This window comes from Danio rerio, chromosome 22 (assembly GCF_049306965.1).
Source record: "Danio rerio strain Tuebingen ecotype United States chromosome 22, GRCz12tu, whole genome shotgun sequence".
Classification (NCBI taxonomy): Eukaryota; Metazoa; Chordata; class Actinopteri; order Cypriniformes; family Danionidae; genus Danio; species Danio rerio.
Genome location: NC_133197.1, coordinates 3,156,541 through 3,228,629, shown reverse-complemented (window position 1 = coordinate 3,228,629; position 72,089 = coordinate 3,156,541). Strand labels below are relative to the sequence as shown.

At 37.1% G+C, this 72,089-nt stretch overlaps 1 protein-coding gene across 1 annotated transcript; it reads right to left on the bottom strand.

The window, feature by feature from the left end:
- Positions 1-26,549: 26,549 nt before the first annotated feature.
- Positions 26,550-60,984, bottom strand: LOC100334962 (histamine H3 receptor). Its single transcript, XM_003200921.7, has 3 exons — positions 60,471-60,984; positions 50,812-50,978; positions 26,550-28,971 (listed from the first exon to the last, which is right to left on the bottom strand). The coding sequence occupies exons 1-3, from the start codon at positions 60,790-60,792 to the stop codon at positions 28,093-28,095; spliced, it is 1,368 nt and encodes a 455-aa protein (XP_003200969.1). The 5' UTR covers positions 60,793-60,984; the 3' UTR covers positions 26,550-28,092.
- Between the last annotated feature and the right edge of the window lie 11,105 nt (positions 60,985-72,089).

Here is a 72,089-nt window from a genome sequence, read left to right as displayed (position 1 = left end):
CTGGCTCGCATGGTTCAGGATTGGTAGAGCTACTCATCGATGAATTTGCTCTTCAGAGTTTGAACTCTCAGTAATGATTAAACCACACTGAACTGAGCTAAACTGAACTGAACTTAAACACTAAAAACTGAACTACCCTGATCCAGTTACTATGACCATTTATGTGAAGCTGCTTTGACACAATCATCATTGTAAAAGCGCTATACAAATAAAGCTGAATTGAATTGAACTGAATTAATTTAAGGACATTTATTTCTATATTAAAGCCTACGCTTTCTTATTTCAGGAAATCTTACCAAGTTTATTCTTGTTACTGGTCATTTGACTTGTTTCTAGTCTGTATCTTCCCGTGTTTTGAACATGGCCATCCGAGTCGAGGTTTCAACCTTGAGAGAGAAACTGTTTCAGATGTAAACCCCGTCGAGACTGAAAACCCGTACGACACTCAAGAGTTACGTGCCTCACGACAGGCCAAGAGTTAACGATGAAGTAAACCAACTGTGATTTGTGTTTCTACTGTTTGGTACACTGCAAAAACAGCTGCGATCTATTTCTGTAAAAGGTTTTCATACATGAGAGCAGTGTTGGGTTATAAAGATGTCCTTGATCACTGATTGGGTCATTAAAATTGTATTTAAATGACTTTGTTCAATTTATCTGTATTTCTATAGCGCCGTTACAATGAAGATTGTCAAAGCAGCTTAACATAGAAGTTCCAGTGAATGTAAACTGTGTCAGTTCAGTTTTCAGAGTTGTAGTTGAGTTCAGTTCAGTTTGGTTTAATTTTCACTGCTTAAAGTCCAAACACTGAAGAGCAAATCCATCGATGCGCAGCTCCACGGTTAAACATTAAACTCATTAAATACTTCGAAAACCAAATCAACACTCTCCAAAAGTCCCAAACCAAACAAACCTGTAGTCCCATAGAGGGGAGGAACTCTGACGTCGATTTGTAAGCAAAAACAGGGAAGCGAGTTAGCATTTTAGCAGTTCCCTCGTCCCAAAGTCAATGGTTTTTTTCAATGGGGTTTCAGTTGAATTGCTTAAATAAGGTTCGTGGCTAACACAAACTCAAGATACTTTCACGTTTTATTCTACAACATACAACACATCAGTTACAGCTCACTCTTGATTTATTAAATCGGGACTACAGGCGGTGTCGGAGACATTATACAGTCATCGAGCTGATTGTATATATATTATCTGTCATTATTAAACTCTGTGAACCCGATATGTCATCGACTTTCGCTTTAAGATTTAAAGGGCTAGCGTTGCACCAGACCACCTTAAGTGGTTTTGTTTGAAAGTGTAGAATCTATATTTTATGCACATATGCATCACTTTGGTTTTTATTCTACTGTACTAAAGTTATTTACACTTAAATACACAGTATTTTGGATACCCGAACTGGGTATTGAACATTGGTTCATATTTTTTCATATTTTTTTCATATGACACATGTACAAGTTATAGCTCAAATGAAAGCTCTTACAGTTCTAGCATTCTTTTTACTGAATTATATTCACATATCAAACAGTTGTTGAATGAATCGCGGTGTTTCCATGGCGCAGAAGTAAAAACAATACATTTATGATCAATAAGCAGCCCCAGATAGCACAGACAGCTGTCATCTCTTACCTTATGCTGTGCCCTTCAGGGCCATTCTCCTCTGTTTTTGAGGTGATGTGCATAAGTAATGCTTTTATATGTCTGACGTGCTCCAAACACAGTGAATTATGTTTGATCAAACAAAAGAATAGTGAAATATGAAAACAAGGATCACTCCCTGTGGCTTGTACAGCACCTCTCATCGGCTATAATACAATAACTTTTGCATAGATTATGATGGAGACATGTTTCTTTTTTCCTATGATTACAGACATGTGCAGGAACCACCAACATTAATTACAGCACGCTAGACCACACACAACCTAAACGGTGCACTTTCAAATTTGAGTTTATAACAAAAAATACAAAAAGTGCCTCTTATTTTAGCTGTTTATTATAACACAGACGACATATACAGATATTTTAAACACTTTCAATTGTGTTTTATGAAAATTCAAAGGGTTTTCTTTAAAATGATACCCAACTTTTGCATTTACACCTCTGCATGTGGATTTGGGAAGCTTTTAAATTTGGGTGAGCAAAATCCAGGCGGAAATCCCAAAATAACAGCAGAGTTTCACTGGATAAGCGGTTTAACTGAAATCCCATTTGGAAGAACCCATTGACTTTGGGATGAGGGAACTGCTAAAATGCTAACTCGCTTCAGGGAGTTTTGCATACAATTTGACGTCATAGTTCCTCCACTCTATTGAATATCTGTAATATCTGTAATAAATATATCTGTTTACCGTACATTTCTGTAAGTGAAGTTTATTTATAAACAAATTTCGAGAGGATCACGTGCTTATGATTGTTCACTGCTGTTCTAGCATTAGTTCATGATCAATTTTCCTATCAGACGATTCCTAACTCAACTCAATATAAAAACCTGAGTTTTCTTATCTCAATATCTTCGTCTTGAAGACATCAACCCCCCCCCCCACCCAACCCTACTTTCCCTCCTTTCAAACTGGCGACATGGTGGCCAGCGATTAGTGCTGTTGCCTCACAGCATGAATACCCCTGGTTTAATTCCCTTTCAAACCAGGCGACATTTCTGTGTGGAGTTTTGCACGTTCTCCCCATGCTCACGTGGGTTTTCCCCAGGTCCTCTGGTTTCCTCTCAGTTTAAAAACAAGCACTCTAAACAATTAATCCAAAATATTTAAGCCAAGCTCTGAGTATACCTCTTCTCAGCATCCATATCTGACACTTAGCTACAATAAGCAGGAGGGGGAGTCATCGAGATCTACCTGAGCTCAAACTCCCCTCTCGCCTTGCAACAGGAGGGAGCCCAGGGCTCGAGGATCTTATAAGCTCAGGGCTCTCTCCAGCACGCCAAACTAGCTTTATTATCAATCATCAGCTAAGTGTGAACTCTTGAATTTTACGCTATGTGAAGTTTATTCATGAACTAATTTCGAGAGGAGCACGTGATTATGATTGAACACGGCTGGTTCTGCATTAGCATGCTTGATCCACCAATCAGGCCACTCCTAACCACTATAAAGAGCCAGGGATTTCTCACTACAGTCATCTTCGATTTGAAGAATCCCCCCTTCCACCCCTACCTTTTCACCTTTCCCTCCTTAGGGCGGCACGGTGGCCCAGTGACTAGCGCTGTCGCCTCACAGCAAGAACGTCACCAGTTCTAGTCCTTTAACAGGCCGGTGGTCGTTTCTGTGTGTAGTTTGCATGTTCTTCCCGTGCTTGCGTGGGTTTTCCCCGGGTCCTCCGGTTTCCTCCCACATTCCAAAAACATGCACAACAAGTTTATCGATAAATCTAAATTTCAATACAGGTAATCTCATAATGCAGCATATCTTTTAATAGCTTTAATAGATTTTTAGTCTTTAGCTATTACTAAAGGGGAGTTGTCGAGATCTACCTGAGCTCGAGGCTCCCCTCTCTTCCTCCAAACGGGAGGTGAGCCCAGGGCTCAAGAACCTTCAAGCTCAGGGCTCTCTCCCGGGACAGCATGCCAAACTTGCTTATAATCAATCCTCAGCTAAGTGTGAACTCTTGAATTCTGTTTTTTGTCTGGCACCCCAGCTGCTGGAAATAAACCGTACAGCTACAGAACTCTTTTACAGAGGATGTTTTGATTATTATTAAATTGTCAAGATTAAATGCATCAATAATGAGCGATTTCTTCTGTCTGTTTCCACTGGATGGACAGACCACCTTTTCGACACTTCAGAGGGAATCTGCTGACTTCCAGCCGTCTCTGCATATTAACTAGCTTATATAAAAGTCTTTCAGCGCTAAGAAATGACTTCAGCTTGTGCTCAGCAGTCTGGTGCAGATAAATGAAAGTGATTTGATCAAAGGTGCTACCTTTACCCTAAAAGACCTGACGAGCACTGAATATGACAACAGCGCTAAAATAATCTTCTCTCTTAACAGACTGGCAAAGACTAACCTCAGTCTGCACATAATGGAGAACAAAAGAGCCGTGAAAGAAACAAACTGTCCATCTGTCTGCTTTTCATTTATTTATTTATTAGTTACAGCAGTGTGTGTGTGTGTGTGTGTGTGGGAGGCTTGTTGGATGTGCAGATGATCTGGTGCATTTGTAATAAGTGATCATTATTCATAAACATAAATAAAAAGTATAAATAACCTCTTTAACGGTTGTAAGAATTTGTGTTATTATGTGTCTTTACCTGATATAAACAGGTAACTATGTGTGTGTATGCATGTGTAATTAGGTACACCTGCTCAGCCAATCACATGGCAGCAACTCAATGCATTTAGGCATGTGGACATGGTCTAGACCAGGGGTCAGCAACCCGCGGCTCTAGAGCAGCATGCGGCTCTTTAGCGCTGCCCTTGTGGCTCCCTGGAGCTTTTTCAAAAATGTTTGAAAATGCAAAAAGATGGGGGAGGTTAATATATTTTTTTGTTTTAATATGATTTCTATAGGAGGACAAACGTTTTTAACGTTTTCAAATGCTGTCAAAGTGTGTAGAATTAATATTTAATTTCAACATTTCTGTCAACGAAGATTTGCGTCATAGCCTGCGACACACGTTTCTATCAGCAGGGCGGGATGCCAGGCAGGTGGCTGTTGTAAACAAACCAGGAGATAATAAAGCATGGAAAACCGTTCAAAGATGGTATGACATATTAGAAAACAAAACCAAGATAATACAAAAAAATAAAGATATACCTTTCTCCGCTAAGACAGTGAAGGAAAGGGCTATTAAAATGGTAGGTAACATCACCGATCAGCAAACCAAGGACATTAATTCAGTGCCAGCATACTCAATTGCCTGTGATGTGACCGATATTCAATGCGCTTTTATGCAGGTATGTGAACTCTGATGGGCCGCAAGAAGAAATGATCAAATTAATAACACTAAAAGACAAGAGGCTGTGCTGAAGTGTTTTAATGACAACAAAATAAACACCAACCACATGATTTTAGTGGCTATTTAATCATGAAGGCTCATTATGTATTTGTAGCCAGCTTAGTCATTTTGATAGTAGGCTAATATAGCTAATATAGATACATACAGCATGTGTATCCTTTATTATAAGGCTTATATAAGGCTTTACATCTTTTGTGGCTCCAGACATATTTGTTTTTTGTTTTTTTTGGTCCAATATGGCTCTTTCAACATTTTGGGTTGCCGACCCCTGGTCTAGACGATCTGCTGCAGTTCAAACCGAGCATCAGAATGGGGAAGAAAGGGGATTTAAGTAACTGTGAACGTGGCATGGTTGTTGGAGCCAGACTGGCTGGTCTGAGTATTTCAGAAACTGCTGATCTACTGGGATTTTCAGGCATAAACATCTCTAGGGTTTGAAAAGAATGGCCTGAAAAAGAGAAAATATCCAGTGAGCGGCAGTTCTGTGGGCGCAAATGCCTTGTTGATGCCAGAGGTCAGAGGAGAATGGCCAGACTGGTTCCAGTTGATAGAAAGTTCGACTTCTGCTGCCACATTCAGATGGTCGGATCAAAATTTGCCATCAACAACATGAAATCATGGATCCATCCTGCCTTGTGTCAGCGGTTCAACTGGTGGTGGTGGTGTAATGGTGTGAGGGAAATTTTCTTGGCACACTTTGGGTTCATTAGTACCAACTGAGCATCGTGTCAACACCACAGCCTACCTGAGTATTGCTGCTGACCATGTCCATCCCTTCATGACCACAGTGTATTCATCTTCTGATGGCTACTTCCAGCAGGATAACGCACCATGTCATAGAGCGTGAATCATCTCAGACTGGTTTCTTGAACATGACAATGAGTTCAGAGTACTCAAATGGCCTCCACAGTCACCAGATCTCAATCCAATAGTGCAGCTTTGGGTTGCAACTGTGATGCTATCATGTCAATATGGAGCAACATCTGTGAGGAACATTTCCAGTACCTTTCTGAATCTTTGCCAAAAAGGATGAAGATAGCTCTGAAAGTAAAAAGGGGTCCAACCCGGTTCTTGTAAGGTGTACCTAATAAAGTGGCCAGTGAGTATAATGTATGTGTGTGTGTATATATATGTGTGTATATATGCACACACACTTGCACAGAGTGTTTGACATAAAGGAGTAAAAGCCAATTTAAAAATGAATGTTTTATTCATTTCTCAGTAAATATGTCAAAAATTTTGCTGCATTTGAACAAAACCGATTTATTAAACATACGTTTAGTTACTAAAATAATATTTTAGTCACCAAACATCTTTAAAAATAGTAAGATACATTTAAATTTGTGTAAACTATTGAGGAAAAAAATGACAAGCTACAAAATTTCTTCAAAACGGTATCACATTTTTAGTTTCTCTTGAATTTTGCTCTTTTTACATTTTAAAAATATTTTTCTTCAAGTCATGTTGTGTAAGATTTGACATCATCTTAAGAAAACGATTATTTTTGGTCATTTTTGGAGTTTAACTTTGTTTTTGTTTCTTCCCAAAGAGATATACAGTTGAGTTTTAGCACTTTTGAATCCATTCAGTCGATCTCCATGTTTATTTAGCTTAGCATAGTTCACTGAATCAGATTAGGCTGCTAGCATAGAAAAAGTCACTATTTTATAACTATACGGCACAATAACTAATCATTACATCTGCTGCAGCCATGGCACAGCAGCAAAGTTCTTTTATTATAATGCCAGAATGAGAGTATAGTTCCTAGCCTAGCTGAGCTGCCCAAGAACATAGCAGCTTTTCACTTTCTTTCAGTCTTGTTAGATAATTTAACTACACAAGTCTAGCTTTAAATTGGACAATTATCTAAAAACTTTGGTCATTTTTAATGAGATGCTAATGGTCTAATCAGATTCAATGATTTATGCTAAGCTAAGCTAAATGTGCTCCCGTCAAACACAAAGATCGGCTAAATTGATCAAAAATCCTAAAGCTCAACAGTTTAACTCTTTTGGAGCTACAAAATGAGACTATTTACAACACAAATATGCAATTGAGTTTAAGCAGTTTTGAATCCATTCAGTCAATTTCTGGGTCTGGTGGGAGCACATTTAGCTTAGCATAGATCATTGAATCAGATTAGACCGTTAGCCTCAAAAATTAAAAGTTGCTGTTTTATAACTATACGCCGCAAAAATTACAATAACCATTATTACGTCTGCTGCAGCCATGGTACAGCAGCAAAGTTCTTTTATTATAATGCCAGAATGAGAGTATATTTCCTAGCCTAGCCTAGCTAGCCTAGAAAATAGGAACTTTTCACTTTTTTTGTCTTATTAAATGATGTAACTACAGAAAAGTCTAGCTTTAAATTGGACAATTATCTAAACTCTTTGTTTTTTTTTTGTTTTTTTAATGAGATGCTAATGGTCTGATCCGATTAAATACTTCATGCTAAGCTTAGCTAAATGTGCACCTGACATACACAAAGTTCGGCTAAATGGATCAAAAATGCTAAAGCTCAACAGTTTAACTCTACTGGAGCTATCAAATTAAACTATTTACAACACGAATATACAACTGAGTGAGCATTTTTGAATCTATTCAATCAATTTAGCTTAGCTTAGCATAATTCATTGAATTAGATTAGACCGTTAGCATCAAAAATTAAAAGTTGCTATTTTATAACCTTACGGCACAATAATCATCACATCTGCTGCAGCCACGGCAGAGCAGTGAAGTTCTTTTATTATTACGCCAGAATGAGAGTATAGTTCCTAGCCTAGCCTAGCTAGCCTGGAAAATAGCAGCTCTTCACTTTCATTCATTCATTTATTTTCCTTCAGCTTAGTTCCTTTATCAATCTGGGGTCGCCACATCGGAATAAACCACCAACTTATCCAGCATATGTTTTACACAGCGCATGCCCTTCCAGCTGCAACCCGGTAGTGGGAAACACCCAGACACACTCATATGGCCAATTTAGTTTATTTAATTTACCTGTACCGCATGTTTAGCTGTGGAGGAAACCCACGCCAACACAGGGAGAACATGCAAACTCCACAAAGAAATGGCAACTGGCCCAGCTGGGACTCAAACCAGCAACATTCATGCTGAGGTGACAGCGCTAACCACTAAGCTACCATGCCGCCATATATATAAAAGTTGAGTTTCAGACGGGAGAACTTTTAGCTTAGCTTAGCATAGTTCATTTAATCAGATTAGACCATTAGCATCAAAAATTAAAAGTGGCTGTTTTATAACTATACAATGTAATAACCATTACGCCTGCTGCAGCCATGTACATCTAAACATTTTGGTCATTTTTGTTTAATGGGAGGCTAATGGTCTAATCTGATTCAATGGTTTATGCTAAGCTAAGCTAAATGCACTCCCGCCAAACATAACAATCAAATAGATCGAAAATGGTAAAACTCAACAGTTTAACTCTATTGGAGCTGTAAAATGAGACTATTTAATAAACAAGGAGTGTTTCTTTAAGAGAGAAAACAGAGCCCTCGCAATGGGGAATCTGACTACACAGACAACATCCACACAGCTTAGATGGATTTTTCAGGGGGTAAAATTGAAAAGCGTGGACATGCAAAAATCAATCGCGCACTATGAATCTAATCAAGCTTGCGTTTTTACTCCAGAAAAACCCGCCTGTGTGACAAAAGACAAACAAACTCTAATCACAAATACATTAATCTCGGCAACACTCGAATTCATAATGCGGTGGAATGAACACGTAGCACATTTAGCATAGCACGTTGCCTTGTGACTTTGTTGTGCTTGTGTGATTTTAAATTGGCACAAAGTGTGTCCTTTACCGGCCTATCATGCCTCTGACTTTATCACGCCGCTGTCTGTTAGCCTTAATGACTTGTTGCGGAGCCCGCTGTGCCGGAAGGGGAACAATGGGGTGAACGCCTGTGACATTCACCGCAAAAGGTCTCGCAAAAATCTGGGTCATAATCCTGGAGCCGCAGGTGCTGCTGGTAATTAGGTGTCAGAATCTGTGGGATTGTGGAAAGCGAGAGCTTCCGTATGCGCTACCTGCCAGTTTCTGCGGGGATGTTTACACCTGATCACTCGGTGCGTGTGTTTATTTATGTGTTTTTTGATGGGATAGCTATACATGACTGCGAAAAGCCCTTTAAAATGCATTCAAGATGGATGTAAATCAAATCCCTTGGTCGTCCGGGATGGTCTACAGATGAAACTGGACCGGTCTAAATGCATCCAAACGTGCACTTTTATAGGATAAACTTTTTATTCGATAAGAAAAGATGCACACACACATATATATATATATATATATATATATATATATATATATATATATATATATATATATATATATATATATATATAGCGTATAATGACTGTAATCGTGGAGCCTTGTGCGCTTGGGATGATGTTTTACTGGAAAACAAGATTCATAAAATAATTTAAATGATAGAAATTAATAAAACAAACATTAATAAAATGTTGAGCCCCCCAAGAATCAAATGTGGAAATGGAAAAACTATGTGATTTATTTAAAGTGGATTGTGTACCTATAAGTTAAAGTTCAGTTTTATTGTCATTTAATTTCAAGAAGTTTGTGGTGAACCAGGATTTGATGTCTGCAAAGCAATTAGTAAGGGATGAAGGTGGGAGTTTGTTGTTGGGTTTGGTTGATAGGTAGAGCTGGGTGTCATCTGCGTAGCAATGAAATTGGATTTGGTGTTTGCGGAAAATATAACCAAGTGGAAGAAGATAGATGATAAATAGCAGCGGACCCAAAACTGAACCCTGGGGCACACCTGTAGTGACGGGGCTTGATGACGATGTGAAAGACTTTAATTGAATGTACTGAGTGCGACCTAAGAGGTATGATTGAAACCAGCTGAGAGGTGTGTTGCCAATGCCAATTGAAGCGAGCCTGTCCAGAAGAATATTATGTGAGATTGCGTCAAAAGCCGCACTTAGATCAAGCAAAAGAAGCATGGATAGTGAACCAGAGTCAGCTGCTAGGAGGAGGTCATTAGTGAATTTGAGGAGAGCTGTTTCAGTGCTATGGAGTGGGCAACAACCAGACTGGAATTGTTCGTATAAGTTATTACAGGAAAGATGGGTGTGAAGTTGAGCAGCTACAGTTTTTTCAAGAATTTCGGAGATGAATGGAAGATTGGAAATAAGACGAAAGTTATTAAGGTTATTGGGATCTAAACCAGGTTTCGTTAAAATTGGAGTAACAGCAGCAAATTTGAGAGAGGAAGGAACAATACCAGTCATATCACTTTAAAACCTGCTGAAAAACTTCAAAAACACTTTAAAAACTGCTGAAAGAGACTTCTGCTGTCTTCATTAGTTTAAAAAATACAGACTTCCTTACTGCTTGAAAAGGCATCTCTGGATATCTTTCTTTTCTGTGGATAAACAGAAACCACTGCACTGTTTAGCTCTGTAGTATGCTTGGATGTTGGTTTTAAAGTGATTTGACTTTTGAATCGTGGGCTGGCCAGTAGATTTCGGCGTGGAGGTACTGTTGCCCTAAAAAACTAAATAAAAATATACGTTAAGAGGCTGTAACAGAAAATGTTTGCAGTTATGAAACCTTGACTTTTCCAAATCATGGCAAACCTTGAAACCAGTTATCTTCTCATGCCTACACAGCAGCCAACGAGATGAAAAAACACTTCATAAATACCAATTGATTTTATGTCGAAAAACTGACGTCTATTTGACCTCCACACATTGATGCCCTTTTGACCACCAAAATAACGACACAAAAAGTGTTATAATATGAGAGAAGTTTTATTCATCTGAAAGCTTCGATTCTAAATGGCTAATGAACACTGGTTTCTGTATGCCTACAACGCACATAAACTCAAAATGACATCAAATGGACATCTAAAATTGGCGTCAAAAAACACGACAGTCTTGACTGGTTGTTTTAACGTCAAGTTGCCTGCTGGGTTATGTTTCTGTCTAAAATAATAATTACTAAACAAATTGCGGTGTTTCTGACACTTTAGTCGATCTTAGCTAGCTAAATTTGCATATATTGTGGGATTTGAAGATGGGATTGATATTTGTTCAGCAGAGACGCATTTAAATTCCCAAATTTCTGTCTTTATTTGTCTATATTTTATCTATATGTGTTTACCAGTCCTATCTTACGAGGAAATTTAAATATTTTACGCTTTGTCAGTTCAGTGGCTAAATCGTTTGAATTCAGTCGTAAAAAAAAAAATATTGCTTTAAAATGAGTTTTGCCACCAAACCCCACCCCTAAACCCAACCGTCATTGATGGATGAGCAAATTGCACTAAAATGTACAAATGAGATCGTACAAATTTATACGAATTAGCTACTGAATCAAAAAATGACAAATTAGCATATGTCATAGGTATTTACCCACAAACACTAACCGCCAAGATGCTTAACTAGCACAGCCAGCAAAACCCCCATGATATTAGCTGAGTTTTATTAGCTGAGGGTTCATTAGCTAACTCAAAGTGACTAAACTGGCACCAAATGAATATTAAAGTCTGCACAGTCACTGCCAAAAAAAAAAAAAAAACATTTGAGAACATCAATCTCGACAAAATGCAATGCGTAATCAAGCACATCCAAACCGATTCATTATAAATAATCCATCTCTGCCTGATGACTGTCTTCATTTGTATTCCTCTCCAAATACATCCACGAAACTTCACCTTCCCAGATCCGTAACTCATATATCCAGCAAAACCTCATCCATCATGAAGAAAACAAAGCAAACGCCGCATGACGAAAGGAAATCAAACTGGCCCCATGTCTGCTCCAGACCACTAATGCTAAAGACACGCTCAAATATATAATAATCCTAGCCAAACACAACGCATAATCAAGTGCGTCCAAGTACATCAAACCAAACGGGGTCGTTTTAAACACCCTGCCTTTGTCTGTCGACTTCATATATTTGTATTCCTCTACAAAAAGTCTCTACGGCAATATAAACAAGAGTTGAATCAGAAAAACCAACGCAATCCCAAAGCAATTCTTAACTTTTTGATTTAGTAGCGAATTCGTATTCATTTGTTCAATCTCATTTGTATATTTTAGTCTGCTCATCCACCAATGAGAGGTGGGGTTAGGGGTGGGGATTGGGAGCATGCCTCTTTTTAAAAATTGTCATACGCTTATTGTACAAATTAGCTACTTTTCTGACAATGCGGAAAATATTTACGTGTAGCTAGACGAAATGAATCCCATCGTGGGTAAACAAATAGCATCAATGTGAGCATACACACTATTGCGAAAAAAGGTCATGCATAAAATCAACATTTTTTTTGTGACCTCCACACTTGTATACCCTTTTGACCACCAAAGAAACGACAAAAAAGTATTATAATATAAAAAAAATGTATTCATCTGAATGCTTCAATGGTAAATTTTAAATTTACACTAGAATTTGTATATCCACGATGCACGTAAACTATCCTAATGTCAAAACGACATCAAATAGACATGGAAAATTGGCGTCAAAAAACGTGACGGTCAAATTGATTAACATTTTTTCGTGTTTGTTTGATGTCGTTTTGACATCAAGCTGCCAGCTGGGTTATATTTCTTGCTAAAATAATAATTACTAAATACATTATAGTGTTTCTGACACTTTAGTCGATCTTAGCTAGCTAAATTTGCATATAGTGTGGGATTTGAAGATGGGACATTTGAATGAATCAGAAAATTCGTTTTGAATGAATTAGAAAAACATACACAATCTGACTTCAATTCGAAACTTTCTGATTTAGTAGCGAATTCGTATTCATTTGTACGATGTTATTTGTATATTTTAGTCTGATTTGCTCATCCACTCAATGAGAAGGAGGGTTAGGGGTGGGCATTGGGAGCATGCCTTTTTTTAAAAATTGCCATAAGCATTAGATTGTTTGGATTTGTACAAAAAGCCACTTTACGTGAAATAGTTACGTGTAGCTAGACGAGTTTAGCTGGTTATCAAAATGATTTATGTAAGGGATAACATGAAGCCTTGAGCACACTGTGACGATTTTATCATCGAAATTAATCGCCTCGTTGGTAAACAAATGACGCCAATGTGAACAAATGTCACGCATAAAATTAACTTTTTTTGTGACATCCACACAGTGATGTTCTTTTGACCACCAAAGTAACGCACAAACATTATTATAATTTAAGAAATGGCAATTTTAAATAGGTTTTGCATCCTTACAACGCACAATAGCTTTATCAAATTGACATGAAATGTCAGCTAAAATTGGCGTCAAAAAACACGACAGAACTTTAATTGATTTTAATTGATACATCAAAACAATTAACATATTTGACGTGGTTGTTTGATGTTGTTTTGACATCAAGGTGCTCACTGGGTTATCTTTCTGTCTAAAATTCATTCAAATATTTTCTTTTCAGCTTAGTCCCTTTATTAATCTGGGGTCGCCGCAGCGGAATGAACCGCCTGTCTAAAATAATAATTGCTAAATAAATTGCTGTGTTTCTGACACTTTAGTCGATCTTAGCTAGCTAATTGTGCATATGGTGTGGGATTTAAAAGTGGAAATGAATACATTTCAATGAATCAGAAAAACCTCACTTCAATTCGTAACTTTTTGATTTAGCGAATTCGTATTAATGAGAGGTAGGGTTAGGGGTGATGATTGGGGGCATGCCTCTTTTTAAAAATTGTCATTCGTTAAATTGTTTGAATTTGTACAAATTAGTCACTTTAGGTTAAATAGTTACATGTAGCTAGACGAGTTTTGCTGGTTATCAAAATGGATTACGTAAGGAATAACATACATTTCGATGCTTTATAAAGGCTTGCACACACTGAATGATTTTATCATAGAAATGAATCACTTCGTGGTTAAACAAATGGTGCCAATTTGATCGTACACACTAATACGCAAAAAAAAGTCACGCATAAAATCAATAAAAAAAATTACTTAGGCTCATTTCTTTAGTTTGATGTGCCATGTTAAAAACTGGCTAACCAATAAAACTCGCACTTTTGTTCATGCTCCGGTAGATGCGGAAGTTACACTAAAACACCACTTGATGGCGCTCAAGTGCTAAACAGTCTTGCCGAACACATATTTTTAACAGCAAAGAAGAGGATAGGTGATTGTTTCGTTGGTGTTTGAACACAAAGAGCCGTGTGATGAACACGACAGTGACTTCACCATTTCGTCAAACGAGAGATGTTATGGAGAGAAATTACAGCTCAAATAAGAATCATCGGTGAGTTTTATTTGATTTAATTCTCTTGTTTTTCATTAAGCATCATCTAACTGATCAGTGAAAATTGTTTGATTGTGAATGCTGTAAAACGCCACGACAAATGTTACTATAAGAGTGAGGCGAAAATTGTCCTGGTGTGCATGAGTTTTATGACTAAATGGCTTTTCAATTTTGCAATTTAAAAAAAAAAAATATGGCTTGATGTGCGCGATTCGCTTATTACACATTCAATTGACACAAGACTAAAGTATTAGACACACAACATGGATCGGCGCTGTAAAAATATACTAGCTTTCATTAAACGTAAAGCTTGCAGCCATTACTCTAACCTACATATTATTCAGTCACTAGATGGCGCCAAACAGTCGAGAACAGAACCGTGAAAGATAAAGCTAATATTATGAATGTGTTCACTTACAATAAAGATTATCCTAAATTCCCAAATTATGTTAATAGTTTCAACTGACGTTATCTTGGAACAACATTACACAAAATGCGGTGATTGATCAATCAGAATAAAGTATTATATAGACTCGTGAAATAATCTTCGATCACAAATAGCTGGATGTACATGATCTCGCTTATTACATGGTTAATTTCCACAAAACTAAACTATTAGACACACAACATTGACTGGCGCTGTAAAAATGTACTAGCTTTCATTAAACAAAGCTTGCAGCCATTACTCAGACCTACAAATTATTCGGTCACTAGATGGCGCCAAACAGCCGAGAACAGCAGCGTAAAGGATAAACCTATGAATATGTATTTACTTACAGTCAAGACTATTCTGAATTCCCAAATCATGCTATTGATTTCAGCTGACATTATCTTGGAATAACATAATGCGGAATGCTGCAATCGACCAATCAGAATCAGGTATTTTAGAGAGTCGTGTAATAATCTGTGATCACAACTGGCTGGATGTACATTATCTCATTTAATACATGGTTACTAGCCAAAAAACTTAACAATCATACCGGGAAAAAAAAATCTGAGCTCTAATGATCTAATATAAGTGAATGTAAAGCTTGCAGAAATACAAGATGGTTATCGATATTATTATTGATATTATTATTCAGTGACAAGATGGCGCCAAACAGTCAAGAACAGTAGAGTGACAGATAAGCATATATATATATATATATATAGATATAGATAGATAGATAGATAGATATTTTGGTGCATTTAAACAAAACAGATTTATTAAATAGATATATTTGTTTATATTTATTAAAACTATATTTTAGTCACTGAACATCCTTAAAAATAGAAAGATTCATTCAAATTTGAGCAAAATAGTAGGGAAAAAATGACAAACTACAAAATTCCAATAAAATTTTTAGTTTCTCTTGAATTTTGGTCTTTTAAGTTTTAAAAATATTTTCTGTAAGTCACGTTGTGTAAGATGTGACATCAAACCTTGCGTAAATAGTAGAATTCATTTGAAGAAAATTATTATTTTTGTCATTTTTGGAGCTTAACTTCGGTTTTGTTTCTTCCCAAAGAGTTTTACAATTGAGTTTGAGTATTTTTGAATCCATTCAATCGATCTCCAGGTCAGGCAGGAGTACATTTAGCTTAGCTTAGCATAGTTCATTGAATCGGATTAGACCATTAGCATCAAAAATGAAAAGTCGCTATTTTACAACTATACGGCACAATATTCATCACATCTGCTGCAGCCATGGTACAGCAGTTAAGTTCTTTTATTATTACACCAGAATGAGAGTATATTTCCTACCCTATAGCTAAACTAGAAAATAGCAACTCTTCACTTTATTTTAGTCTTTTTACATGATGTTATATATATTCAGTTTAAGTCAGAATTATTAGCTCCCCTGTTTATTTTTTTCCCAATTCATGTCTAACGGAGAGCAGATTTATTCAGTTTTCAGCACATTTCTAAACATAATAGTTTTAATAACTCATCTCTAATAACTGATTAATTTTATCTTTGTCATGACGACAGTTAATAATATTTGACTAGATATTCTTCAAGACACTTCTATACAGCTTAAAGTGACATTTAAAGGCTTAACTAGGTTAATAAGGTGAACTAGACAGGTTAAGGTAATTAGGCAAGTTATTGTATAATGATGGTTTGTTCTGTAGACTATCGAGAAAAAAAAATTATATATATATATATATATATATATATATATATATATATATATATATATATATATATATATATATATATAATATTTAAAGGGGCTAATAATTTTGTCCTTAAAATGGTGTTTAAAAAATAAAAACTGCTTTTATTTTAGCCAAAATAAAAATAAAGATTTATTAATTATACAAATAAGACTTTGTCCAGAAAGAAAAAATATTATCAAACATACTGTGAACATTTCCTTGCTCTGTTCAACATCATTTAGCAAATATTTAAAAAAGAGAAAAAAAATCAATTATTTAGGGGGCTAATAATTCAGACTTCAACTGTGTGTGTGTGTGTGTGTGTGTGTGTATAATCAATCGCAATTAATCACATAAAAATAAGTTAGTTTTATTTAATTTTGTTGTTTGTTTTAATTTAAGTGTGTACTGTATATATGTCTTCTGTAAATATATATACACACATGCATGCAAATATATTCCAGAATTGTTTTATTTATATTTAAATCTGTTATTAGTTTAATTGGTTGTTATTTTGAAAATAACACACCTGGAAATGTTGTGATTGACCAATCAGAACCAAGTATTTCAGAAAGCCAAGTTATAGTATCTCCACCAGCAGGGGCGGACTGGCCATCTGGCAATTCGGGCAAATGCCAGAAGGGCCGGACCATTTTTTAAAATGCAGGCCAGTATGCTATTTTTGTATTATTATTTTTTATATGTATTGTTTTACATGCAGGCAGCTTTTAATCTCTTTCAAGATGTGAATATGATGATGACAGTAATAATAATAATAAATGTCAGGCATTGGGCCGATCGGCAATGGCCGGCTGGTTTCGAGATGTGCCGAGCCAATCAGGGGATACAAGGACTTAATCAAAATCTGGCAAGAATGTCAAACAAACAGTAAGTGCAACACAAGCTAATTGTCGGAGATGGACTGTAAAAAAGGAGAGGCGGTGCCGGAAAGCTCAGAGAAAGCAAAAAATTGCTTTAAAATCAGACAAATGCATAAAATTAAATGAAATAGTCTCGAAAGGGGGCAGCGCAGTGGGTAGCAGTCGCCTCACAGCAAGAAGGTCGATGGGTCGACCATTGTGCCAAAACATTTTTTTAAATTATTAAAAGTTTCAAATAATAAAAATACTTAAATATGTTTTGTTAAAAATGTATATTTTGCTTTGTATACGAGTATAATATGGTATTATTTAATATATATATTAAATAAAAATGATACCACCCCTCCCCCTCCATTGACCATTTGATCTGTTGCAGCTGGATATTATTGCGTTGCTCGATTAGCTGTTCAAAATGGGGAGAAGAGTGAAGAGACGTGGAGCGCAGAATAGAAAACAACAAACAAACAATGCCTTAACATGAAAACTGCCATCACAAATTGGGGCGGGCACAAAACATGAACCCGCATACCCCTCAGTAAATGTACAGTTGCACCCCTGCCAGTTCAAACACACGTGCTATAGGTGAACTGGGTAGGCCTAATTTGCTGTAGTGCATGTTTGTGAATGTGTGGGTTTCCCAGTGATGGCTTGCAGCTTGGAGGGCATCCGCTGCCTAAAACATATGCTGGATAAGTTGGGGGTTCATTCCGCTGTGGCAATCACAGATTCATAAAGGGACTAAGGTGTCTGTGGATGGGGCTGTGTCGGTGTGGTAATGTGGGCTGGCGTGGCTCCAGTGTCAGGGCTGATTTTTAATTTTAGTCCGCCCCTGCAGCAATGCTTATTTTTTTACCACTCTTTTAAGTGGAACATATTACTGTCGTACAGTTATCATCGTGTTTTAATCAGCCCAAAAAAAAAAAAAAAAAAAATATATATATATATATATATATATATATATATATATATATATATATATATATATATATATATATATATATATATATATAAACAAGCCCTAAAAATCAAACTTCACACAGAACCCGGAGCCCAACAGCTTGATTCTGCCAGACTTCAGCAATCCAGCGGAACATCTTCAAAGGAGATGTATGTCTGAGCGTCGCTTTCTATCAGCGTAAATGCAGGACGCTCTGTCATCCGCGCGTTCACGTGGGAGTTTTATCATCCTCCGTGCACTCACAGGGAAGATTCACGCTGATCTGACTCGATGGTGGCATCAACTGTTCGCAGCGGCTCCCTTTGATATTTTTTTTTGTCGAGTTGCGAGCGCGCACACAAAGCCTAATAATCTAAAACCAACACTCCCGCTCCCCGACCGTCATGCTCCATTTACCACACATCTACAAAAGCAAGAACAAGCTTCATTTCATGAAGTGTCGAGTAGAAAAATATTGAGGAAGTCAAACCCATGGATGATGTAAATAACCGTGCGTGGACCTCCCCATTGATCACTTCACATACGCGCCCCATAGCATCACCTGGTTAAGAGATGCTAGATGCTCAGATTCAAGGGTGGGATGAGGATGCTTGGAGTGGGGGTTTAATTAACTTCAGCTCCAAACAGAGTGCTCTCAACGCCATCTGGAGAAGAAAAAAAAGACATTTACTAAATCACTGAGGTAAAAATGCAGAATAGCATAGCGATCCCTGCTGAAAAATCCAGCTTAAACCAGCCTAGGATGGTTGACTGGTTTTAGCTGGTCAACCAGCCTGGTTTTAGAGGGGTTTTGGCCACTTCCAGGCTGGTTTCCAGCCTGGTTTTAGCTGGACAAGCTGGGAGTTGACCAGCTAAAACCAGCTTGACCAGCCTAGGAGCTCAGCCAAAACCAGCTATGTCCAGTTTAAACCAGGATGGTCAAGCTGGTTTTAGATGGTTTTAGCTGGTCACTTTCCAGCCTGACCAGCTAAGACCAGGCTGGAAACCAGCCTGGAAATGGCCAAAATCCCTCTAAAACCAGACTGGTCAACCAGCTAAAACCAGCCAACCAGACTAGGCTGGTTTAAGCTGGATTTTTCAGCAGGGATCGCTCCGGGGATAAACCCTGAGCTGGGTTAGGTGCATGCAAAACTGATTGCTATGTGTGTTTTATTTATTTAATTGATTACTACACTATAAAAAAACCAGCCTGATCTCACGAGAAAACGTAAGTATTTTACATTTTGCCAGTTTAGTAGCTAATTCGTGCCAATTCGTACGTGTTCAGTTGTACGAAATTGTACGATTTTAAAAAAGAAGGTGTGGCACCTAACCCCACCCCTAAACCCAACCGTCATTGCGAATCGTACTAAATGGTACGAATTAGATCGTACGAATTCATACGAATTAGCCACTAAATAAAAAAGTCACGAATAGCCGTGAAATCGTGTTGTAAAAAACGCAGGGTTCGACAGTATGCAGGCTGAAAAAAGTATAATAAAAAAAGCTAATTATTTAAAATGAGCCGAATCAACACAATTCTTCAGCTCATTCTGAAATAATAGTCAATGGAGGATACGTCACAACAATGAGCTTGCCGCCTTGTAAGGAAATTGATATAGTTAAATATATCAGACTTGAGAGGCTAAGGTGGGCAGGACACGTCATGCGTATGGATGAAAATGCCATTCAAAAAAAATCTTCAGCACTGACCCGGTAGGCAAAAGAAAAGTAGGAAAGCCTAAACCAAGATGGCGAGACTGCATTAGCAGTGACATTAGCAGTATTTTAGGAATAAGGAATTGGTGGGCAGTTGCCTGGGACAGAGAACATTGGCGGAAATTACTTGAGGCAGCCAGGATCCAGTAATGGATTGTCAGGCTAAGGAGGATGATGATGAGGCTCATTCTTAAAACGTAGTCCCGCGAACGTTTCCTGAGACAGCTGAATATGTCCAGGGATGTAGGTGTTTTTGTAGTTTTTGTTTTCGCGAATCTTCGAGAGGCAGCTGTGTGCAATTAACATAGTTATGCGCCTGTGCAGATCCAAACGCTTACACACTGCTGAATACACACGGGATGAACAGCAACACAGAAATATCTTTACAGATGAAAACAATTAAAGGATTAAAATGTTAAATAATGAGTATTTTCTACATCAACATAAACACCACTGCCTTCATGCGTCTCGGTGGGGCTTTTTCAGTTCATTCATGACACCCTGCATCTGTATATTAAAATAAACATGTCGGCTGATGGATGTGTTCAGTGGAGTGAGTTTCCACCGTTTCCTCACTCCACCAAAGGAGTAAAGAGTAAAAGTAAAGAGGCTGAATGGAGGAGGCTCGTTCTTTATCCTCGCGCTGCAGATGCTCTGTTTAACTGTTTTCTCACTAGTGAAGTGTTCAGCTTTTACACTTACAAAGTCGCCATGTAAATAGCAAATGCACCAAAGAGCGACACAACTGACTCTTAAAGGGAATGAGAGATGAGACTCTGATTGGTTTAATACAGGTTATGCTCAAACTACACCCAGAACTCATTAAGAGAATAAGCACAGTCCTGTTAGACCATGCGCCGGGCCGCTGAGTGTATTTGTCCATCCCTAAAATAGCAAAAGTGGATTCAGACATGCTTTTAATGCTTTTGCAGCATGTGCTTTAGACTTTGTGTTTAGATCATTAAAATAGAGCTCTGGTGTGTGCTTTATTTCTTTATTTAGGCATCATTTTTGACTCTTATGATTGGAAAAATCAATGAACGATCATATTATTCCTGTATCTAGGGGAAATTAAAACCTTACCTTTGGATCTAATTTAGCAGGAGCTTCAGGGATTTTGACTGTGTTGATATAAACAACTTGGCTGGAGGTAATCTTAAAGACGTTGGGAGGTACCGAATCGTATCTACAAATGTGAGATTGGTCTCAGTCGGATAACCTGGTTACATCCGTAAGGAACTGAATTATTTAGTCTCTTGATTGGATTGGAAAATGGGATTTTTGACTCCTGCATGATGAAAAACAGACGTAAAGAGAGAAGAGTGTGTTTTGTGTTGCTTTTATAATGATTTTCAGTGGAAAACTCAAATGAAAAAACACATTTACATTATTGTACAGTAGTTTCAGCACATTACCATTCCAGGGGGAAAACATTTAAGAGATTCATTCATTACTGACAATTATATAACCTTGAATCTGCTCATGAGAAGGAAAGAAAAACATTGTAAAGGGATATTATTCACTCTGTTTTTAACTATTATCATATTGTAATTTTTAATAGTAAATATTAAATGTTAAACGCAGGATTCCACACAATTCCTCCATGTTGTCCCAACATAAATCAACTTAGTTGATTTCACAATTTGAAGTTGATTGAACAAAGCAATTAAGTTATCCTCCAAAAAACTCTGAAATAATTATTGAATCTATTCACGAAAAAAATAATCATTTAAAGGGATAGCACTCCCAAAAAATGTCATCTCACTACATCCTCACACTTTTTATGTAGCTCCAAAGCTGTATGACTTTATTGTTTTCACGAAACACACACACACACACACACACACAAACAGAAAAAAAAATCATTTTTTCATAACAGAATTGAGGCTTAGTTCACTCCAAAATGAAAATGTACTCACTGTTTACTCTTCTTGAAGTGGTTATAAACTTTTATGAGTTTCCTTCTTCTGTTGAACACTAAAGAAGACATTTTGAACAAAGCTGAAAACCTGTAACCACTGACTTTCATGGGAAACAATACTGTAGAGATCAATGGTTACAGGTTTTCAGCATCCTTCAAAATATCTTCCTTCGTGTTCAACAGAAGAGAGGCAATACTCAGGTCGGCTGTGGTGTTGACACCATGCTTAATTGGTAGTAATGGGCCCAAAGTGCGCCAAGAAAATCTCCCCCACACCATTACACCACCAGCCTGAACCACTTATAGAAGGCAGGATAGATCCATTTGACACCAAATTCTGACCCGACCATCCGAATGTGGCAGCAGAAATGGAGACTCATCAGAGCAGGCAGCGTTTCTCCAATCTTCTATTGTCCAGTTTTGGTGAGTCTGTGTGAATTGTAGCCTCAGTTTCCTGTTCTTAGCTGACAGGAGCGGCACCCGGTGTGATCTGCTGCTGCTGTAGCCCATCCGCCTCAAGGTTGGACGTGTTGTGTGTTCAGAGATGCTCTTCTGCAGGCCTCGGTTGTAAATGCATTGAATTGCTGCCATTTGATTGGCTGATTAGAAATTTTGGTTAATGAGCAGTTGGACAGGTGTACCTAATAAAGTGTCATATATAAATATACGAAATAAATATACGACAAAAATGACACGGACAATCTGCAATATGTCTTAAATTGACAATTTAAATTTCCGTGAATTAATACCCTTTTAAAATGTATTAAATGCACAATATGTAAGATTTTAAATTAAAATATCCACTAGAGTCTTGTATATTTTGAAGGGGTGTGAATCTACACTGGTGTCACGGTTTGGTTCGGTTGTGATTATCATGCCATCGATTCAGTTCAATTCGATATCTCGGTGCGTTGACGATGCTTTCCATACATAATTACATTTTTTTCTTCACAACACAAGAATTTTTAAAAATTAAAATCTATAAATATGTTAATATTTATATATTATTTGTAATATAATTGTGTCCTTTAATAGTAAGATAAAATTTGACCTGCTCAAAGAAAACACTCTCTCTGAATGCATCAAACAAAACTCCAACACATGCACAGAAGACAGCACGAGCATTTATAGCAAATAAACTCATGTGAATATGATCCCGCTTGCTTTTTGATCACTGACAGGCGAGGTCTTACACCCCTACAATGGATTATTGTCTTCACCTGCTCAACAGAAAGGGCTGCGATCGGCTTTAGAAATGAAAGAGCTGTTCACCGATGGCAGGAAGAACAGCCGCGGTTAAAGTCTTTATGCGCATAATACGCGGTTATCACAGGTAAGCCATAATAGACCCAGTGGAGAAAACTCGCACCTCAGGCACGCTCGTGTCTGGATCCAAAAGTATCGCTTTAACAGCCAAGAGGAAAGGAAAAGTTACCTCACAAACATGCCAGCGGGTCAAATGTTAAAAGTGAGAGAAAGAGATGGAGTTTTACAGCGTTTCTCCCCTGTAGTGAAATAGCGGCTGGTGTGCTGTGCCGCCTTCAGTGTCAACGAAAGACTGTCCAGCAAACTCACAAGCAGCTAAACTGTGCATAACTATCTACCTTTTAAGTAGTAAGAGCATTATTTATTCGCCCCCTCGCCATAGTATTCTACTGGGACATCGCGCATAGGAGATAAATGACGTCAGTACGTAATAACCGGTTATGATCTATTACTGAACCAATTAACAATTGTCCCCATCTGCATCGCAGTGCACTGAAGAAACAATTAATTTTGACACCTCTAATATTTTGCTGACTCGTGTACTTGGATCATACCAAATATTCAGAAGAATGGTAAATCTAAATAAACTATAAATTTTACCTACTATTTTGAGCATTTACTTGTGTGTTCATGCAAAACAGGGAAACGGAAGAATAAGACGCCGAATTAATAGCACCCTCTAATGGTGAAAATTACATATCGTGTCTTTAAAGGGCACCTATTATGCATAAAGCACCTTTATAGGGCGTGTAACCACGGTTGTGTGTCAGCAGTGTGTAAATATATCCAGCCTCTAATGGTAAACATTAGGGGTGTCACAATATTGATTTTTAATCGAAATCGATCGAAATTTATGCTCAATTTCGATTATCGAGTCAAAAAATAAAATCGTCGATGCTGCCACGCCCCCATGTCACGTCAGCTTGGCTTGCCAAGCGGGAAAATAACAGGCTTGTTGAAGTGCTTGATAAACTGCAGAAGCAGGAGACCAGTCGACAGAACTTAAACCCTCTCCTCTTTCAATGAAGTCGCCGGTGTGGGAGTATTTTGGATTTCCAGTGAGTTATGTTGACAACGTTCGTGTTGTCGACAAAAAAAAAAAAAACACAGTTTTGCAAGCTCTGCTGTGTTCGTATTACGTACGGTTCGTCCGATAGACAACACCGGCATCGCTATCCTCCGCCCGCCCCCGTTGCAAATGCGCTCGCGAAAAGTACACACTCAGGCCCTGTTTACACTGTCTTTGTTTTTAAATGGCATTTTAGAACGACAACGATTTGACATCCACAGTGGCGTGTAGCATTTCTGAGCAGCCCTCCTTCCTCTCTACCTCTGACACACACACACACACACACAGACAGACGCACACACACAGCCATGCGCTCGAGACAGCAGGTCCAGGCAGTCAGAGGACTGCTTCAATCTTTCACTCACTTGTACTTAGTCATTTTAGCGAACACCTCAGATACTGTTGGCTGGTTTCTGTTGGTTGTGCGTCTTTTTTACCGACGCCATTATAACAACACAGATCACTGCCTATTCACGAGTCCCGCAGAAAAGGTGATTGACAGGTGGTAATTATGTGTGTATCTTGCCTTTATTCATTTACTGTATGATTTGTTTATGGGTAAAACAAAGACCATGCAGGTCAGGTAGTTTAAACGGTAGGCTACAAATAATTAATTGGTCAATAATTAATTAATTAATTATTCATAATTGAAAATCGAATCGAATCGTGCCTTCAGAATCGAAAATGTAATTGAATCGAGGATTTGGAGGATCGTGACACCCTTATATCATACGTTATCAATGTGGTTGTGTTTTCAGACCCCCTAGTTTTTCCATGATAAAAATGAAGTAAAAGTAAACATTTATTAATTTAATGATTTATAATCAACAGTCTGCAGAAACACTTTGATTGACATGCTTTGTACGCATCCTCACAAGGGGAGGGCCCCTCCCACTACTACCCATCTCTCCCTCATTAGCATAACCAGCCCTGAGTGAGAGGCAGCTGTCCATCATTTGAGTTTTGAATCTGCCACTATGCTGACACACAGGCATTTGTAGCTCCGCCCTCTTCTGAAAAGAGCACAGTCTCATTTCAATTTAAAGCGACAGTCACCAAAACAGCACAATTAGGATCAAAGCCTAAAAGGGTCAGTTTCAGAGAGTAAGAAAACATTATTTGTGTGATATTTTGAGCTGGAACTTCACATAAACGCTGTAGGGATGTCAGTGACTTATTTTACATCTTGTATAAAGTGGTGTAATAGATCACTATTGTTTAATGTCATTATTGTAAACTGTATAAACAACATAACTTAATTCACCAAAAGAACAACCAAACAAACAAACATGTCCATTTTGTCCATCGCAGCTGATTTAGATTTTCCGAGTAGCACTGCCATACTAAATAAACCAGCTCTTCTCCACCCAACCACTTAGTGTTGAGCCAATGGAGTCAAATGTACAATTCAGTCAATAAATAACGCTGATTTTGGCCAAAAGTGTCGACTGAACACTGAAGCTGCATCACTTTTCACCACGGATGTCCCAAAACATGCAACTTTACATCAGCTAACAAGAATGAAACTCCTATTAGGGCTGGGCGATATGACAAAAATCGTATCATGATAAAGACGTATATGACAATAAAGTACATTTTCTGTCAATTCAATCAATGTATACAGGGTGTGCCATTTATATGGATACACCTTGATAAAATGGGAATGGTTGGTGATATTAACGTCCTGTTTGTGGCACATTAGTATATGTGAGGGGGCAAACATTTCAAGATGGGTGGTGGCCATTTTGAAGTCGGCCATCTTGGATTAGATACAAGATGTGCAGCACCTGAAACTACGGATACTGGAAGCCTGTGCTGGCATTTCTCCTGCGATGTTGCTATCAGTGTGTGAAGAGTGGGAGAAGAGGCTTGCATTGACAATCCAACACAATGGGCAGCACATTGAACACATTTTATAAGTGGTCAGAAACTTGTAAATACCTCATGAAAGAATAAAGTTACGTTAAAACCAAGCACGCCATTGTTTTTCTTGTGAGATTCCCAATAAGTTTGATGTGTCACATGACCCTCTTCCTATTAAAAAAACAAAAGTTGGATCCAAGATGGCCGACTTCAAAATGGCCACCACCCATCTTGAAAAGTTTGCCCCCTCACATATACTGATGTGCCTCAAACAGGACGTTAATATCACCAACCATTTCCATTTTATTAAGGTGTATCCATATAAATGGCCCACCCTGTAGTTTATATACCGCATGGATGAGATATTTTTTACTTTATTTTGACCTTCAGGGCAAATGTTTGATTACGAGTGTCGATATTTAATGTAACTATATATGAAAAATGAAACAGGCACAACATAAATTATTACTTTGAAAATGCAACTTTTTTCGCCAACTTGATTTACGTTTCTGTCTACATCCCCATGTAAGATTGTGAATAATCCTAATAATAAAAGTGTATTTTTGTCACCAAAGTATTTTGCGACAACACAAAATAAACAATAGAGCATAATAATAGTTCATAATATGAATGAATAATTTCTGCAGCGCTTTTCTGGACACAATCTCTTCAAGTGTGCAGCATCCACCTGGATGACAGAGATATAATAATACGAATGTACTAATTTTATATAGTGTTTATTGACCTTATCCTGGGATGCGGAAGTATGCTCGTTTTTGCGATTGTTTTAGACAACCCAGGCTCATTCTGATTACGCACCCCTGTATACATTTCCGAAGAAAGCAAAATACGTCCCAGGAGGTATGTTTTTTGCAGTTTTAGTTTTCGCAAATCCACCAGAGGCTGCTGTGTATGCTTTTTCAGATCTCAATTTTCAGATTTCTCTCGCAAGTCACTTTCGTGCCTGCGGTTCTTACGTAAATCCACCAGAGGTTACAGTCGACTGACTGACCAACCGATCGATGCCCTCCCCCTTCATTAAACCCAACCAATGGTGTTTTAAAAAGCACAGATTGACCCACCCACCCACTTCCCTAAACCCAACCTAGACTGTTTTAAAAAGCAATCCAGAAAAATAAAAGCCCCCTTGATTTTTACCATGTTTTCAGATTTTACCACATTCTCACCCTGTTCACTTGTTTATATTATTTTTTAGCTTTTGTTTTTGTCTCGCCTGCTTTCTGGAACCGATATTCACCGGATTCGAACCCCTTTGTCGTGGTCAACACCGCTCTGCATTTCAAGTCTGCTGATGTACATGTCAAGCTACTGAACAAACTGGAAAGAGCGGAAAAGCTATCCCGTCATACGGCCCCCATAGCGTTCGTTAAGATAAAATGCAGCCATGCATATCTCTAGCAATATAATTCACGATCTCCAGAAAATTATATAGGGCTACGTTTTCAGAATGAGCCTATGTAGGTTTTAGAACCTCCGATTTAGTTTCCTATAAGTGAAATGACTAGAAATAATAACAGACGGCTTCTTCCTTTACAAACAATTGTGTTCATGACTATACATAAAATTAAAATAATATAAGAAGAAAATATCAGTTTGCAACAACGAGCTGCCTTTAACGTCTAAAAACCATGGAAGTGAAGGAGAGCGGAAGTCTCGAGCCAAAAAGATTGTAATGGCGGCGTCTCCTCGTACGTGAAGAATAAGGTCAATACGATTGTATATAGTAGTCAACATTAAAAGTGAACCATCAAAGTTGTCTATCGAACAACACCCGTTCTTGTCTTCAAATGTTGACCACTGTATGTTGTCAAATTGCACAGCCCTAATCCCTTCGTTTTCGTCAAGACAAAAGGCGAATGTTTAACAACATCGTGGATGTGCTGAACTGGAATAAAAGATCAACTATGAGTTATGTCAGGAAGAACAAAACATGCTACACCATTAAAATAATGAAACTGGGGTTTTTCATTCGCTTGTGCGTCAACGTTTTACTTGATCCTTCAATATCCAGTGTTAAAATCCCTGTCAGACTGTCATGGGCATGAAGGGCTTTCCTCGTGCGGTTGAACAGACTGCCGTTTTGGGCACAGGATCTTAGCGAACGCTCGCCGAAAGCTGCTGTGGCACAGTGGATACAGGAAGGGATTGATGGCCGAATTAAGCCAAAGAAGCCAAAATGTGACTTCATACCAATGATGCTCCACACAGCTACCACTGCAGGCTGCCCTTATGATCATCAGGAGTGTGTACGGTGCCCAACACACCCCGAAAACACACACAATAACCGCCAACGACTTTGCAATCTTCTTATCTCTAGAAAGACGTGCGTGTCCGCCGCTTCGGCAAGGCGCACAGGGATTCGTCACTTCCTGCGCTCGAATAATCCGCGTCCGAACCCAACCCCCGAACAACCCTCGTTTTTTAATCGTAGTCTTCATCGTTAAAGAAACCGAATGTGTGCTGCTGGGATCACCACTGGATGATGGCGAAACTTCTTCGTCGTCTTCGATTACGGCAGAAACCGCCGCCGGTTCACTCGACGACACTTTACGTGTTTTAACGAAAAACACTGACGAAGTTTGTCCGTCGATAACCCTCCAGCCGTCCTCTTTCTCCGCCTCCACGTGCGCCATCCGACTGCGGTTTCTGCGCTGGATGTTGAGATAGATGCTGAAGTTGAAGAAGGCCACTGAGATGAATGGAGAGAAGAACTCAAAGGTGGATGCTGAGAGCAGAAAGTACCACGTGCAGTAAAACTCAGCGAAACACTCATCCTCTGGAACGATGCTTTCGCCCACCAGCAGCTCCCAGAAGATTATCGCCGGGCCGTAGAGGAGGAATGCCGAAACCCAGACCGCCAACATCTTGAGGACTGCCAGACGCGTGACGCCCTGCTGGGCTCGGTACCGCACCTGCGAATCACACACAAACATTGTTTTAATTATACAACTGTTCCCAAATATTTTCGATTATATATAACATTTTATCTAATTAAAATAAACATTAATAAACACTGAATTATTATTAGCCCCTTATTTTTTCTCATTTTGCATGCCAAGTCTTACGCCATACAAGGTGAGCTACCAAGCAAACTGACCGCTCTGGAAAAGCCATCCATACAGAAGTAAGCAGTCAGCAGTAGCGTATAAAACAGAACAAAAGTTGTCAGTGGGGTCATACTGCCCGGTGGTGTTTGTTTAGTATTTTTCAAAAACAACCTAGAAGAGAAAAAACTTAATATGGCTACATGCTTTTACCGCAGTTTCATGCTGCTTTCTGTTGTTTCTGGAACTGCCCTACGCCAAAATTGAACCCCTCTCCTCGTACCGAGTCCGACATCGTACAAGGTGAGCTACCGAGCAAACTGACTACCCTGGAAAAGCAGTCCATACATTAGTGGTCAGCGGTAGCGCAAAAAAAAAAGGTAGTGGTGTCATACCAGTCCAAAGAGTTCGTTTAGTGTTTTAAAAAAACAAACTAGACGTTTATAGCCCAGTAATAGCTATTAATTAGTTAGAAAGCTATTAAGTAAAAAGCCTAATGGTTAGTTTGTTGACAAATGAGGTGCTCACGGTGACCTGAGTTTGATTCCCAGCTCGAGGTCCTTCCCTTCTCTATGCTTTTCTGTCTCCACTCTACTGTCCTATAAAATAGTTTAAAATATTCCTAAATACTATGAGAAAGAAGTGCCATGTGACCGCATGCTTTTACCACAATTCCACACTGATTTTTCTTGGTTTTGTTTTATATTGTTTCTAAAACCATCCTTCGCTGCTAGCCCTACCCCAATCTGTGTTCTAAGTCCAACAGTGTAAAACTGGGGTGTCAAACTCCGGGAAGGCCACACTGCTTTTTTTGTTTTGTTTCACCTTGTTTCTGGAATTGTCCTTTGCTGTAAACAAACCTCACTGGGATGCCCTTTCAGCTGCAACCCAGCGCTGGGAAACACCCATACCGCCTTGCATTCACACACATATACACTACGGCCAATTTCGTTTACATAATTCACTTTGGACTGTGAAACGCACACCAACACGGGGAGAACATGCAAACTCCACACAGAAATGCTAACCGACCCAGCCACCGTGCCCATACTGTTTTTCCAATATGAATTCAGACACACTGCTCTGCTTGCATACTGTTTATAGCATACTATATAGTATGGAAGTATGTGATTTCAGACGCAGCCTTAGTCTTCCGCTGTATGGGAGGTGATATATTAAAAGCACATAAAATAGCCAATGTACAGAAGCACAAATGTGATGAGAGCGACGGCTGGCATCAGTCTTCATGCTTGTCTTCGTCTTCTTCATGAGTTATTCAATTCACAGCCCAGTCTGAGCACCAATCCAGCTCATCTCGCTCATACGCTGAGAGCTAATTATCTGAACCAATTCAACTAATGTAGCTGTTAGAAGATAATCAGCGCGTCCGATTAATCTGATCAAGTCAAATGACAATTTACAGCCCATGAAAGATCGTTTTGCGAGCGGCTGAATCACTTTACATCGTTGCATACACAAAGGGCTTTTCAAGCAACAATGGCGGGTTTTTGTGGGTCGCACTTTACATTTTCATTAGCTCATGTTTTTGCATGAACTAATACTGAACAATACTTGTACAGCTTTTATTCATTAAAACATAGTTGAACATTAATGCGTTATTAAACATTCAAATTCACACCTGTGAACATAAGTTATTAACATAAACGAACAACGAATTACTTTATTTCCATTAACTAACATGAACGAAGCTAAATAAATGCTGTGATGTATTGTTTATTATTTGTTCATGTAAATAAATACATGATCTAACATTAACTAATACAATCTTATTGTTATGTGTTACCGTTTCATACTGTATAATACAACGTGTCATGTTTAATCTTAATTTATTTTGAGCAAAAAAGAAAATACAAATTGGAAACCTGTCAGGCATATTTAAGTTAAGAATCATTTGAAGACATATTCAAGGGGTAGTTCACACAAAAATGCTCAATTCTGCCATCATCTACCCATCCTCACTATTCGGTTTATTAGTTGCAAAATCAGCTAAAAGTTTATTTTGCTGAAAGGAATATCGGCCAAATAAAGTTTAAAAAGTTTTTTAGTTGAAATCGACCAATATCAGTATCGATATTGGCTGAAAGGGTTTCGCTGAAATCAATATTGGGCAAAAAATGTAAAAACTTTTTTTGGCCAGTTCAGCAAAAAAATGTTAAAAAGGTTTTTCTTGATACAGTATCAATATCGGCTGAAAGTTTTTTTTTTTTGTTTTTTTTTTAGCTAAAATCGATATAAGCCAAAAAAAGCTTTTTTTGCTGAAATCGACCAAAATCTGTATTGAAATTGGCAAAAATTTTATTTTCCTGAAATTAATATAAGCCAAATAAATTACATTTTTTTTTGCTGAAGTCAACCAATATTGGTATCAATATCAGCTGAAAAAGTTTTGTTGAAATCTATGTTGACCAAAAAAAAAAAATCCAAAATAAATTTTTTTGGCTGAAATCGAAAAGGTTTTTTAATGAAATTGAAAAAAAAATTAAAAAAAGGTTTTTTACAGAATTTAACCAACATCAGTATCAATATCGGCTGAAAGTTGTTGTTTTTTGCTAAAACCGATATTTGCCAATTATTTTTGTTTTTTTACTGAAATCGACTAATATCAGTATCAATATCAGCTGTTTATTTTGCTGAAATCAATATCAGCTAAAAATTTACAAAAGGTTTTTCACAGAAATCAATCAATATCAGTATCAATATCGGCACAAGGGTTTTGCTGAAATCAATATTGACCAAAAATGTAATTTTTTCCCTGAAATCGACTAAATTGGTATTGATATCGGCAGCAAGTTTTTTTGTGGAAATTGAAATCGGCCAAAAAAAAAAAAAAGTATATTTTTTTGCTGAAAATGACCAACATCGGTGTCAATATCGGCTGAATATTTAATCTGCTAAAATTAATATTGGCCAAGAAACAAAACGTTGAAATTGACCAATATTGATATCAATATTGGCTGAAACATTTTTTTTACTGAAATCAATATCAGCCAAAAAAAATGTGAAAAGGGTTTTCACTGAAATAATCAGTATTGATATTGACTGAAAGTTTGTTTTTATTTTTTGCTGAAATTGACATCAGCCAGAAAAATAAATGAAAATCCTATCAATGCATGCCGATTTATTTTTCATGGTTTTTAAAAAATAAAAATAACTAAATGTTAACCCAGTCAGGTAAATCTTGAGCTTAGTTTACTTCATAAAAGCTCTACACATTTCACACACAACTGAAAATGTGAATGCAATTATACAAAAAAAAGACGCGTAATGCCACAAAACTCACTCAAACACAATGACTGTGCATTTTTTTAAAATGTGCATATCAACTGCATGCCAAATCTGATTCAGCGCTCTTTCTAATCTTTTTGATGATGTATAATTGACACGCATTAATTTGAGACGGCGTGACAATACGTCTGTCTCCGCACCTCCATCTCCAGAGTCCGGCGCCAAAACACTTTTCATTTCAGTCACTTAAAAATGACAACTGGAAAAAAAAGATGACAAGCAGAGAAAGGGAATCATCTATTCGTAAAAGACAGGAGCCCTCAAGGGTTTCCTCTTGTTAGAAACTAATGCCGTCTCGCCTCCTGAAATTACTGCAAATAATAGTTGTCTTTAGGGAACGTGTCGGAAACAAAAACACACGGCAAGCATCACAGCATTTCACACCTTCTGACATCTTGAACTGCATTCTGGGCCACCGGCGCTGCTATAAATGAGCTTTTTGATGTAATGTTCAGGGCTGCGTTTCTCGAAACCTTCCTAAGGGTACGTCACTCTTAAGTATACCGTAAGCCAGGGGAGTTCAAACTCGGTCCTGGAAGGCCGGTGTCCTGCATATTTTAGTTCCAACCCCAATTAGACACACCTGAACCACCTAATCAAGCTCTTTCTAGGTATACTAGAAACTTCCAGGCAGGTGTGTTAAAGGAAGTTGGAGCTAAACTGTGCAGGACACCGGCCCTCCAGGACCGAGTTTGGACACCCCTGCCTTAAGCTGTACATTAGAGTGTTTTTTCTGGAGCTTTCTTAGTTGGGGATGCTCTCTTTTTGTCATACTTTTGTATAGTTGGTCTGGAGCACTCTTAGCTATAGCTTATCACTGCTTTTTTTTTTATATCTAAGTACAAACAGTGCAAAACATTTACACTGTAAAAAATGGCTGTGATTTTAACGGTAAAAAACTTGTAAAAATACTACAGTACAAATCCGTTAACGGAATGTTTCCTTAATATTTACGGCGAATAACCATAAATTGACTCTCCCAGAATTCCCTGCATGGCACATAACTTTTTATGCATTTTGCTGACATTAATATGGATGTTTTTAGTTGTTTCCCCATCAGTTATGTACATTAGAGATTTATGTTACATCTAATGTTGATAAACAATATTTATTTCATGACTTTAATTTTATGCGTGTTACCATACTGGTGCTGTGTGAATAACACTGAGCACCTTCTATGTGCTGATACTCTTTTCTGCTTGTGGGAAAAGTTGATTGTGATGAGCATTGGCTCTTTATGTAACTTCCTCATCACCACCTTCATACGCCTTCGTGACCGGCGTAACCCTCGGCGCATGCAACGCGCGTAGCTGTGCATTTATACTTCTGTGCGCTGTCTCTGTTGGTCTGTATTAACACTTCCGAAACACTAGTTGGCAGTGAGGTGTAAATGTTCCTCTGTGTCGAGTTTCTTCTCTACTTTTTTGCTTTTCCTGAACACTTCCTCAATGTACAAGTGGCTCAAACTCGCTCATTTTGAGGCAGGAACCGGCAGACGTGCAACAACTTTAACTATGAGGTAAACACAAAACAAAACTTTCCATTCGGAGCTCCTTCACGGGACTCCACACTTGTAAACAATCGCTCCATCAGGCTCGCACTATTCACGCGGCTCTCGGTCCCGCCCAGACTCGTCAGCGCTACCAAGCCGACCAATCACAGAGCTTGCGCTACGCGTCGTTGCGACGTGTAGTTACGTTTTTTGAGAGGTGCACGTCAGCAACGGCCACGTCGAAGGACTATGCGTCAGCGCCGTAGCATACACCAGCGTTTGACGCAGAAGTATAAATCAGCCTTAACTGTGTAACAAAAGATGTGTAGATGTTGGTCGTTCCACATACAGACATATTACCTCCATAAATTAATAAAATACGGTAGTTTACGGTAAAAATGAGAAATTACTTTTACGGTTTGTACCGAGTTTTTAACAGTACAGTACTGGCGACCACAGCTGCCGATTTGTTTACCGTAAATTTTACGGATTTATTTTTTACAGTGTACCTTTTTACAGCGAACATGACAAGAAACTCATCGCACTATCAAAGCTTAAACAGTATATTGTGCAGCTCTACAGGATTAAATCTGTCCACATTATATTTCACTTTACTATATTAAGTCTTGCGCTACATGGAAATAACTATACATCGCATGAGCGAAAATTATCTATTTTTCATATAAGTTTGTGTAAATATTAAACACATAATATTTGATTAGCGATATGCAATGCTGAGAATTTACTCCCGGCAACTATAAAGGAGATTTTTAGATATTTAGATGTTTCTAAACCCGTAAATCCAGATTTTTAAATATTGTCCAAATATTTATCTTATTTATCTTTATTAAGGTGAAATATGAAACTAAACTTTCCAAAAAAAAAAAAAAAGTGTTGTTAAAAAAAGTATAGTATACAGTTATATTTAGCTTGTTTTGACACATTTAAAAATTGTGGCTAAAAAATAATAATTGTTTGTTGTGGTCAGATATAAATTAGGAAAATCCTTAATTTTGAGTTCTGAAAAGTCATGTGAAATTATAACTAACTGTAATACAACACTGTGAATCCATGACCCATTTGCTCATACACGACACACAAAACGTGAAATGAATAAGGCATGTGGACAAAACACAAAATCTAAATCAAGTAATTTTAGCATGTCAAAGTCATATTTATGCATATAAAAAATATTTTCCCGACAACAAAATTGTGGCTAGTGAAAATGCAGAGTGGCTAGTAGCGTTGGAAAACTACTAGCCACTGTGGCTGGTGATCAAAAAAGTTAATGTAAAGCCCTGTGTACAACTACATTTAAAGCTGCATTACACTATTAAAACACAACAAACAACTGATGTTACGTTCATCCCCATACAATCCACATTAAAAACCATACCACAGTCGTGCTAATCAAAGAAAAAGACACCTTCAGGATGGGACGGGATAATAATTAAAGGCAAATGAAGTCAGACATGCCTGTCAAATGCCAAACTGATAGGATCGCATCACCCTCTACATTCAGCTCCTGACAGATCCTTTAGAAATGTCATGTGCGATCTGAAAAGCACTATATTTACATGACAGAAAAAGCCTTTACAGATAAACCCCTGGAGTCAACAGGAAGTAGTGACATGACTGTTACTTCACAACAAATTTATGCGCTAAACATTCAGATTTCAATGCATTATTCATGAATAAACTCCAGAGACGCCGCTGATGTATTAAAAGTTGACTGTTTATTCAGTCACAAGCAGCCAAATTACCTCGCAAATTTGTTATTGTGGCTCGTATCTGCGCTTTTAATGTTTCTTAACAATCCCGATGCTATATTCTGTGCAGGAAATCAATATTTGCGTTTCATAACGCTGCTCTGGAATGTAATTGAGCTTTAGTGGGCTTATGAACCACATTTATTATTTATCTTTTATCTGCTTTCACAGTAGGCCACGGTGTTTTCTGTCAGTGTGAATGGAGGTTATTTAAGGATCTCAACATGGCTTTGCTGTGTGCAATGGAGATAAATGCACACACTCAATGACAAATATATATACTTCCTCTTCTTTACACGAGCTGCTGTTCAAAGCCTCTTTACAGCTGCTTTAAAACTCTACTAGCAGTTTATGAGCTGAAATAATTCATGGTAACACTTTATTTTGATGGTCCGTTTGAGTATTAGTAGACTGTCTGCTTAATATCTGTTGATACAGGCCCCGTTTACACTAATGCGTTTTAGGTTATGGTTATGCCATCTGTCCACATGACGCTGGAGTTTTCAAACGCCAAAAACGGAGAGTTTTGGAAACGCTGGAGAGGCCGTTTTCATTCTGAAACGCTGATGCTCCGTCTCAGTGTGGATGGGGGAAAACAGAGACATCTGAAAACGGAGGCGGGGCTGCCGACATTCGCCTACCTGATTGGGGCTTTTGTGTCATTGCGTATCCTTCCCTTATTCGTCAAGCCTCTATCACATGACTATAACACATGGCTTTAACGCTACCGGAAGACAGCAGACCAGCCTTCACTGTAAACAACAACATGGGCACAGAAACGGGAGCATTGTTTGCACTATTGTCTGTTTTAGGTGCCATTGTGCAGTTATTCATTTGTTACGTTTAGTAACAACTCGACCTCGTCGTCTGTCCACAAAAACACCTCTCTTGCTTTCTTTGCCATCGCGTTCATTGTTCAACCGGCGTTTGTTGACTAACAATAACCAAATGCCGAGCGAGACGCATGCTTCCTGTTTATACTAGAACGCGCATGCCCAGAGTGCGCGAATGGTCACATGATATACGTTTTTGGTGACGTAGGGTGAACGGAGATATGTTCAGAAATGCTAGGTGAAACGCTGGTGTGGACGCGGATCGTTTTTGATCTAAAACACCATTTTAAAACTAAGGCCCCGTTTACACTAGTGCGTTTAAGATCAAAAATGATCCGCGTCCACACTACCATTTCACCTAGCGTTTCTGAACATATCTCCGTCCACAATATGCCACCAAATCGTATATCACGTGACCATTCGCACACTCTGGGCATGCGTGTTCTAGTATAAACAGGAAGCATGTGTCTCGCTCGACATTTGGTTATTGTTAGTCAACAAACGCCGGTTGAACAATGAACGCGATGGCAAAGAAAGCAAGAGAGGTGTTTTTATGGACAGACGACGAGGTCGAGTTGTTACTAAACGTAACAAATGAATAACAGCACAACGGCGCCTAAAACAGACAATAGTGCAAACAACGCTCCCGTTTCTGTGCCCATGTTGTTGTTTACAGTGAAGGCTGGTCTGCTGTCTTCCGGTAGTGTTAAAGCCATGTGTTATAGTCATGTGATAGGGGCTTGACGAATAAGGGAAGGATACGCAACGACACAAAAGCCCCAATCAGGTAGCGAATCTCAGCAGCCACGCCTGTATGGCAACCAAAATCCAACATCTGATAGACGTCATAGAGGTAACGTCCACACAACGTGAAGATGTAACATCATTAGATGTTGACATTTAGTTGGTTTTAGGTTGGACAATAAAGTTGGCCTGACGTTAAGTTCTGACATCAACCCAATTTTCATCTCAAAACAAAATGCACTGTCCCAATAATGTTAGGGTACAACGTCAATCTGACATCATGTTGAAGTCTTATGCCTGCTGGGTAATTAAACATCTGTCATCATCTCATCAGTGACATAAATCTAAACGGTCTCTGGGTCATCTTCTTGGACACTTTAAATGCTTTCTAACAGTTTGCTGCAATTATAAATCGCCCATATCTCGAGGTAGTTCATTATGATTTACCTTCTATGTGAGATCTGACTAGCCAGGAATCACAGGACTGATTTTTCTGATCCCAATAGACAAAAAAAACTAAGTAGTGACTGCAGTTTAAAGGAAAGTAGTAGAGCACAGGTACCGATACTGCACTAAAAATGTGTACATGTATGAGAGTAAAAGTACACATTCTTAAAAAGACTTCATAAATTACAACTGCTGAGATAAGCTACTCAATTACAGTAATTTAAGCATTTGTAATTAGTTACTTTACACCACTGTCAATGAACTTTACTTCAGGAAGCCTCGGTCGACATAAAGTGGGGGCTCGTCCGGGATAGTGGCTTCACTTTACGTTTAAGTAAAAATAAATAAATAAATAAGTTTATTGAAAGTTTCCCAGAGATGGGTTGCGGCTGGAAGGGCATCCGCTGCGTAAAAACTTGCTGGATAAGTTGGCGGTTCATTCCGCTGTGGCGACCCCAGATTAATAAAGGGACTAAGCCGACAAGAAAATGAATGAATGAATGAAGTTCATTAAAAGGGATAAATAAATGGACCAAACTCCAAGGGCTTCCTGGAAATATATTGTATTTGTTGCGCGTTTTAGGTTAAGAAAGAAACCACATGAGGGCGAACAAATGATCATTTCTGGGTGAACTCTCCTTTTAAGATGATCACCATGTAAACACAAAGCCTGTTTTCTTACTGTTTTCTTACAGCAGGCAGATGTTTTTAGCCGTGACTTTTTATCGGTGTGTTTTCCATCACCTCTCTCAGGGTGTTAAAGGTCAGCAATGGGGCCGGTGTTATTACCGTCACTCGCTGTGAATCATTATAGAAAACTGCGAGCAGCAGTCGTAGACCCCGATTCAGTCCATCCACTACAGATCTGCAGAAAAATTGTATATGCTAGTGAAATATATATTTACTAGTTGTCTATATCTGAAACTAGCACACTAACTATAAATACTGTGCAATAGAACCTACACTCAGCATTTGCATGATGATATTATAATAATAACAATATTAATATTATTGCATGATGATATAATAATAACAATAATTATATTATTGCATGACGATATTGTAATAATTGTAATGTATTGTAATAATTATTACAGTTATATTATATTATGATGCAATGATATTAATATTGTTAATATTATAATAATAACGATAATAATTTTGCATGATAATATAATAATATTAATATTGCATGAAGATTTTCTAATAATAACGATATTAATATTACTGCATGATGATATAATAATAAGAATATTAATATAATTGCTTGATGATATTATAATAATAACAAGAATATAACATGATGCTATTATAATAATAACAATATTATTATTATTGCATGGCGATATTCTGATAATGATAATAATAATATTATTTTATGATGATATTATAATATTAACGGTATTAATATTTTTGCATGACGATATTCTAATAATAATGATAATATTATTTCATGATGACATTATAATAACTGTATTAATATTGTTGCATGATAATAAAGTTAATGATATTAATATTATTTCATGATGATAGATTAAAAATTAGAATATTAATATTGCATCATGATATCATAATAATATAATAATATAGCTCTACATACACTTGTCTATTTGTATATTTGCATTTACTACTTACTGCTTTTTTATATATTTATTATCTGTTTTTTGTCCTGTCTCTAATTCTGTTGCACTGTAGAAGCAAATTACTTATATGTGCGAACATACCTGGCAATAAAGCTCTTTCTGATTCTGATAACTATAGTAATATTAATTCATGATGATATAATAATAACAATATTAATATTATTGCATGATGATTTGTAATAATAATGATATTAATATTATTGCATGATGATATTATAATAATGCAGTATTATTATTGTTATTATTATAGTATTATCATGCAATATTTATATTGTTAATTTTATAACAATAACAATAATATTATTGCATGAAGATATTTTAATAATAACAATAATAATATTATTGCATGATGATATTATAATAATGGCAATATTAATATTATTGCATGACCATATTCTAAAACTAACAATAATATTGCATGAAAATATTCAAACGATAATATTATTGCATGACGATATTCTAACAATGCAATATTATTATTGTTATTATTATAATATTATCAAGCAATGATATTAATATTGTTGATATTATAATAATAATAACTATATTAATATTATTGCATGATGATATAATAATAATAACGATATTAATATTATAGCATGATCATATTCTAAAAATAACAATAATATTGCATGAAAATATTCAAATAATTACAATATTATTATTGCATGACAATATTATATTAATAACGATAATAATATTATTGGAAGATGATATTATAATTATAAGGATAATATCATTGCATGATAATATTATAATAATGAAGACAATAATATTATTGCATGATCATATTCTAAAAGTAACAATAATATTGCATGAAATTATTCAAATAGTAACGATAATATTATTGCATGACGATATGATAATAAAAACAATAATAAGATTGCATGATGATATTATAATAATGATATTAATATTATAGGATGATCATATTCTAAAAACAACAATAATATTGCATGAAAATATTCAAATAATTACAATATTATTATTGCATGACAATATTATATTAATAACGATAATAATATTATTGGAAGATGATATTATAATTATAAGGATAATATCATTGCATGATAATATTATAATAATGAAGACAATAATATTATTGCATGATCATATTCTAAAAGTAACAATAATATTGCATGAAATTATTCAAATAGTAACGATGATATTATTGCATGACGATATGATAATAAAAACAATAATAATATTGCATGATGATATTATAATAATGATATTAATATTATTTCATGATGATTTAACAATAATATTTGCATGTAAATTTAGAGAGTCTGAATCATTATTGTGTCAGAAATCAAATAATTGGTGTGTTATCTATATTTGACGTCTATTTTTGGGCAATCTATAATGAATGAAAAATGTTGTACCATCTGGGATTAAACAATAGTTTACTACTGTACCTTTTAATACTAGCGCACACATCTACAATAATATGTGCACTACAAAAACCATTAAAAAACACATTTTATAATTAAAAAAAGAGCCATTTTGCATTTGATGAATATAAAAAAAGAGCTAAAAACACTCACGCAACTATTGCAACACAAGACTGACAAGAGCACTTCCTGCACTTTTCATACTCCTCACAATAAAACACAGCCATCTTCGAGCGAGGAAGCATTTTATGGGCCATTTTTGACACAAAAGCTGCGTTGCGTAACGGCGCCCGCGTCATGTGTGCTGGATGAAGACCGGAAGTTTTTTCATGCTCATTTTTGAGGTGCAGATGCCAAAAATAGGTGTCTTTTTGCTCACATTCCCAACAAATACACACATATCAGAGCATTCTTCCACATTTGGAAGGTGCAAATGTATTGTATCGTCCAGAAAAAAAAAATGAACACAAGCAATTTAGGCCTCGCACAAATTTTAAAATCCCTGGTAGCCTCAGACAGGCACTCTTAGCCCAAAATAAAATTCTAGCAGCCCGAATAAAAAAAGACAGTATTTACTGAATACTAAAATTATAATGGATTTCATCTTAGGCTATATACAGTTGAAGTCAGAATCATTCGCTCCTGGGAATTTTCTATTTCAGATATTTCCCAAATGATGTTTAACAGATTCAGGAGTTTTATACACGCCAGCGGGTCCAAAGTGAGAGAGAGAGAGAGAGAGAGAGAGAGAGAGAAAACTTTACCATATACTCGGAGAGGACGAATTGACATTTAGACTAGCTGCAAAATATGTATATACCCTACACACCATAAGAAATGGTTAATGTAAATTTTTACTATTATTATTATTATATTTATCAAATGTATTGTTTTTTTTTTTGTGTGTGTGTGTGTCATTATATCTTATCTGTATTACTATTAATTATTATTTTCAATGGTTTTAATGTTTCATATTTGAAATGCTTTGGCAATACTGTACTTAATGTCATGCCAATAAAGCAACTTGAACTGAACTGAAAACTGAATTGAGAGAGAGAGAGAGAGAGAGAGAGAGAGAGAGATGCACCTGCATCAGTCGGACCCCCAGTCTGTCCAATATAAAGCCCTTCTGGCTAATGAAAAACCTACAGTGTCTCATCCTCTAAACACACTGTTATCTGAACTACTGAAAAAAACACAAACCGAACCCGTCCCCAAACAAAACCTTCACAAACAAATTGACAAAACATTAAAATATAACTATGATGAAAAACTGAAAACTAAATTCAACCTCCAGACTAAACTTAAATGTTATTCGGCCCTAAATAGAACCACACAGTTGGCAAATTATTTAGCATTAAAAGAATTAAAAGAAAAGCACAATCTTTCTAAATATCGCCTCTGTGATCATGACCTAGAAATAGAAAAAGGCAGACATAAAAAAATCCTGGACTCCTAAGGAAAAGAGAATATGTCAACAGTGTGACACAAACCAAATAGAGGATGAGACACACTTCCTTCTGTTCTGCCCCAAATACACCACGACTAGAGAAATATTTTTCCCCCAATTTGAAACATTGATCAATTCATTTTTTAATTTAAATGACTCAGAAAAACTTTACCATATACTCGGAGAGGACGAATTGACATTTAGACTAGCTGCAAAATATGTATACACCCTACACAACATGAGAAATGGTTAATGTAAATTTGTGTCTTATTTAAATAATTTAAACTTTTTACTATTATTATTGTTATATTTATCAAATGTATTGTTTTTTTTGTGTGTGTGTCATTATATCTTATCTGTATTACTATTAATTATTATTTTCAATGGTTTTAATATGTTTCATATTTGAAATGCTTTGGCAATACTGTACTTAATGTCATGCCAATAAAGCAACTTAAACTGAAACTGAGAGAGAGAGAGAGAGAGAGAGATGGAGTTTTACAGCCATATTTTGTTTATTTTAAAAATATATTAAAATAGAAAACATCTATATTAAATGAGATAATAAGGCTGTTTTTGCTGTACTTTAAATGAATTAAATGGGGAGCAGAAAAACAAAAAACACACATTAAAAATCATTCTCGTCTATAACTTTTTGGCCAGACTTTTGGCAGATTTGCAGAGCTGCGTAATTATATTCCACCATGAAAACTGTCACAGAAATGCAGGTAAATATGATAAAACACTCCTAATTGGTCATTAGCGTGATTTACACGAGATGTAAACAGCAAACAGCAAGTTTTCCTCATTCTATTTTGAGTAACCTGCTGGTCTTAGGGTTGAGTCTCCATGAGTTATGAATATAAATTGATGACTAACATAGAGAATATCTGCAGCAAATTGCACTGAAAAATTCATGAGCCCAGAAGGATTGATGGCTGGATCCGCAGCTTCATCAGCTTCTATCCAGCTCATCGGCTTATTATTCATCTGATGGCAATAATACCGTCTTCAGCGTCTTGTGGGTTTTGCTGAACAACTCATTTGTTTCAGACAAAAAGCAAAGTTGCGGTGCATCATCTGAGGCGGCGGCGGCAAAAATAGGGTGATTTGTGTGTTGAATGACGAACACAAAATATCTAAATGGGAATAAATGAGGTATAAATACGTCAAATATTGTGATTACGCATGTGAGCTTTGATTGATGTTTAGGAAAATGCACGGCAAATTAGACAATTAAGTTGTTCATAAAGCTCATGAAATTGACTTTTTGAAAGACAGGTTACAGCACGATTGTTCTACACGTTTGTATCTATATCAGATTTTTATTTATTTATGTATGACTCTTCTGTCATACTTTTATTGTTAGTATTTAGTATTGCTTTTTTGCACAGAATGAAGTCTGCTTACAATTTCATTATACTTTGTATGATGACAGTAAAGATTCTGATGTTCAAATAGGTGAACACACAAAAAATGTAGACAACGCCCTCTAGTGGACTCGTCATGTTAAACATACGCAAGTTATGCAATTAATATTCACAAAAGTTTAGACAACGCCCTTTAGTGGATTTGTCATCTTAAACATACGCAAGTTAAGTAATACTCGCAAAAGTTTCGAAATCGCCCTCTAGTGGACTCGTCATGTTAAACATACGCAAGTTATGTAATTAATATTCGCAAAAGTTTAGACAACGCACTTTAGTGGATTAGTCATGTTAAACATACGCAAGATATGTAATTAATATCCGCAAAAGTTTAGACAACGCCCTCTAGTGGATTTGTCATCTTAAACATACACAAGTTAAGTAATGCTCGCAAAAGTTTTGAAAACGCCCTCTAGTGGATTTGTTATGTTAAACATACGCAAGTTATGTAATTAATATTCACAAAAGTTTAGACAATGCCCTCTAGTGGATTTGTCCTTTTAAACATACGCAAGTTAAGTAATACTCGCAAAAGTTTCGAAAACGCCCTCTAGTGGATTCGTCATCTTGAACATACGCAAGTTATGTAATTAATATTCACAAAAGTTTAGACAACGCCCTCTAGTGGATTCGTCATCTTGAACATACGCGAGTTATGTAATTAATATTCACAAAAGTTTAGACAATGCCCTCTAGTGGATTTGTCATTTTAAACATACGCAAGTTAAGTAATACTCGCAAAAGTTTCGAAAACGCCCTCTAGTGGATTCGTCATCTTGAACATACGCAAGTTATGTAATTAATATTCACAAAAGTTTAGACAACGCCCTCTAGTGGATTAGTCATCTTAAACATACGCAAGTTATGTAATTAATATTCACAAAAGTTTAGACAACGCCCTCTAGTGGATTTGTCATCTTAAACATACGCAAGTTAAGTAATACTCGCAAAGGTTTTGAAAACGCCCTCCAGTGGATTCGTCATGTTAAACATACGCAAGTTATGTAATTAATATTCACAGAAGTTTAGACAATGCCCTCTAGTGGATTTGTCATCTTAAACATACGCAAGTTATGTAATTAATATTCACAAAAGTTTAGACAATGCCCTCTAGTGGATTTGTCATCTTAAATATACGCAAGTTATGTAATTCGAAAAACTGTAGACCGCGCCCTGTATCTGAAATGTAACATATTTAAAGTTTACAAAACAATTTAGACAGTGCCCTCTTGTGGATTTGTCATTTGAAATGTACGTAACATTTTTTTTTATATGCAAAAATGTAAACAACACCCTCTAGTAAATTTGCCATCTGAAACATACGCAATGTATTTTAGATTCACAAAAGTGTAGACTGCGCCCTCTAGTGGATTTGTCATCTGAAATGTGTGTGACTTATTTTTGATTTGCAAAAATGCAGACAGCTCTCTAGTGGATTTGTCATCTGATTCGTATGCATGCAATTTAGATTTGCAAATATGAAGACAGTGCCCTCTAGTGGATTCGTTATCTGAAACATTCGTAACACATAGTAGATTTGTAATAATATAGGCAGCGCCTTCTAGTATATTCGTCATCTGAAACGTATGTAACATATTTTAGATTCGCAAAAATGTAGACAACGCCCTCTAGTGGATTTGTCTACTAAAACATATGCAACATATTTTAGATTCGCAATATATTAAGACAGTACCCTCAAGTGGATTTGTCATTTAAAACATACGTAACTAATTTTAAATTCACAAAAATGTAGACTGCACCCTCTAGTGAATGTCATCTGAAATGTAAACGAGTAACAAATTTTTATTTGCAATAATGTAGACAGTGCTCTCCAGTGGATTTGTCATCTGAAATGTAACATATATAAAATGTACAAAAAAATGTAGACAGTGCCCTCTAGTCAATTTGTCATCTGAAGCGTCTGTGACATTTTTTTAAACTTGCAAAAATGTAAACAATACCTTCTATTAAATTTGCCATCTAAAACTTACATAACTGATTTTAAATTCACAAAAATGTAGACTGGACCCTCTAGTTGAATGCCATGTGAAATGTACACAAGTAACAAATTTTAATTTGCAATAATCTAGACAGCGCTCACTAGTGGACTTCTCATCTGAAATGTACCCATGTATTTTGGATTCGCAAATATGAAGACAGCGGCATTTGAAACGTACGCATGTATTTTAGATTCGCAAATAGGAAAATATGTAGACAACGCCCTCTATTGGATTTATAATCTGAAATGTACGCAACATATATTAGATTCACAAAAATATAGACAGCGCCCGCTAGTGGATTCGTCACCTGCAATGTATGCAAGTAATGTAATTTATATTCTCAAAAATGTAGACAGCACTCTTTAATGGACGTGTCATCTGAAATGTATGTAGCGTCTTGTATAATTGCAAAACATTTGTCATCTGAAACGTACATAACATATTTTAGATTTGCAAAAATGTAGAGAGTGTCCTCTAGTGGATTTATCATCTGAAATGTATGTAACATATTTTAGGTATGCAAAAATGAAGACCGTGTCCTCTAGTCGATTTGTCATCTGAAATGTATGTAACATTTTTAAGTCGCAAAAATGTAGATAGCGCCATCTAGTGTATTTGTCATCTGTAATGTGCATAACTAATTTTAGATTCGCAAAAATGTAGACAGCGCCCTCTAGTGGATTTATCATCTGAAACATGCAGTAAATTGTGCCCCATTTATAAAAAAAAATGTAAGCTAAAGCACATATTTTTATTGATCCTTGACTGACAAATCTGCTTGACAAACTCACAAATAGCCTGATATACTGATATATGCCCGTAAATTGAAATGGTTTCTAAAATAAGCTTATATTTCAGGTCGGTCCTGCCAGTGCAGTCCTATGGTTTCATCTGGAACTGGAGCTTCTGACGGCAGCTGCAGTTGGAGATTGGCTCATTTATAATTAAGGTAGGACTATTCCACCATTTTGCATAGTGTTATCACCAGGGCAAGATGGAATCTGTGGATGTTTTTAGCTATTTCTGCTAAGAATTTTGGTAAAAGTCTGCGGATTTCTGCGGATTTATTTTTGGAAACTAAAACCTTACTATATATATTAAAAATAATATCTTTTAAACTTTTATTTAATGTTTAAAATGCAAATCCAATTAGATTCACTTTATTTGGTAAATAAAGCAAGTCTCTCATATAATATATATATATATATATATATATATATATATATATATATATATATATATATATATATATATATATATATATATATATGTGTGTGTACTAAAACACAGAAAATATTACTGTACAAACTGCATTGTACATAAATCAGATAAACATTTTCACATTAGTCAATAATATTACAAAAATTAATTAAATCACTGAATAAATATAGATTTACACACACTTACTAAAGTAAATAAACAGAATTAATGATGAGCTAAAAACCTACAGAAATCTGCGGAAAATCTGTGGAATTCTGCGCGCCCAGATTCTGGGTGGTCCTAGTTATCACAAACAGATATTAGTGAACATTCTTGGTGTATTTATAGTCTTGAACTCAAAAGTTTCCAAAGCATCTCTGTTAAAATAGTTGGGTTAAAAATACCTTAACATATAATTCATAATATAATAAATAAAAAGAGCACACGTCACTCCACTGCTCATCCGTTTGCACTGGCTGCCAGTTGCTGCTCGCATCAAATTCAAAGCTCTGATGTTTGCTTACAAAGCGACTTCTGGCTTTGCTCCTTCTTATCTGCTCTCACTTCTGCAGATGTATGTGCCCTCCAGAAACTTGCGTTCTGTGAATGAACGTCGCCTCGTGGTTCCATCCCAAAGAGGGAAGAAATCACTTTCCCGAACTCTCGCGTTCAATCTGCCCAGTTGGTGGAATGAACTCCCTAACTGCATCAGAATGGCAGAGTCACTCGCTGTCTTCAAGAAACCACTAAAAACTCAACTATTTAGTCTCCACTTCCCTTCCTAATCTGCAATTGCCTCTCTGACTCCACCGCTAACTGTACTCAAAAATAAATTTAAAAATTACTAATGTTTTGGCTTCTTTAACTTTACATACCTGAAACTTGCCTACAGCACTTACTCATTGTTGCTCCTATAGTTGTGTAAATTGCTTCCTTGTCCTCATTTGTAAGTCGCTTTGGATAAAAGCGTCTGCTAAATGACTAAATGTAAATGAAAATTCAACTATAGGTTCCCCTATTATGGGAAGGTGCTATTATGTTAATTTATCCCAATGCGTTGGGTTATTTTGATCAAATGTTATTTTTAACATTCTTGTATTACTATTACTTGAACCACTATTAATTTTATAATTATGGCTGTGTAAATAAATAAATGTCTCCGCTAGGTCCTAAAGGTGAGAATGGTGGCTGGATATCCCAAATATGTGTTTCATTTCCTCCAAAAAAGAAACTGTAGAGATAAACACGGAAGGTAGAGAAAGCGTTTCATCCATTTAATACAGATCGGCTATGAAGCGTGCGTTTGTATCATCAATAATTAAAAGTGCTGGTGAAACAGATAGGTAATTAGAGAGGTAATTTAATACAAAAAATAACAACAATATTATTGCGTCAGAGCTTAAATAAACTTTATAACGCAAAAACAACATTACGTACGCATGTTAATGTTCAGTAATCAGTTGACTGTTGAAATTCAAAATTGTACCCCAACTAGTTGAGTTATTATATAAATAATCAAATGAAGGTTAAAAATAACCCAACATAGCACCAAATATTTAACCCAACTGGTTAAGTTATTATTAAATAACCCAATAAAGGTTAACGATAACCCAACAATGCACCAAAATATGTTTACCTCAATCATTGGGTAAATAAATAATTCAACGTCTTTTAGATGCGCTTTCATGCCTTCACCTTTTAGCCAGGAGATCTCTATTTTAACATTCAAAACCCATACCACCCTCCAAAAACCCTAGCAGACAGGAATTCAACAAAGGAGTTATTATGCTTTTAATAACTGCAACAAGTGTATGAAGATTACAAGAATACAATTAACAAAGACTGACAGAATCCCTTCAGAGATGTCACTCCTTAGAAGGGATTAGGAAAGAGTCCTTCTGAATTGAAAACACTGTTACATTGCATATATTATACTGTATATTGCAGAATTTGTGACACAACTGCAGGTTTGAACTTCTACGAATGTTTATTTTCGGGTGTTAGTCAATTAGTCTGTTTTTTTCCTGTAGGTTTTTACCTCTCCTCATGCCCCAGACACCTTATAAGCATCTTATATGTATTGGGAAATATTGTGCGGTTCTGAGTGTGCCCCGCACAGATGAGTGGGCTCAACAAACCACATATTGGGGACACACTCTCTCCTCTCCGTATGCATCAGACACCCTATAAGAACCCCGTACTTCTTGGAAAACATTGTCTGTGTTCAAAATCCTTTCCTTTACCCCCTTAATCAGTGCAATATTCAACGGAGCATTTGTAGTGATGTCTAAAACCTTAGTGGATGTTCTGAAGTCAACTCAATCCCACAATAACGAGTGAACAACCCATGTGCACCCAAAAGCTAGAAATACCCATAATGCACTGTGACAGTTTGCACGGCAAGGAATTTCCATATGTGACCACAAGATGGTGTCCACATCGGAATCCTATCGGTGTGAATTTAAAAATAAAATACTACTTAAAATAATGTTTGTATACATGATCGAAATCAAAATACCTTGTTTCATTAGCTCGCTAAGTGTTAAATAACTACCATTGAGTCTCACCAAATGTTTTAAATGTAATCCGTCTCAGAGGCTATGGCTGCGTTTGAAACCGCCTACTACTCAGTAGGAACTGCATTTGAATTTAAACGTACTACTCGCCGTTGGAAAAGTACGTTCTATACAGTATGAATGTGAAAAGTATTAATGGAATGGCGATGTATTACATCCGCCATTTTGTCATGGTCACGTGACCTACCACGTCAGTTGCGTCGCTTCACTCCCATTCATTAATTCTCTCGCGGGGCATCATGGGATAGCGCAGCATTCATGCGATGCGCACTTCAGAATCTCGCTGGAAGTAGTAAGTCATGCGGGTACTTCTCGCATACTGATTTCTATGAATTCGGACGAACTACTCGGCTCGCATACTGATTTTAGCGTACTGTATAGTATTGAAGTATGCGGTTTCAGACACAGCTTATCAATCAGCAAAACACAAACAAAATGGCGTCCATTCATTGCTCCGATTCACTCATTCATTTTCATTCACTCTTTTAAGTGGACTATATTAGTGGACTAATGTAGGGAATAGTGCAACCCAAGCTCATTCTGAAAACGTAGTCCCGCGGACGTTTCTGGAGACAGCGGAATACGTCCCGGGGGGTACGTAGGCCGCGTTTATTTTTTTTCAAGCGAACGTTGCGGGGCGGTGTGACGCTGTTCCCTTTCACGCTTGCCTTACCTCCTTGTGGAGGGCTTCCCCGCTGCAACCCGTTTGTCCACTCAGCTCAGCGTGTACGTTGGCAGGCTCGAGATGCGGAGAGGGGTTGACCATGGTGACCGGTTTCGAGTCCGGGAAAGAGCAGTTCCAGCAATCAGGTAAGACAAAAACAGAATCCCAAGAATTAAGTGAATGAGTTTCGTGACAGGGTGAGAATGCGGCGAAATCCGAAAACGCGGTGGAATAAAAGAAAAAAAATCAGGGCTTTTATTTTTTTGGATGGCTTTTGTGAACTGTTGCTCGGGTTTAGGGAAGCGAGCGGGCGGGCAGGTCAATTTGTAAAATCGGTCGGGTTCAGGGAAGGAGGAGGGTGAGTCGGCCGATTGGCCGGTCGTGCAGTCAATCATCCAGTCAGTCGGACAGCGGCCTCCGGCGGGTTCACGCGAGAACAGCGCGAGCGCGGTTCGTCTATGGTGAGAAAAAGCGCGCAACAGCGGCCTCTCACAGATTTGCGAAAACAAAAACTGCAGCCGTACGTACCCGCCGGGACGTATTCCGCGGTCTCCAGAAACGTCCGCGGGACTACGTTTCCACAATGAGCCCGGGTTGGAATAGTGGCATAGAGAGAAAATTAACTAACTTACACTTGTCATATCAATTTAATACCACTGTTCTCAGATAATCTGAGGGGCTTTTTTAGTCAAACGAGGCTGCTAAATATAAATTTAGTATAGTATATATAAATATAGTCGGCTGGTTGGGTGTTGGTACTTACAGCTCTGGTTACAGACAGGAACCGATCATAGCTGATTAAGACAATGTTGAAGACAGACGCCGTGCACAACAAGTAGTCCATCACCAGCCACAGCTTGCAGAGTCCACGACCCAGCATCCATCTGCCCGTCAAAATGTAGGGCATATAGAGCGGGATGCAGAAAGCTCCTGGAAAGAGACACATTTCACTGCGTTATGCAAATGTAGGATGGAAATAACAATCAATGCAACCCAGGAACAGTAGAAATGCATACTTTGGGCTCAATTTTTGCGAAATGTCATATACGATGCTTAGGTTATGTTGCAGGTTCTAAAGACGACTCCACTAGAGGGTGCTGTCTACAGTTTTGCGAATCTCAAAATAAATTACTGCACTCTATAAATCTTGAAAATATTGTGCAATTCTGAGTGTGCTCCATACAGACGAGTGGGCTTGATAAATCACATATAGGAGCCTTACGCCCGATTCAAACGGGGCTTCAGCGTCAATGCTTGAAAGAGGGCGTGTCTGAAATTGGGGCTGACGCGATCACCATAGCAGTGTCAGACAATGAAATAAGTCACCAATCGGCTACCTTCTAAGCTGGTGTATTTGCATACAGCGATCTGATTGGCTGACGCTTCTGTCGGCACTTAAAGAGTTGAGAAAGTCCTAACTTCTGTAGCAAGCAACGCCCCTGAAGTGGCACTAACAATCTACAATGCAGTTCGGCAACGCGGACATTCGCGCTGCGTTAACCAATCAGAAGCTTGCTCTTGTAGGGGCGTGATTATGACGTAGCGCCTGTTGTTGGTGTCGAGAGGAAATCATCCTGCAGACACTGGACAACAGTTGATCAAACTGGGCTCGGCTCTGTCAGAAGCACCACTAAAAGCCTTCATCATCCAGGTATAGTTTCTGGAGGAGTTGATGAACTGACAGAGTTGGTGCACCTTTTAATTCATTTAGTGGACTCAGACACGGCGCCAAACAAATATACTGTGTTTTTCAGACTTCCTAAAGCACCTAAACACAGCTATTCTCGCAATAAAATCCATGTTAGCCATTTAGCAATGAAGCTAGAGTCATCGGACAGACAGAAGCCCCGCCCATGACGCAAATCTCCATCTATTGTGAAGCGGATTTGATGCGCAAATGAAGTGAGGAAATTTAAAATGTTCATGCGTCTGTTTATGTGCAATTAGCACGGTTTATTCGCGCATTCCTTGTCTTGTGGTGGTGTGGAGAGACCCCCTAATGATTGTGAAGCGCTTTGGGTGTATGGCCATACACAATAAATGCGTTATATAAATACACACATTACACATTACATTAACACAACATAAGCACTCTATTCTTTTTAGAAAATACTGTGCAATTCTAAATGTGCTCCACATGGATATGTGGGCTTGGCAAACCAATTAATGTCAAAGGGTACCCAAAAGCGAACCGTACCGTACCACTTTTTGGTCACCCTTTGCAAAGGGTACCAACAGGCCAAAAGGATACCATAAGGCGGAGCTAGACGCACAGCTGAACGCTATTGGTTAACAGAGAATGAAAACAAAGGAAGCGCCATGTTTAAAAACACAGCCGAGACATTACACCATTATAATATATGCATAATAACAAACCATGGTTGACCCGAGCTCAATCAAACCTTGTCGTCGTCTTGATGAACAGCTAGAAAGCTAAGAAGAACAAAATCTGCCGTGTCCTGTTGTTGTTTACGAGCCTGTCTAAAAGTGGGAACGGTTTCACTTTCTCCAGGAGCTCCAGATCGCGTCTATCTTTGAAGTCTAATGGTAAATTGTGACCAAGTTTGCTTTAGGTTAACCAAAATGGGTTTTCAATACCAAATGATGTCAAATACACTCAAAATTCCCAAATAACCAAACATTTTTAAGTGTATTTGTGACCATGTACTACAAAACAAGTCATAATATTTCTTACATTATTTTTTACCATATTTTTCCATATTTTTTAAATTATCTGCTAAACAAATTAGCTTTCTCATTGATAGATGGCACTATTTTAGATATAAACGTCTAAAATATATAGGAAATTGCAATCTAGTTAGCTTCAGGTCAACCGAAATTCCCAAATAACCAAAAATTTTTTTGGTGTATTGGTGACTATGTACCACTAAAGTGGTCTTGTAGTCCAGGGCCTCATTTAAATGGTTAAAATATATGGCCTGGTGTTGTGCAAATAACTGCACAAAATAATCTGTTATTTGTCATTTAATCTTGTTATCTGTTATTTAATCTTGTTATTTGTTTGATATATGTATGATAGGATATTTACAAAATGTCTTTATGAATCTTTACTTAATAATATTGAAAATATCCAATGCAACATAACATTGATTTGAAGTCCAGGGTTACATATAGTTGGTCAAAATGTATTGCTCAATGGAAAATTGCAGTCTTATAGCTTCAGGTCAACCAAAGTTTTTTAGTGCCAATGATGTAAAATACAATACAAATTTCCAAATAACCATTTTTACTACAGATTATCCACTAAATAAATTAGCTTTCCAACTGATAGATGGCATTATTTTAAATATAAATGTCAAGAATGTATGGGGAATTGCAATATAGTTAGCTTTTGGTCAACCGAAATTCCCAAATAACCAAACATATTTAAGCGTATTTGTGACCATATACTACAAAACAAGTCATAAGTGTCCATTTTTTTTACATTGTCTGCTGATAGATGGCATTATTTTCAATATAAATGTTTAAAATGTATAGTGAATTGCAATCTAGTTAGCTTCAGGTCAACTAAAATTCCCAAATAACCAAACATTTTAAGAGTATTTGTGACTATGCACCACAAACGTGGTCTTGTAGTCCAGGGTCTCATATAGATGACCAAAATATATGGTCTGATGGTAAATTGCGATCTAGTTTGCTTTAGGTTAAGCAAAGTTAGGTTTTCAATACCAAATGATGTCAAATACACTCAAAATTCCCAAATAAACTAATATTTTTGAGTGTATTTGTGACCATGGACCACAAAACAAGTCATAAGACTAAATTTTTTACACATTATCTGCTAAACAAATTAGCTTTCTCATTGATAGATGGCATTATTTTAGATATAAATGTGTAAAATATATGGGGAATTGGAATCTGTTACGAGAACCAGCGATCGCTCTCTGAAGATCGCTGGTTTCCACTTTACCAGGACTACACTTCCGCATATCCCAGGACTACATTTAAATACATGCACTTCTTCCAGTCACGCACGCCTGTTCATTCATCTACCCTGATTACAATCACCAGCTGCACCTTGTCAGAGACTGATATCACACCACTTATAAGCCACTCATGAACCCGTCTTGTTTACTACTCCAGTGACATTACAACACGTTTCTCCCTGTCTTGTTTCTCCGTGTTTGAACCTAGCCTTGTATCCTTGTTATCCTGTTTAGCCGCCTGCCTTTCGACCTTTTGCCTGTTTACCGTTCATGATTCTGGACTGCCCTAATATACCCTTTAGCACCTGTATGACCACTGCTTGCCTGACGCTGAATAAACCTGCATATTGGATCTTACCTCAGTTGTATCTGTCACTCCCTCCCCGGTCGTTACAGAATCTAGTTATCTTCAGGTCAACCCAAATGTCCAAATAACCAAACATTTTTAAGTGTATTTGTGCCCATGTACTACAAAAGTGCTCTTGTAGTCCAGGGTCTTATTTAAAGGTTCACCCCGGAGAACTTTTTTTTATATATTAACAGATGTGTGTGTGTTGAGCATCAGTTAAGACAATGTTAGCACCTGTCAGCTTTAATTGTGGGGAAAACTGGATAATTTTGAGCTTTTGTCAGCTAATTTCAGCTTCCGGGTTTAAAATGATTATTGGGGCGGGATCAAAATCGGCGACGTATCGCAGAACTGCAAGTGCAATGATGACGCGTCGGTTTCTCATTATTATTCATAGCGGAGTTTTCTTATCCTATGAGAAGAGCCGGCTGCTTAATTATTCATGAGACCTGCCAGAATCAAGCCCGAGCTGAGAGACACGGAAACCACGGCACAGTATTTAGCCGTTCATGAAGGCTCATATGCGTTTGTTTCCATCATCCACGGGGTTTGTTGCATGTTTTCCCCCGCGATCTTGTCAGGGCCGATCATACAGCAAAGCTGTGTGTGTGCTGCTAGCATTTTTGTCGGGAGAGCAGCACGAGAATTAGAGAATGGCGGACGCTGTCTTTTATCAGGAGTTCGTTCACATTCAGACACATCGCCGTGCTGCTGTGTTTGCCTAAATCCTCCAGATTACCAGCAGGGCTAACGGTTAAAATAGACGGGTCAGGAGACCTGCTGCACTGAGTCTGCTGGATACGGGGATTGAGGGAGAAGTCCTCATTTATAGTGTTTACATGAACACACTTATCTTTATAATGATATAAATTGTGGTTGTGTATATGAAATTACGAAAAACAAATGTAGCAGGGCATTAAATCACTGTTCATTTCTTTGCATTTTAACTTTGTAAACTATAAACTCATGCGTCTCCTCTTTGTGTCTCATTTTGTGAGCTAATTGACAACAGCAGTTATTCGCTCCTCTTCTCCCCTGCTGGCCACGCCCACTCCTGCCCGATGCTGGCGGAGCTCCGCCCATTAATCATGCATCTTTTGAAAAAATTCTGAAGTAGACTTTAACCGAAAGAGGGGGGTGTCATGGCCCTTTAAATGGCTAAAATATATAGTTTGGTGTTGTGCAAAGAATTGCACAAAAATAATCGCGTTATTCGTCAATAATGTGTCCCTGAAAGTATCATCAATGTAAAAAGGAATGAAAGTTCAAGTCATTATACTGCCCCATGGAGTTCGACTGAATCAAACATACAGTGAAGTATATTCTAATGAAAAAATGTAGCTCAAGGCATGTATTTCCAATGATCCTGTGTTGAATCAATGGCCGCGAGCTTCACAAGGCCAGCATACAATAGGGGATCATGTCACGGAGGAGTCGCTTCACAATACGACCACCAAACCCAGAGCCATTATCAAAAAGCCATCGAGCAGCAAAGGGAACGCTGACTCCTCTCTGCGCTCCACACCTCTTTCTCTTGCCGTTCTCTTCCTGGAAGCATTTCGCACAAAAGCACACAAAACAGCAATCTCATCACCGGCGAGTCTTTGAAGGACGGCGAGATTTCACATCTATCACACTGTCAAATACGCAGCCGTGGCTCTGTTATTTAGAGCTTCTGAGCTGCTTGGCATTTGAGAAAAGCGGCCGCTCGGTTTGGGCTCTTTATCTGAACTACGTGGGCATGTTTTCAGGTGGAGCGCCACCCTCCTCTCTCGCCAATAGAGATATAACCAAGTTTTTTTTTTTCCTTCTCAAAGAGCGAAAGCCACGAGCGCTAATGCCTGTGAGCCGCAAATAAACACTCAAGCAGACAGAGGAGGGTTTGCTGAATAGACCGAGACGCCGTGCGGATCTTGAAATGAAGCGCAGATAGGATCTGGTCTCTTAATGCACTCTTAATCCAAGCCAATAATTTATGATGCCGGAGCAGAAAACTAAAGGTCGTCCATTTATTCAACCTCACACCCTGCTGTGCTAAGAAAGCATGGTGGTGTTTTAGGTATAAACGGCTAAAGTGTAGGCATATAGTTTGGTCAACCATAGTTGGGTTTTCACTCCCAAACGGGCCAATCTGACGCATGATCGGCTGAATAAACAAGCTTTCCATTGATTTGTGGTTTATAGGAATTGGATAATATTTGGTTAAAAGGAAACTATTTGAAATTCTGGATTCTGAGGGCTTAAACAAACTTAAATATTAAGAAAATCGCCTTTAAACCTGTCCAAATTAAGTTTCAGCGATGCATATTACTAATCAGACATTAGGTTTTGATCAGCCCGATCTCACGAGAAAACGTAAGTATTTTGCGTTTTGCCAGTTTAGTGGCTAATTCGTACAAATTCGTACAAGTTCAGTTGTACGAAATGGTACGATTTTAAAAAGGAGGCGTGGCACCTAACCCCACCCCTAACCCCAACCGTCATTGGGGGATGAGCAAATCATACTAAATTGTACGAATTAGATCGTACGAATTCAGATGAATTAGCCACTAAATTAAAAAGCTACGAATTGCCGTGAGATTGTGTTGGTTTTGATATATCGTCACCTTAGAATTATAGGTTCTGTCTGACATTTTGTCAAAATTGAGTTATTGACATATTCTTATTAAATGACAACTTATTTTCATGATGTGTGTGTGTGTGTGTGTGTGTGTGTGTGTGTGTGTGTGTGTGTGTGTATAAGATCAGCTTTGTCATTTTGCTGGACTGCTCCATTGAAAGTGGGAAAAACCAAAAAGAAACACTAAATCACTAAAGTCAACTAAATAAGGCTGCACCACACAAAATTGAGAAGAAACCTAAAACTGAAAAGACGTGAATGTGTAAATGTGATGATTTAGAAGCATTTTTTGACATTGAGATGAAATGTTAAATTTTACCATGTTTAAAAAGAAAGTTATTTAAAAAATGTAATGCGTTAAATGTGAATATTTTTATTTGCGTGTGTGTGTTTATATATATATATATATATATATATATATATATATATATATATATATACACATACATGTATATATATATATATATATATATACATACATGTATATATATATATATATATATATATATATACATATATATATATATATATATATATATATATATATATATATATATATATACATATATATATATATATATATATATATATATATATATATATATACATATATATATATACATACACATATATACATATATATATACACATATATACATATATATACATATTCCATTGATATATGGTACTAATTAGATATAAATGTCTAAAATGTACAGGAAATTGCAATCTAGTTAGCCAAAATTCCCAAATAACCAAACATTTTTAAGTGTATTCGTGACTATATACTAAAAGTGGTTTTGTAGTCCAGGGTCTTATATAAACAGCCAAAATACAGAGTCTGATGGTAAATTGTGACCTACTGTAGTTTGCTTTAGGTTAACCAAAGTACTACAAACGTGGTCTTGTAGTCCAGGGTCTTATTTAAATGACCAAAATATATGGTATGATGATAAATTGTGATCTAGTTTGCTTTAGGTTAAGAAAAGTTGGGCTTTCAATGCTAAATGATGTAAAATACACTCAAAATTCCCAAATAAACTAATATTTTTGAGTGTATTTGTGACTATGGACCACAAAACATGTCATAAGAGTCCATTTTTTACACATTATCTGCTAAACAAATTAGCTTTCTTATTGATAGATGGCATTATTTTAGATATAAATGTCTAAAAAGTATAGGGAATTGCAATCTAGTTAGCTTTAGGTCAACCAAAACTTTCAAATTTGTCACCATGTACTACAAAAGTGGTCTTGTAGTCTCGTATAAATGGCCAAAATATATGGTCTGATGTTAAACTGTGAAACCTAGTTTGCTTTAGGTCAATCAAAGTTGGGTTTTTAATGCCAAATTATGTAAAATACACCCCAAATTCCCAAATAACCAAACTTTTCAAGTGTATTTGTGACCATGTACCACAAAAGTGGTCTTGTAGTCCAGGGGCTCATATAAATGGCCGAAACAAAAGTCTGATGGTAAATTGTGACCTACAGTAATTTGCTTTAGGTTAACCAAAGTTGGGTTTTTAATGCCAAATTATGTCAAATACACACAAAATTCCCAAATAACCAAACATGTTTAAGTGTATTTGTGACCATGTACTACAAAAGTGGTCTTGTAGTCTAGGGTCTCATAATAATGGCCAAAATAGATGGTCAGAGGGTAAACTGTGAAACCTAGTTTGCTTTAGGTTAACCAAAGTTGGGTTTATAATACCAAATTATGTCAAATACACTCAAAGTTCCCAAATAACCAAACAATTTTAATTGTATTTTTGACTATGGACCACAAAACAAGTCATAAGAGTCTATTTTTACACATTATTTGCTGAATAAATTAGCTTTCTATTGATACATATCACTGTTGTAGATACAATATCTTAAAATGTACAGGGAAATGCAATCTAGTTAACTTCAGGAAAACAAAAAAATCCCAAATAACCAAACATTTATAAATGTACTTGTGATTGTGTATCTCGAAAGTAGCACTTGTAGTCCAGGGTCGAATATAAATGGCAAGAATGTATAGTTCGATTGGCAACTGTGATCAAGTTTGCTTTAAGTCAACCAAAGTTGGGTTTTTAGTTCCAAATGATGTAAAATGCAATCCAAATTCCCAAATAACCAAAAATTTTTAAGTGTATTTGTCACCATGTAAGTGGACCATGTACTACAAAAGTGGTCTTGTAGTCCAGGGTTTCATATAAATGGCCAATATATATGGTCTGATGGTAATTTGTGAAACCAAATTTTCTTAAGGTTAACCAAAGTTGGCTTTTCAATGCAAAATGAGGTCAAATACACTCAAAATTTCCAAATAACCAAACATATTTGAGTGTATTTATGAATGGAAGCATCTCACCAATGATCAGACCAATGCAAACAAGTGAGCAGCTCTCTAAATTTGAGGCGTCTGATCGACTAGTTTTGTATTGCTTGTCGGAAATTGACTTTTTGTTTTTTTTTTGAGTGTGTTAAGAGTGATCTAATCAGTGTTTTTGCTCTCGGGATGAAGTCAAAACCGGAGAAATGTGGCTTAATTAATAATTCACTCTGAATCCATTTCCTGCAAAGTAATAAAGTGAGACTCTGAGCCATTTGGTAATCGGCATTACGGATGGAGATAAGCTCTAAAAGTAAGCACGGCTATAACAATTTGTGTTCAGTAATTGACAACGGCCCATGCTAATGAATATTGAATTGCACAACGGGGCGAGAACGAAATGTACAGTCACCCGAACCAATATGTTGTTCTTTTTTGAAGTCTGTCTACTTTGGCTGATAAGATGAGACTGAATCACATTACATTAAATGAGAAGAAAATAGAAAGCATATTAAATGCTAGAAAAGTGTCTACGTCAAATGTTTCAGTTAGATTTTTGAGAAAATGTAATGTCAGATTATGGGTCATTGAGTTTAACAGGTATATTTATACGTGCAACAACATGTTTATCATGTCCAGCACTTCACAAAACGTATAAGTATACTAAATTTTATTGTATTTTAGATAAATAAAAAACTTCTTGTTGGAAATTGGGCGGTAAAGAATATACAGCAAGTGTATGCATTTCAAATGACAATTATTTTGGGGTCAAAACTATTGGTCCTTAAATTAAGTCATGGTAAAATGCATGATAAAACACACATTCTAATGTATAGAGGCAATATTTAATTATATTTATTAATAATAATACATTTTAAGATGAATATATGAACAATAAAACTGTTCCGTGAGAAATCCCGAGTCAATATTATACAAAGCCAACACGTTTAATGCAATATGTACACATTGTACTGTCTCGTGTATCTGGCATACCCAGTTTGATCGATCTGCGCACCATCTAATCACCTAATCAATCAAACTTCTCCCAGAGACCAAATTCCCACAGATGTACAGTAAACTTTACAGTAAGATTTGATCCTGTGGAACAAAGGGACTCTCATTCAATGACATGCGCGCACTCCATAAACGACTGCATATATGTTTATTATACCAATCTACATACCAACAAGGAAGTCTGAGATGGCCAAATTAAGGAAGAAGTAATTGCACTGGTTTCTGAGGCTCTTGTCCACGACAAAAGCGAGAATAACCAGCGCGTTTCCCACCACCACCACGACCACCAGAGTTGCCATCAGTATCGCCAGAATCACCATCGTGTAGCCGGGAAACGGAGCCTCCGCCGGGCTGACGGTCGTGCCGTTGGAGCCGGAGGTATTGAAGCAGGTAACCATGGTCAGATCGAGGACATTTGGCGAAGCAGCAACAGGTCTGAAGTCATCGTGTGAAGCTTTTCCCGCTGCCGAAGATGACAGGAGAGTTTTCATCCCTTCAGGGGAGCGTTAACTTCAGCGCGCGGCGGGAAAAAAAAAACCTCCCCGCCGGAGTCTCCAAACACCGCGCATCTTTGAAGCCGAAAAACACAATGACTTCTTCTTCTTCTTCCTGAGGGAAACTCCATGAAGATGACAAGTCAGTGTTCAGTGAGACTGAACAGTTCTGAGACTTTCAAGCTGAATAGCGCGCTCCCGTGTGGCGCGCGCGTCTACTGTTGCGCGCTCCCGCCTCCGTTAACATACGCGGTCCACTCCTTTTGTGAAGATCTGAGAGAATTATTAACTATTTTATTTCCAGAATTACAATTTTTCCATCATTTGTCATCACCTATATTCATTCCAAAACTGGTATGACTTTCTGTTGATCACAAATTTAGAAGCGTTAACCCTTGTTACTACGAAATTGTTTAGAAAATTACAGGATTTTAACTAATTGCCAAATTCATAAATGATGTCACTGATTTAGTCGAAAAACACTCAAAATTACATATTTTCAATATAAACAGTAATTGTGGACTGGATTATTTCCGTGTTTTAACTTGAAGTGATGGTTTAAAAATTTGGATTTAAAAAGCAAGACAGATTTACTCAAGATGTACAATTTGGAACAGCAAATTCAGAAACTCTATCTTTATTAGAAGAACCACCTAAAATATCACCAAAAAATGTAATGTTTGTCATCGTTTACTCGGCAGCTAGCTCTCTACAACTCTCACATGGTCGCCCACTGAGGCTAAGCAGGGCTGCACTTGATCAGTAGCTGGATGGGAGACTGCATGGGAAAGCTAGGCTAGGTCTGTGTGGGTGCTAACACCCCAGTATAGTGTTGGGGACTTTATACTGCTCAGTGAGCGCCGTCTTTCGGATGAGATGTTGAATCGAGATCCTGACTCTCTGTGGTCGTTAAAAATCCCAGGATGTCCTTCGAATAAGAGTAGGGGTTTAACCCTGGCATCCTGGCCAAATTTGCCCACTGGCCTCTGTCCATCATGGCCTGCTAACCATCCTCAAACCATAATTGACTTCATCATTCTTTTCTCTCCATCAATCAGCTGGTGTGTGGTGTGCGGGTCTGGCACAATATGGTCGCGTCATCCAGGTGCATGCTACACAATGGTGGTGGATGAAGAGACACCCCCCCCCCCCCTTGTGTGAAGCACTTTGAGTGTCTAGAATAGTGCTATATAAATGTAAGTTATTTATGGGGTTTGCCATAGGCAAAGCCCATTATTACTATGCTCTTTTTGCTTATTATTATTTTTTTCTTCTTCCATGCGTTTTTCGGCGCGTAACTAGTCCCGCAGCTTTCGTCCCAGACCCTTGAAAGTGGGGTCAAATCGTCCGGTTTTATCGGGAATGGTGTGCTATGACTTTTATAAGGGGTGGAGTTTTGTTTGGCCCCGCAGGGTTCCCTAGCAACTGCCTAGCAACTACCCAAATTACCATAGCAACGCCTTAGCAACCACCTAGCAACCACTTAGAACACCCTAGCAGCCAAAAAAATACATTGTACCCCATCGATTTGCCACGCAAACCCCATTCACATTTTCTTTAGGAAATGTACAATTCTAGTTATTACTATTATTAATTATTTCCAACAAGTATGAGTTTCTTTATTCTCTTAAACACAACAGAAGATATTTTGATCTGAGCATTCACCATTGAAAAAACATGGAAGTCAACGTTGTCCAGTGGCTTCCAAAAGTTCAGGACATTTTATTTTATGTTCTGTAACAGAAGAACGAAACCCAAACTGCTCTCCTAAATGTAAATTTCTGTGTGAACTACCCCTTTAAAGTCCATCCTGTGTGTGTGTTCTTGAAGATATCGCTGCTAAACTACACTCATATGAGTAAATTATTCCCCTATGCTTTGAACAATGTCCGAATTTCCAACGCTCACATGTTTTTGAGCAGTGTATTTGTGCTTCTGCACTCTTCAGCACCACGGACAGCCGCCACTCCAGGCAAAGCTCAGGTTATTTTCTTCAAAGCGTTCCTCCTTTTCCCAGTGGCTGTGTCTCACTTTTATACATTACACCCTATGTGCCTCTTTTTAGCCTCAATTTTCCTGCTGCAGAAATCTTTAAATCCAAGCATTTAGAGAAGAAATAGTGCTAATGCATCTGCCATAATGACGTGCATGATGAGGCATGACAAATAAACATCCTAATTGCGCTTTTTAAAGTTTTTTTTTTTTAAATTGCACACCATCTACAGTACGCCTCCACTTCCTAAACACCAAAACTCTGTGTTTCTGGGCTTAAAATGATTCTTAATTACACTGGCTGTCAGAGAGATGTGGTCTTCTTCTCCAGCGTGACTCATTTCCCTACTGACACAAAAGACCAACTTCAGCCGATTTTCAGCTGCGCACCAGAGCAAGACGATACCACTCACTATTTTTTTGCCCCAGCGTTTCACACACGTGCATGACATTGACACCGAAATAATGGTGCATCTGTGAAATCCAATTTAGTGGAGCTGCATGTCGCGGCTTCTTTAGCTTCCATTAGTTCCAGCAGTTGTGCAGTTAAATTTCCAGCGAAAGCCCTCTTAAATGTGTCATTCTTCTTTAATTGTGGAGTGCTAATTAACCCCTGGGATCTTAACCCAGGATTTCTTGTATGGGCCCCGGCGGCGATACCAATCACTTCCAGAGAGGGTTACATGAGGAGCTGTGGAGCAATTAGATTAGCATAAGACTCATTGCAGAACTCATTTCAAGCATTTCCTATTCACTTTTCCTTATGAACTGGAATGACGTGCTACAATTGTGTAAGTCACAGAAAACCGAATGCAATTGAAATGAATACATAAAGCTTAAGCGTGAACATTTGATTCTGCTGCTAATTGCTGTTTTAATTGTTGATTTAATCAAAAAAACATAACAGAGCTGACAGTCACAATGTTGACGATAACAGAGATGATGGTAGCAGGGTTGAAGATAACAGTTGGTGGTGACAGAGTTGATGATAACAGAGCTGACAGTAACAGAGTTGATGGTAACAGAGTTGACAATAACAGTTGACAGTAATAAAGTTAGGGCAACAGTAAAATTAAAAGAGACAGTAAAAGAGTTGATAGTAACAAGGTTAACAATAATAAAGTTGACAGTAGCAGAGTTGACAATAACAGATCTGACGGTAAGAATGTTGACAACACAGTTGATAGTCAGAGTTGACGGTAGCAGTTGACGGGAACAGAGTTGACAATAACAGAGTTGACAGTAACAGTTGACGATAACAGAGTTGACAGTAACAGTTGACGATAACAGAGTTGACAATAACAGAGTTGACGGTAACAGAGTTGACAGTAGCAGAGTTGACAATAACAGAGTTGACGGTAACAGAGTTGACAGTTGCAGAGTTGACAATAACAGAGTTGACAGTAACAGTTGACGGTAACAGAGTTGACAATAACAGAGTTGACGGTAACAGAGTTGACAGTAGCAGAGTTGACAATAACAGAGTTGACAGTAACAGTTGACAGTAGCAGAGTTGACAATAACAGAGTTGACAGTAACAGTTGACGGTAACAGAGTTGACAATAACAGAGTTGACGGTAACAGAGTTGACAGTAACAGTTGACAGTAACAGAGTTGACAGTAACAGAGTTGACGGTAATAGAGTAGACAGTAACAGTTGACGGTAACAGAGTTGACAGTAACAGAGTTGACGGTAACAGAGTTGACAGTAACAGAGTTGACGGTAACAGAGTTGACAGTAACAGTTGACGGTAACAGAGTTGACAGTAACAGAGTTGACGGTAAAAGAGTTGACAGTAACAGTTGACGGTAACAGTTGACGGTAACAGAGTTGACGGTAACAGAGTTGACAGTAACAGTTGACGGTAACAGAGTTGACAGTAACAGAGTTGACGGTAAAAGAGTTGACAGTAACAGTTGACGGTAACGGAGTTGACAATAACAGAGTTGACAGTAACAGTTGACGGTAACAGAGTTGACAGTAACAGTTGACGGTAACAGAGTTGACAGTAACAGTTGACGATAACAGAGTTGAAAGTAACAGAGTTGACGGTAACAGAGTTGACAGTAACAGTTGACGGTAACAGAGTTGACAATAACAGAGTTGACAGTAACAGTTGACGGTAACAGGGTTGACAATAACAGAGTTGACAGTAACAGTTGACGGTAACAGGGTTGACAATAACAGAGTTGACGGTAACAGAGTAGACAGTAACAGTTGACGGTAACAGAGTTGACAATAACAGAGTTGACAGTAACAGTTGACGGTAACACAGTTGACAATAACAGAGTTGACAGTAACAGTTGACGGTAACAGAGTTGACAATAACAGAGTTGACAGTAACAGTTGACGGTAACAGAGTTGACAATAACAGAGTTGACGGTAACAGAGTTGACAGTAACAGTTGACGGTAACAGAGTTGACAATAACAGAGTTGACAATAACAGAGTTGACGGTAACAGAGTTGACAGTAACAGTTGACAATAACAGAGTTGACAGTAACAGTTGACGGTAACAGAGTTGACAATAACAGAGTTGACAATAACAGAGTTGACAATAACAGAGTTGACAGTAACACTTGACGGTAACAAAGTTGACAATAACAGAGTTGACAATAACAGAGTTGATGGTAACAGAGTTGACGTAACAGAGTTGACAGTAACAGTTGACGGTAACAGAGTTGACAATAACAGAGTTGACGTAACAGAGTTGACAGTAACAGAGTTGACAATAACAGAGTTGACAATAACAGAGTTGACGGTAACAGAGTTGACAGTAAAAGAGTCTACAGTAACTGAGTTGACAATATTTGACAATAACACAGTTGACACTAACAGAGTTGAACTTAAAAATAGACAGTAACAGAGTTGATAACACAGTTGACAATAACTGCGTTGCCAATAACAGAACTGCAAGTAAAAGACTTGATGATAACAGAGTTAACAATAACAGAGCTGATGGTAACAGAGTCGCCAGTAAAAGAGTTGGTGGTAACAAAGTTGACAATAACAGTTGACAGTAAAAAAATTGATGATAACAGTTGACAGTAGTAGTTAATAGTAACACAGTTGATAGTAACAAAACTGACGCTAACAGAGTTGATGGTACCAGAGCTGACAATAACACAGTTGACAGTAACAGAGTTGAAGTTAAGAGTAGATCGTAACGGCTGGCAATAACAGTTGACAATAAAAGAGTTGATGATAAGAGTTGACAACACGATTAACAGTAACAAGGTTGACAATAACAGAGTTGACTGTAACAGAATTGACGTAACCGAGCTGACGGTAAAAGATTTGATGTTTTCCATCATTCTGAACTTTAGCTTAAGATGCTAACCTTAAACCAGACCCCACATGACATGTCCAAAGCACATTTTATGCATTTTCATCATAATACTGTTTTTTAAGTATATAAAATGGACTGAAATATCACAGTAACAGTGTTGACACGTAATTAATCTACCATTGTTGTATCCTAAATATTTTGAATGAATTAATGCGAGAAGAATAAAGGCATACCTCAATGCCTTCCAGATGTTTCTCGCCACAGAATGTGACATTCTAATGCTGCGTTTACACAAGGCGCAGATGAAGTGTCAAGTGCGAGTGATTTACATGTAAAGTTAATGCAAAGACGCTATAATAGACATCCTGCGGTGCAATACACACGATTGAGGCAGCACGTTAATGCACGTTTCATGCAAATTGCCCAAGTTCAAAAATCTAAACTTCAGTGGACATTTGTGCCGCGTTAACCAATCAGGAGCTTTCTCTTGTAGGGGCGTGCTTATGACATGGCGCCTGTTGTTTGTGTCCCATGGGGGAAATCCTCCAGCCAACACCAGACAACAGTTGTCTAAACTGGGCTTAGCTCAGTCGGAAGCATCACTAAAAGCTTCAATTATTAAGGTATAGTTTTTGGAGGAGTTTATGAACTCACAGAGCTGGGTGCACCAAATGAATCTACTCTGTATTTCAGCCTTCCTAAAGCACCTAAACACAGCCATTCTCTCAATAAAATCCATGTTAGCCATTTAGCAACGAAGCTAGAGTTACCGTGCAGACAGAAGCCCTGCCCATGCGAAACTCCGTGTCTATTGCTCTATTTACGCACGATTTATCCGCGTGAACGGCGTCTGGTGTGAACACAGCACTAGAGCAAGTCGCATGCTTTTTCTGTTAGTATTTTTTACTGATTGTTGTACCTTTTTTTTAATAACAGATGTAACAGAGTTGACAAGGATGTAGCCCCGGACACAAAAATTATTTGTTTTTAAAACCAGAAATTACAAATAATTGGAGAGGGGTCTGGCTGCAGACTCGGTGCAGTGCAATCTGAGCCGCATCGAATGGTTTTAATGCGCTCACCTAACCCCACCCCTAATCCTACCCATCACAGTGACGTCACTCGCTCCATTGAGTGCATTGAGTCTGACATTGCATCGCTGAGTGATGCAATCTCAGCTTGCATCATCAAGGCCGCATCCAGATACTATTGAATAATTCAGAAAATAGACAATTTAAACAAATGCTTATTTAATGTAGTAAACAAATAGACTTAAGTTTTATGATAATGTAAAGATGAATGTAGGATTCAGGATGTGAAGAGAGTCAGAAATCGATATAGTGGGAGTCTTTAAGTTATATTCACAAGGCAAAATGTGCACATACAAACATTATTTTAAGAAATAACTTCATATTAATTGTGTTGTTATATAAAAATGTCACTAAAGTTTTGATTTTTTTGAAAAACAACTCAAGTTCATCACAAAACGTTCCCGCAGTTCAAGAATCCCCCACAAGAGCGGCTTTAAAATGTGAAACAAATGTGCACATCATACAAATGAATGTCATTCCTGCAAGAACTCAATGCCTAATCTGATGTAGACAACCACTTGTTTGTCTTTTAAACTCTACTAACCTCATTAAAGGGATGTCTGACTTACAGCAGGCTTACACTACACAATATTTGTTGTCTGTAATGATAGTTACTGTGTCAGATGGTGATTGATAAATTCTTGTCATGTCGTGGTCTAGAAGCACGCCACAAAACATGTACACATCATTCTTGACATGCATGATGACACTTCCAGAAACAAACAACACAGAGGAAACAAACACAAGTATTGTTGCCATAGCGCCACAAACCTTCCCTCCATTGCGAAATTCCACCAATAGCTATTTTTCTCCTTTCACCATGTGTGGAGGGGCTTTTTGTGTTTTTATTGGTCAACATATGAAATAAACATATGACAAGCCATTTTGACACTTTATCTATAACCCGTGCTAGTATCTATTTTCATGTTACTAGTACTTATTCTTCAGATGTTAGTACTTCTTAGATAATTGCTCTTATTTGTTAGGTAGGAGCGCTTATTTTTTAGATACTAGCGCTTATTTGTTTGATACTAGCACTTATTCATTAGATACTAGCGCTCATTCAATAGATACTAGCCCTTATTTGTTATAGTAGAGCTTATTCGTTAGATAGTATCACTTATTTGTAAAATAGTACCGCTTATTTGTTAGATACTATCACTTATTCGATAGATACTAGCGCTTATTCGTTAGATACTAGCACTTATTCGTTAGATAGTAGCACTTATTCGTTAGATACTAGCACTTATTCGTTAGACACTAGCGCTTATTCGTTAGATACTAGCACTTGTTCGTTAGATACTAGCACTTATTCGTTAGATACTAGCGCTTATTCGTTAGATACTAGCACTTATTCGTTAGATACTAGCACTTATTCGTTAGATACTAGCACTTATTCATTAGATACTAGCACTTATTTGTTATAGTAGCGCTAATTCGTTAGATAGTATCACTTATTCGTAAGATAGTACCGCTTATTTGTTAGATACTATCACTTATTTGTTAGATACTAGCACTAATTCAATAGATACTAGCCCTTATTTGTTATAGTAGCGCTTATTCGTTAGATAATAGCACTTATTCGTTAGATACTAGCACTTATTCGTTAGATACTAGCACTTATTCATTAGATACTAGCGCTCATTCAATAGATACTAGCCCTTATTTGTTATAGTAGCGCTTATTCGTTAGATAGTATCACTTATTTGTAAAATAGTACCGCTTATTTGTTAGATACTATTACTTATTCGTTAGATACTAGCGCTTATTCGTTAGATACTAGCACTTATTCATTAGATACTAGCACTTATTCATTAGATACTAGCACTTATTTGTTATAGTAGCGCTAATTCGTTAGATAGTATCACTTATTCGTAAGATAGTACCGCTTATTTGTTAGATACTATCACTTATTTGTTAGATACTAGCACTAATTCAATAGATACTAGCCCTTATTTGTTATAGTAGCGCTTATTCGTTAGATAGTATCACTTATTAGTAAGATAGTACCGCTTATTTGTTAGATACTATCACTTATTCGTTAGATACTAGCCCTTATTCGTTAGATGCTACCGGTAATTCATTAGATATTACCGCTTATTCGTTAGATAGTAGCACTTATTTGTTAGATACTATCACTTATTCATTAGATACTAGCACTTATTTGTTATAGTAGCGCTAATTCGTTAGATAGTATCACTTATTCGTAAGATAGTACCGCTTATTTGTTAGATACTATCACTTATTTGTTAGATACTAGCACTAATTCAATAGATACTAGCCCTTATTTGTTATAGTAGCGCTTATTCGTTAGATAATAGCACTTATTCGTTAGATACTAGCACTTATTCGTTAGATACTAGCACTTATTCGTTAGATACTAGCACTTATTCATTAGATACTAGCGCTCATTCAATAGATACTAGCCCTTATTTGTTATAGTAGCGCTTATTCGTTAGATAGTATCACTTATTAGTAAGATAGTACCGCTTATTTGTTAGATACTATCACTTATTCGTTAGATACTAGCCCTTATTCGTTAGATGCTACCGGTTATTCATTAGATATTACCGCTTATTCGTTAGATAGTAGCACTTATTTGTTAGATACTATCACTTATTTGTTAGATACTAGCGCTTATTCATTAGATAGTAGTGCCTATTCGTTAGATAGTAGCGCTTATTCATTAGATACTAGCGTTTATTCATTTTTCACAAAAAACTACAATTTTACTAAAAAATTACAAAACAAATTATTAAATTACTACAAAATTACTAATACTTTCCTTCTTAGACTTTACAGACCTGAAACGTGCCTACAGCACTTCTTCATTGTTGCTCTTATAGTTGTGTAAATTGCTTCCTTGTCCTCATTTGTAAGTCGCTTTTTATATAAAAGCGTCTGCTAAATGACTAAATGTAAATGTAGATAGTAGCACTTATTCGTTAGATACTAGCACTTACTCTTTAGATACTAGCACTCATTCATTAGATAGTAGGCCTACGGCTTATTCGTTAGATAGTACCACTTTTTTATTAGATAGTAGCGCTTGTTAGTGAAATAGTATAGCTTATTTGTTAGATACAAGCACTTATTTGTTAGATAGTATCGCTTATTTTTTAGATACTAGAGCTTATTTGTTAGATACTAGCGCTTATTTGTTAGACAGTAACTCTTATTTATTAGATACTAGCGCTTATTCGTTAGATAGTATCGCTTATTTGTAAGATATGAGTGCATATTTGTTAGATACTATTGCTTATTCGTTAGATAGTAGCGCTTATTCGTTAGTAGCGCTTATTAGATACTAACGCTTATTTGTTAGATAGTAGTGCCTATTCGTTAGATACTAATGCTTATTTATTGAATACTAGTGTTTATTTGTTAGATAGTAGAGCTTATTCGTTAGATACTAGCGCTTATTCATTAGATAGTAGTACTTATTTGTTAGATTGTTACATTCATTAGATACTAAGTCTTATTTGTTAGATAATAGAGCTTATTCGTTATATAGTTGCAATTATTCATTAGATATTAGCGTTTATTCATTAAATAGGTAAGCTTGTTCATTTATTAGTTAGATACTAGCGCTTATTCGTTAGATAGTAGCACTCATTCATTAGATAGTAACGCTTGTTAGATACTAGCTCTTACTCATTAGGTACTAGCGCTTATTCATTAGATACTCACGCTTATTCTTTAGACACTACCGCTTATTCGTTAGACACTAGCGCTTTTTCGTTAGATAGTACCACTTATTCGCTAGATAGTAGCGCTTAATCATAAAATAGTATCGCTTATTCGTTAGACAGTAACTCTTATTCATTAGATACTAGCGCTTATTCGTTAGATAGTAGCGCTTATTCGTTAGATATTACTGCTTATTCATTAGATAGTAGTGCTTATTTGTTAGATACTGGTGCTTATTCGTTAGACACTATTGCTTATTCGTTAGACACTATTGCTTATTCGTTAGACACTAGCACTTATTCGTTAGACACTAGCACTTATTCGTTAGACACTAGCACTTATTCGTTAGACACTACCGCTTATCCGTTAGAAACTTATAAACTTATTCATTAGATACTAGTAATTATTAGATGCTAGCACTTATTCGTTAGATGCTAGCGCTTATTCATTAGATAGTAATTATAAAAGAGACCAGTGTCTAATAAATAAATACTAGTACTAATAAATAACTACTAGTATCTAATGAATTGGAACCAGTATCTACTTAATAAATACTAGTATCTAATGAATAAGCACTAGCATCTATTTAATAGGTACTAGTGTCTAATACGTAAGCACTAGTATATTTTTAAAAAGCACTAGCACCACACAGTAGCATGAAAATAGATACTAGTACAGGTTATAGATTAAATGCCAACTACTTGCCATACTACGAAACATGCTAGTCTTTCTGTCAGGATGTTGTGAAGTGTCCAAGATGTCAGTTGTTATACTAAGACTTACTAAGATAGTTAAGCCTTTAAATGTCCCTTTAAGCTGAATACTAGTCTCTTGAAGAATTTCTTGTATGAGTTATTAAAACTATTATGTTTAGAAATGTACTCTTGGAAATTGGGGGGAAATATTCAGCGGGGCTAATAATTCTGACTTCAACTGTATATAAAAATAGCTTCTCTTTTTGTGGTCCAGATATCATTGATTAACCCACAAGCTTTCTCTTGTGTCAGTGTGCATTGCTGAAAGCGTTAAAGCCTTGATAGTCTTGTTTCGGTTTGATGTCACTAATGAGCGAGGATTTCAGACATTAAAGCGTTTGGATTTACGGAGTAGAGGCAGGTGCCAGGAGAAGATAACGCGGGAAAGCGGCTAAGTGGCTTTTTTAGCAGTCAACTTCTTTGTTGTATTATTCTTGCTGCGGAAGAAGTATTGCGCAAAAAGGCCCAGAGCAAAAG

What these genes read in the sequence shown, in the direction of transcription:
- LOC100334962 (XM_003200921.7), bottom strand. Translation starts at nt 60,792, where the DNA reads ATGAAAACTCTCCTGTCATCTTCGGCAGCGGGAAAAGCTTCACACGAT. An exon ending in CATCTCAGACTTCCTTGTTG is followed by an intron (nt 50,979 to 60,470) that starts GTATGTAGATTG and finishes GTCTCTTTCCAG; the next exon opens with GAGCTTTCTGCATCCCGCTC. An exon ending in TCCTGTCTGTAACCAGAGCT is followed by an intron (nt 28,972 to 50,811) that starts GTAAGTACCAAC and finishes TGTGATTCGCAG; the next exon opens with GTGCGGTACCGAGCCCAGCA.